Genomic DNA, 72,089 nt, shown 5'->3' with positions numbered 1-72,089 from the left:
TTGTGAGTGATTTTAATGGCCTCCAAACGTTTGTAAACAATCGGTGCGCATAAGTCTGCTAGAGAGCTGGCTTTGGTTCACATGTTTCCACCACATAGAAGTTTCTTGTAGAACTGCAGAACGATGGGCCAAATGAAACTCGTATGTCGAATGCTAACCAATTACAAAGCTTAATTGAGTTCTAAGTTTACTACGTGATACCCCTTTATTTCTATGGGTGCATACAATCGAGTGTCGTATTGCGATTTAGCTGTAACAACAGATTTTTTAAGCGGACAAATGGCCCTACGATATAATTAATCAATAATCATAAACATATTTTATTCACTGAACCAACATGAAAATTGCATTGAGTAATCAATTTTAATTTTTATTCTTTGCTGCTCTGTTATTTAATTCAATCAATCTCTTTGGAAGTTTTAATTAAAACGATTTGTCTACGCGCTCAATTTCATTCACTGGTTGTTATAACTGGCTACAATGTTTACATACACAATTATCATTGGCTCTATGTCTGTTGTGTGGAAAATATTGGAGAGGCTGGTCTCTTTTCACGTTACGTATATATTTTTCACTTTACATAGATTTATTTTGATCTCTCTCCAATACAAGATGTGTGTGCACGCGTGGGCGAAGCCCAAGCGAAAACACACATCGAGTGTGTATTGGGGTATTTTAAAAGATATTTTTCTGTAATAGTGAGAGTGTGTTGGTGCATTCCTTCCCAACCGTTATTTTCCTTCTCGACCGTTTACTTTCCCTACCGACCGATTCATATCATAGCTCACCAATACACTCTCACTTATACAGAAAACATACTAACTCTATAATAAATGCCTTTTTCTTCCTTCACATCTAATCTAGTCGAGTTTATAGGTCACCAAGAGTAATTTTTCCTGGAAAACCTTGTAAAATTTTGTAAACATTGACCTAAATAATGCCCGTCTAAAACAAAACTTAAAGCCAAGGACAACAATTGGAACGGCACCGGTTCTGAGTCCCCATCTAGTTACGAACCCTGAAAGAGAAAACGAATGACTTTAGACCAGTACCAAGACTTATATGAACAGTGTTTGCATTGATAAATCAGCTGGTGAAACATATGAAGTTATTTTGTACAAAAATTGAGTTGAGTTTACTGTAAGGATTTAGGTTTCATGAAAGTGTAAAGTCGAGATCAACATTCATTGTTGCACAAGGCGGTATACAAGATAAAAGGAAATCTGTAGACCTTTGCATTGTTATGAGTTTACAACAACGGCTTCATTAAAACAATAAGTTTTTCTTTGAATTTTATTTTTTTGAGTGAAAGCTTGAAAAATGTTGCTTAGCAATGGGAAACACAAAGAATAGTAGTCATATATACTAAGGAACATCCACGAAAAACGTCTACATTTTCCAAACCTCCTTTTCACTTTTACAACTCCATAAATTAATAAACGACGTGGTAAGTTGTATTATATAATATTTTAATCGCTTCCCGGTCGTTTATATTTTGATAAATCACTTTCGTTTCGAATAAAAGCAACAACAACAGATCTGTTAGAAATCCCATCGGATTAACTTTATTACATTTTTTTTCCACGCACACACAAGTTGTTCGAATAAATTAGAACAAATTGTGATTTGAACTGATGCCAAACAACGATTTTAATAAATGCCTGTGTGTCGTGGATTATGTTTTTCGGCATTATTTTCAAGCCGTTTCAATTGCAAGAGACGATTCGTGAATCGTGATTTATGAAGTTTATGAACAAGAATTGTTAAAAAGAATCAAAATATGGTTTCACATAATACATTTTGGTCTATGAAGATGTATGTTATGTAACAGTAGCATAGTTATAGTGGATTGCATAAAATTGAAACGATGTAGTTAATATTTTTGGTGTATATTGTGCCTGCCATAGTCTCTCCGTAATAAAGATAAATGATGATCTTATTAAGGCGATGTATTCAAATTTATTATTTGACATTAACACTGTTAGCCTGTTATTGGAAGTACGCGTGAGTATATTGTGTTCTCCATTCACAAGCATAAAGTCATTTATTGAAGGGCGTACAACATAAACATCGTGGAAATTAAAATGATTTTCTTTCTTTGCAAAACTGAGAGTGGTCATCACACTTACGACTTTGCCAATATGTCTAAAAGATGGACATCCTCTTGAAAACAGGAAAACAATATCTGTCTGATTGTTAAAAAAAAATCTGAGACGAGTGCATCTAATAAATAATAATACCTTTCTATGAGTGTATGAGTTGTCATTTCATGATCATTACTTATCCATTAATTTAGGAAATATTCGAAACAATGACATAAAAAGAGTATACACTCACGGAATTTTGAAAACCGACACATTTTCTGTTCTGTGTTTTACTGGTTTTTTGTGAATTTTGCATGTATTTTTATATGGAGAGATCAGAAACTAAATTAAAACTCAGAAACAGAAAATGTGTCGGTTTTCAAAATTCCGCGAGTGTAGCCCGGCCCTTGGGAGAAATAATTTTTTAAAAATTGAAGCCAAACATCAACTTCTTTGAGTAATTTAGCCGAAATGTATGACTTGTGTATGACCTATGTTAGGTTCATATATCCGATATGTACATTATTCACTTCAAAGTGTTCTTCATCTACTACATTTTTATGTCCTTGATTCGAAAAGCCTATCAGATTTTCAAATCATTTACCCTCATATCGGGGGCAACATCACTAAAGGGCATATCACCGATATCTCAGAAACTACTGAGCCGATTTTGATAAACTTTTTTTTCCCTGATATCTTCCGAACCATTTGGTCGATTGACTACATGTCTTTTTGCTACCTTTCAGAAAAAAGTTTATCAAAATCGGTTCAGTAGTTTCTGACATATCGGAGATATGACTTTTCTCGATTCTGCCCTGATTGGTTTGAAATTGAATTTGGTTGAACAAATGAAAATCTGAATTCTGAATTTTGTTTAGGCACACGCTCGCGACAAGACTGAAATACTAAAAAAAATCTACATTTTCATTTGTTAAACAAGTTTTTTGTGGAATCAGTTAACCACAACAACTCCCCAAACAGAAAATATAGAAGAAAAAAATGAAAAATCCTTCAAATAGAAACATTCACTGAAATAAATTACTTCAAAATATTGTAAGAATGGCAAGAAAACCTTCAACAGTTAAAAGAGATGCTTCAAAGTGAAAAAAAACATTTACAGAAAATCATTTGAAGATTTTTCTGTTATCCTATACCACTTCGTCCCATTCCCAATCCCTCGACTGAAAAGACACCATTTAACTTTGAATTTTATTTTACAAAATGACCCTGTTAAGATATAAAAATGCAATTAAGTTACTCTGCTGTTTGAATATTCGTACATGAGATCAACAACACTAAAATATTCGCTCGCTCCTATCGGATTATAAATCTTTAGTCGATAAAATTGTTGATTGATAGTTCGAAAACTCATCAAGCCGTTTTTTTTAAACCGAATAATTAAAAATGTTTGACCATACAGATCTGCACTGTTGTTTGTCCTGATATATTTTTTTTGTTGGTTTAGTGGTTTAGCCTGTTTGTTAGGTCACTGTCCGTATCGGGCTATAATGAATAAATTATTAAAATGATATTTGCGAAATTTACCGTGGACTCAATAATGTATTACACGACTTCTGACCTGTCTATATAAGGTAAATTTCAATTTCAACCTTCCGTCCTACCTAAAGCAACAAACAGCGTATTATCATCGACAAATTACTGTGTTATGAATGGCTTTAAGAAATTAATTTCAATTACCATTGAGACAGTATGGCATACGTAGTTAGTTTCATGTAATTGTTGCCCGTCTGTAATTGATAGGAATCTTTATTACAATAAAACACGATAGTATACTACTGGAGCATAATGAATGAACACGTAAATATACGAATAGTAAAATGCGATTTGCTGAAAAATTATGCAGATGATAATAAATTGCTTGAAAATAAATATTGTTAATTTATATGACTTCATTTTTGGGATTGTAATGCATAGTGCATACCCTTCTTAAGAAGAGAAATAGATGACCCAAATTTCATGCGCAATATTTTCAATTTAACCAATGCCAGAAAGTTAAATAAATCTATCAAAAGAAAGCTGCTACACCCTCTCGAATCATAAAAACGGTTCCAAGTTGATGATTGTAAATTGTGTCTTTCCGTGTCCTTACATTTTTTCATCTTATTTCGTTAAATGGTGCAATAGTATGTTGTGTTACAAGTATTGTAATGTTGATTTTTTCAGCACTAGACCCAAGTTTTCCTTACGAGCGGAGCGAGTAAGGAAAATTGGGTCGTGTGCTGAAAAAATCAACATTACAATACTTGTAACACATCATGCTTTGTGCCAACCGAGAATTGAAATAGACAAATGCACAAAAATTCAGAATTTTCATTGTAAACAATCACTCTTCGAATTTGATCGATCACGTTGCTTTGCATTTTTTTAAAACGAATGCTGTAATAACTCATACGAATTTCATTTCAACACTGGTTTGAGTGTTGTAATAAGCCATGAAAACGGGTGTTGTAATTTTGGACATTTCAATCTAGTTATCGATATTGAAATCCGTCGTATTTCAATTCTCGGTGGCACAAAGATACTTACATAAAGAATTCGTAGAAATAGCATTATCACCAACGTGTCATCAATGTCTTTAAAGGGACCTGTTTTTTTTTTATTCTAACATTGTATTCGTAGATCAATAAACGATTCAATCGTAGTTCACATAAAGACTTTACTAGACCAAATTATGGTACATCTCAATGTTATTGTACACATAAAACTATTTAATGTGAAACTTTATTGTGAACTTGCAGTTTTCTTTTATACTGGTCGATGGTTGAGTCGTTGAGTGTCCTTAAACTTTAAGGCTAAAAGTTTGAAAAAAAAACTATTTACGTAACAGGCACCATAAAATAGGGATATTGCGATATTCACTTACTTAGGTGACGTAAACTTGAAAATTATAAGTGTAATTTCGCCATATAGTTTGTATGGAGAAAATAACTTATCGCAATATCCCTAATAGATGAATTCAAAAACATACAGTCAGAAGCAGTGAAATTTCAGCATGAATTTGCTTCAGATGTTTTTCAGCTGATCCACACTGACCATTTAAACTTTAAGCTAAATTTAAGCTTTAGTGTTCTGGTATAATAATACACAAACTTTAGCTAAGAGCTAATGTAATTATCAAATTTATTAGACTTGTATTTAATCACGTTAAACGATTTTTTTTGTCATAATGTATTTGAAGACAAATCTGGCAAATTGGAACAAATTTATGCACCATTAGCACCAAATGTTCCATAAATTGTAATAATTTTGTTGAAGAATAAAAGAAAAAACTCGGAATTTCATCACAATTTTTCTTCTAACTTTTATATTAATCGAACTTTTGTTTATTTTCTGTTTCTCTTATCTGGAACTATTATTGTCGTTTATATTTATATGCTATGTATAGTCACAAACTGTGGTAGTTATACTACTAAGTATGAAACGATTACCAAAATTTCTTCTCATTTCGCCATTGGGACGAAATAGTAACACAAAATAAATGCCGCAAATGAATTTTTATGAGAACGACTATTCGTATAGTAATACAAGCAAGACGGGTTACCATTTACATATTCAATAACTCAGAGATAACTTTTGCAGGAAAACGAAAAGTAATAAAAATATAAGCCAACCAATCAATTTAAGTTATTTAATGCTTTTGAGTTTGACATAAAAAGACAGAAAATCTTTAACGACGCGAGGGTCGCAAATTCTGTAACATCACTTCTCAGTTCACCATTTTGTGTTGTTTCAATGAAGAGTACATAATACCAATTAGAAACTTTTACATCAAAGGTAATCGCCAAAAACCACTTACAGTGGAGGTGTGACGCAAGTCCTGTTATCTACTTACAAAAGAACTGATATCGGTGTAGGTGACGCTTACATATTCGACACGCAAAAAGGTATACGTCACAAATGGCAGCTGATGAGGAAAGTGGGCGAAAGGTTTATCAACAAAAATCTTACCAGAAAAATTTTAGGAAGAAAATTATAATAAAAAAGTTTGCGTCACAAGGGGCAGATGTTGAGGAAGGAAAATTTTTAAAATTGTGAAATACATTCCTTTAAAAAATGGAATTCAAACGGAAGAAAGCCGAATCATCTGCCCCTTGTGACGCAAACTTTTTTATTATAATTTTCTTACTAAAATTTTTCTGGTAAGATTTTTGTTGATAAGCCTTTCGCGTACTTTCCTCATCAGCTGCCATTTGTGACGTATACCTTTTTGCGTGTCGAATATGTAAGCGTCACCTACACCGATATCAGTTCTTTTGTAAGTGGATAACAGGACTTGCGTCACACCTCCACTGTAAGTGGTTTTGGGCGATATCAGCTCTTTTGTAAGTTGTGATTTTTTATAATTTGGTCGCAGATAATAGACAATCATATTGTGCAGTTTGAACGAAAATATTCTTCTTACAAAACTGTATAACTTTCACTTTGATCTGAATCTTCCAGCTTTCATTTGACGAAAATCGAAAATTTGACGAAAATAAAAAATTTGACGAAATTCGAAAATTTTGACGGAATTTGAAAATTTGACGAAAATCAAAACTTTGATAAAAATCGAAAATTTGACTAAAATCGAAAAATTGACGAATATCGAAAATTTGAAGAAAATCGAAAATTTGACGCGCTTAAAACGCTCATAGCTCCCAAATAAGCGACTTTTTAGGGAAACAATGAAACACGTATCGACTAGAATCTAAAACTCTATAACTTTGTCTTTTACACGAGGTTTCTATCTGCCTTATTTTCCGAGTTATGGCTGACATAGCTCGCACTTAAAACGCTCATAGCTCCCAAATAGACGACTTTTTAGGAAAACCATGAAACACGTGTCGAATGAAATCTGAAACTCTATAAATTTGTCTTTTAAACGAACTTTCTATCTGCCATATTTTCCGAGTTATGGATGACATAGCTCGCACTTAAAACGCTCATAGCTCCCAAATAGACGACTTTTTAGGAAAACCATGAAACACGTGTCGACTAGAATGTGAAACTCTATAACTTTGTCTTTTACAGGAGGCTTCCATCTGCCGTATTTATCGAGTTATGGCTGACATAGCTCGCACTTAAAACGCTCATAGCTACCAAATAAGGGACTTTTTAGTGAAACCATGAAACACGTATCGACTAGAATCTAAAACTCTATAACTTTGTCTTTTACACGAGGTTTCCATCTGCCGTATTTTCCGAGTTATGGCTGACATAGCTCGCGCTTAAAACGCTCATAGCTCCCAAATAAGGGAATTTTTAGTGAAACCATGAAACACGTATCGAATAAAATCTGAAACTCTATAAATTTGTCTTTTAAACGAACTTTCTATCTTTTATATTTTCTGAGTTATGGGTCATATAGCTCAATGGCTCAAAACGCTAATAGCTCCGAAATTATAAGCTTTTAAGAAAATTCCTTCAAATTAGTTTCTTAGAATTACGTCCTTAACATACCCTGAAAATTTCAGCCAAATTCACCGGTAAATTAAAAAGTTTCGCCGTAACAGAGTGACAAAGTGAAAAAGTAACAAAGGTTGGTAAAATTCATCAATTTCAAAATGTATGAAAATGAATTTCTTCATACAAATTTCTGCAAGTTTCCAAGTTTTGAAATTTAATATCTCGGCCAAATTTTTACCTTATGAGGCGTGTGATAGCTCGTTGAACTCGTATAGACGCCCAGATTACGAATAAAATATATTGGGGGTAGTAGGAGCAAAGGGGGAAAAGTCAAAAAGTTCGTCCTCAGTCCTGAGGAAAATTTTGTTTGTCAAATTTTTCAGTGTGAACGGAATTGCGTCACGGCCCTTCACTAACGTAGGGCCATGATTACATACTCGATAATTAACATGCTTGTCCACCAACAAATATTAAAACAATGAACCGTGTGAATCAACAGGGAAACGACCGATGGAATCGCTTGCATATAACAGAGTTATCCCTGCACCAAGTAACACTCAAACTATGACACGTATGATATTAACTGTACTAGAAAGCCGACAGCAACAAGTCCTTTGAGAAACACAATTTATTTTGGTGGAGCGTAGAGGTTGTTACACAAATGATCCGGTGGATATATATCACCTACCGCAAGACTTACCGTGACCATAATTTTGATAAATTTTCCTTTGTTCTAAAGTCTAATTTATTTTCGCGTCAGTCTATAAACAAAATGGATTTCATAGCGTCGCTGTTGTAAATGGTGTAAATATTCTGAAGGTTAAACAATTTGTTTAAAGAAAAATCAGACAGAATTTACAAGTTAGAACAATGAAGGAACAAAGTTTCTTTTGGATACTTTGCAGTTGTGTTAGCTTATATAAATGTAATTTCACTTGTAGTGTGGTCTATAAGTGTCGGTAAAGATAGAGACTTTATGATGATTTAATATTTTACTTACAAATAAAATAAGACTGTGAATGAAGGGCGAAAATTCGCTTCTACTCGCCGTTTACCGTTTTAGAAATTTCCGAATTTTCATCAGATTCCCATTTTTATTATTTCTGAACTTAAAAAGCGAGTTTATGGCTTGTGACAATAATGTGGTACCATTTCTAATGCAGACTACAAACGAGTAATTTAAAATCTGTTTCAATCAAAAAGTTATTTGATGTCATCTTCAATTTTGGGAGTATAACAAAGAAACCATTGATGGATACACATTTTCAATGGATGATATTCAGCATAAGACGTTCCTGCTCATACGCAAAATTTTCGTTTTTTTTTTAGAAAGTTTTAACATTTTTGTTACTCGACGATAGTGGACCTTCAGTCAGTACCATCAGCCCCAATTTTATGCTGCTTGAATGCAAAAATTATACGAATTCATTATTGATTTAAAATATGGCTTTCGGTGGTAACATATCCAATGGCTATCCATTCTAATATACAATTTTATTGACTTTACAGTGGAGAAATGTACACACATTAAACAGAACGAAAGGCGACCAGAATATAAAACTTTCTTAACTGAGGGTATGTTCTCTTCGTATAATTCAGAATCAGAAATATAATAAAATGAAAGCACATGTAGCTGGACATTGTAGTGTCTACACGTTTTGTTCGTATTATTTTAGTTTGCTAGTTAAGCAATTGTGTATCGAATTGATGTTCAACACGTTCTACATTTAGCACTGGGTATCTATTTATTGGTCAGAGAAATATTTTTCAAGTTGGTCAGGGAAATTAAATTATTCATTGGAGAACCTTAACGATTAGTAAACTATTTCATACACAATCTAATTTATACAGAAAACAGGACAATTAGTATTACTAATAACACAGTGTAGTCATTACATCTTTTACATCTGTTGTTCAACCTATTTCTTAGTGATTTATACAAAATCTTTTACTTCATTTACTCCGTTTCAACATGGATTCTGCTATATCAGACAACAACCACCTAATTACACGTCATTATGAATGAACCCCATCGCTCATTTTGTCTGCTTTTGTGACTAACAGCCGAATAGATAGTAGAGGCGAGTATAGGAGGCGCAATTGTCCATCATGACAACAAAAAATTCTTCAAATTCCTAGGGTTTTCTTTCCTTTTTTATTTAAATTTATTATTTTAAATGCGACAAATTGTTCTTCACCCCGATGAACAAATCCAAAGACGGTGCCTCTAAGTACGATTGCTTTGAGATGACTCAAGGGCTAAGCGTCCATACTTTTTTTAGACTCAATGAAACCACAACAGTTGTAGTCGAGTCCACCAAAGACAATTAATTTGCAGAAGAAATGATTTTTTGTCGAACCAGAAAATACATCACTTCAATATTGGTATGCATTGCAGCATATTGATTTCCTGAAGTTATGTTCTCGTTCCCGACTAAAGTTAGGCGAGAAATTGTGACTTTAAAAAAAATATTGACCTATTTTGTCGAAACCTGAATTGTTACAAAAAATGTACAGTACAGACAGTACAGAGTGTTAAAAATATGGCACAGACTAATGTTATCCTTATCTTTATTACCTATACTTCCGTGCATTTCGTTACAAAATGTTACGACATCCCCTACATCAACATGACTTTCGGCAGATTTTCTTTCTTCTTACTTTTAAATTGTTATAAGAATACACAACTATTTAGCGTAAAGTTAGTGAACACGAATTTTCACTCATGCTCAACGCAACATATAGACTTTATTACGATGATAAAAAACAAAGATAAATGAACTGTGGAACGAACAAAAAATATTAGCAAGTGAACTGATGGATTTTTCATTACAGTAACTGAAGCTCTTTTCGTCTTTTTTGCTTCCCCATTATTTGTTGTGACTCGTTTGCCACACAACGGACTCACGTCTTTTAATGCAAAATGGTTTATATTTCGGTTTGAAAAGTTTGAATTGTTTCCAAACGAAATTAGAAATACGATTCCGACCGACGACGGGCGTGATGATGTCAATGTCCCTAGAATTGATACCTCATTGATTCCATTGACATATATTTTCGTACTTACAAGAGAAGCATATTAATTTTAAGCTTATACCCTAAATTCAAATCTACGCACACATATCACTTCTTCTCCTTTATGTTGGTAAAAATATTCGCTAGAACAGCTTTCAACATTTTTCATACGAAAATTTGATGTTTGTGTTAAAAGTCGTTTTTTGTTTGTTGGTTACAGGGAACGGGGAAAGGCTCAACGGAATGCCAATTTTAATTATTTGACTTATTTTCAGATTGGAAGAAGTGCCAATAAACTGTAATCCATTTCGTTTTGAAATTCTGCCTCATCTGCCTTTTAAATGGGGAAACAGAGGTATTTACGTCCGGCCTCAATTTAATTTACTTGTTCGGCTTAATTGACTTGCAGAATTACAAAATCAATTAATTGAAATTGAATCCCAAAATTAAATGGAAATATTTTTGAGAGTCGAGCTTAGGCGATAGATTAAACACATCATCAGAATTACGTTCAAGTTGGATCATATGAATGTATTATGGTTTTCATTTTGATAGATGAGATGGGTGCTGTTGATATCTAAACAATTGGAGATTATACAAGAAGAACAGTAGACGTATAGACAAACCGTTTCTTCTTTTTTGACGTCATGAGAAGTGGTATCAAGTTCGAGGGGTAATAACTCTGATACCTGATTAGCCACTGGTTAATCATGGTTAAACATTCCGCGTATAGGAAGTAGACGAAAGGTGAAGGATTCTAAAATTTGTGAGGACTATAGCTTAGAAGGAGCATAGAACTGCATTTTATGTAGCATACAAAGTCAGCACACAGTTCCTCCACAGATGCTACTTATTTAGATTCTATTCAGATAAAAAAAGCAATTTGAAATAATATAGCTTCGAGCACGAGTAGATTTATCACCCGATATAGCCGGTTAGCTCAGTCTATTTGCGGTTGGCATTAAATATATTTCCCGGAAAGTGCGAAAAGCGGAATAATAAACCCACTTATAATAGCCAGTTCGGAAAATATTTCTGTGTTTTTGTCAGTTAATTAAAGAGGCATGACTTTGTTCTTATACAAGACGCGCTCGACACAAAGTGCATATTGTCTCATTTTACGCAACATAATTGTTAGCATTTTAATAAACGAGCTGTAACAGGAAAAGTTATTAAAGTTTGCTATAAAACTTTGCCGTATGATGTGTTGATTTTGATTAAATTGGATGATGTGGTTGGTTGTTTTTTTTTGTCTCTCGCAGGTCAGGAAATGTGTATATCGTCCGTTGCACTACCTAATCATCGATGAAATGTGATTCTTGAATAAACTGCAGAAAATGATACGAAATCAATCATTTAGTAAATTGGCATTAACAAGGGAATGGTTCTTTTTGAATTTGTGTACATAAAAAACAGGTAGTGAAGTGAGGTAATGACACGATTCATACCAAGCATCAGAGAAAAGAGGCCTCAGTCATGGAAATCTTTTTTATTTTCATTTTTATTAATATGTCAACCAACATACAAATTGCCAATTAAAATACTCAAAAAAAACACACAGAATCGACCTTTTATTGCTATCGTAAACTTCTTTACAGCTTTTTGTTCTATTAATAAAGAAGAATTTTGAATTAATTTTCGTTCAAAACATTTTTTTAAACGATTTTCAAACGAAACTCAATAACAAATTCGAACAATGAAATGTTTAAGAAATATAGTCGGAGAATTTATGTTGCTAACTGGCAACAACAACCGAGGAGGGGCTGCTCTCCAATTAATCATAGCTATTTTTGACAAAAAAAATAAATATTTCTCGCACATATTGGATCGGTAAAGGGAATGTCGCAAGAAGCAAAAAAAATAATATTTAATTAACTGAATGTTCATTTAACTGTTGGGGATTGGTTTTCTTATAAAATGTCTAAGATCTGTTGAATTAAAATTAGGTTCAAGGTCGAATGTTGTTGAAGATATTATACTGGAAACCCTTAGCTTTCGATCATTAATGAGATGGCCAAAATTATTGTTATTTTGTTAGAAAGTACTTGAAGAGATGTTGAGACGTTCTCCATCCAATACATATTTCAAAAAACAGCATCTTTTGCTTATGTTGCTTCGCGGAATGTTTTCGTTTTTTTACCACAATCACTTCAAACCCCAATGACGCATTCTTCCAAATGAACTTTGCAAGTTACAAGGAGGACTCAGCATTAGAATCGTTGATGCGCTATACATAATCGTCAATTAGTTATATCGATTGCACACTTGGAAATATATTTTTAATTATGTTAATGAGCTTTCTACAAGCAACCGACACGATTGACTCTAGGACCAAAAGGTAATTGAGTAACGAGAAATAAATTGATTTAATTAGAAAAGAAAACTCACGACCGTCTGTTTGGTAACAAGAAATTAATTGAATGAAATTTTTTTTTGTCATTCAAATACTGTGTCGGTATTTTCTATATTGAATATGTTTCTGCATTTTAATACGCATCTTGCCTCAGCTTAATTTCGTGTTACTTGTATGTAAGTATTTCGAATTTTCTTCGTTAATTTAAACTCGATAACTTTTGTGCCAAACTGCGTCGTTCTTCGATTCGTATAGCTCAAAGTAATGTTTAACGGTAAATCTACGCACCAAGAAATTGATAAGGAATTACATGCAAAACATTTTCACTGTAACGACCTTATATAATTACCACTGGGTGAGGAAGACACACGTCACACTTTGTTTTTATTTCTAAGTTTTTTCTAGCGCAAATTTCTATTACAACATTTAATATTTATGTTCTCACTCCAGTAATGACATGACAAAAATCAAAACAAAATTATTATTCCCACGCACTAAAAGTTTTTATTATAAATTCTTGCAAATATCCTAAGGGCTGATTTGTAAAAGACTGAAAATAAAATCAAATCTAATGAAAACTTCTTGGTTTCCCGCTTTCGTATTAATAACGTTATGTGCTAAGAGAAAAGAAATAGTTATTTACATAACAAAGATAAAAAAAATGAAAAGTAGAGTTTTCGTCTGAATTTTGTTGATGCGAAGCGAAGCCGAGATCAATAAACACACGAAAACGAGTTAATCGATTTTTTCTAACTAGTGTTAAAATATCGCGACTTAGTCGTTTATTTCCCATAGCAGTTAGGAAAAACGTTGTTCCTAACTTATGCTAAAAGGATTTATCGAGTCATCTGTAGAAATGTACGAATGCGTTGGTTAGAGCAGCAACAAAGATTTACACCATTATGCTCCTCTCTTCTAACCAACGCTTTGGTACATTTGTACAAATGACTCGCTCTACATGCCTAAACTATTTTTTTAAATTCTAAAAAAAGATGTGGGTCCAATATAAGCCTTCCGTACCAAAAAAAAACACCTCATTGAGCCCAATATCCCATATTGCCCGGAGTCAGAGCTGGCCTAGCAGCCCATAAATATGGTTTGTTCTTTCATTGATGTACAGGATAGATAAACGCATACGCATACGCTTGGTTGTGATAAAGCAGTATAAATGCGTATAAGAAGTTGTTCTTGTATAACTGGAACAGCTGTAAGCCAGCTTAAGCAAATTTATGACTTAATTTTGCTATCGTCCCCTGTAACATGGGACATTTACCAAAAACAAAAGCACGACTCATTTTTAAGTTTCTCAACCGCAACAGGTGGGAATTATAATTGTATTGAGAGCGGTATTATTAAGAAAAGGAAAGCTGTAATGGAGACCTTAAAAGTCTCCAGTCAAACATTACAAATTGCTATTTTAGTATTTGATAGACTAAAAAGAATTTTTCTTCGACATTGATGGATTAATTGCAAGAAAAATCGCAAAATTTATTTTTATTTTATTTACTTACAATTGTTAAAAGTTTCCTATGTGCAGAATAAACACCAGCTGAATATCACCAGCTGGTGTACAAACAAAAACACTGTGCCTTGTAAACAATTCAAAGACAACCTACACATAGTGCATAGTCATCTATGCGCGCACAAAACACGTATGATTGAAGTAAACAAATTGTTCAGAAAGTGTTTTGATTGTTTATCATACGGTAAGTGTGTGTTACTAGATCAGCTGGTGATATTCAGCTGGTGCTTATTCTGCACATAGGAAACTTTTAACAATTGTAGTGATAACAGCACTTTTCCATGCACAAATCGAATATTTCTGTCACTATATTCAATTTCAACTTTCTATTCCGTTTTATTGTTTGATTTGTAGAAAAACGACATTCCAGAACTTATTATAGAAATTCCAAAAGACATTTTCGCCTGCATATCTGATCAAACGAAACGATTTTGCTGTGAAGGGACATTACAAAATGGGAAAAAACAGCATAAATTTGGCGACAATTGACAGTAATAAATTTGAATATGTAAAACAAATTGATTTTGTTTAAGTTGAAATTATTTAAAATCCTACCACGTCACAATTTAAATGGCACGAATGAAATACTCAGATAAATACAAACCCTAAAAAAATGTTTATTGCTGGTTGGCCAACACATATTTTGTAAACTGGGCGGCAAGCAAATTTCTAGTTTATTTATCGACGTACCCACATAATAAAATATCCCAAAGGAATAAATGCGATGCGGTTACTTATGTCGGAGAAAGGATTTTAAATAACTGAGTAAGAAAGTTTTGAAGCTCGCCAGCAAATAGGCCATTCATAAGTCATTACGTAATACTGATTTGAAAATATTGATACAACCTATCTAGCCTAATGTACTTGACCTGGAAAGTGTGCCTAATGTACTTGACCTGGAAAGTGTTGATGGGACAGTTTCGCTTGATGCTGAGCAATCTCGAAGTAATCGAGATAAGGTTCTAAAAATCGTACTGAGCATTCGCTACTACTATTTGCCAAAAAATTATGTCAAAATTTGATTTGGAAAAATGCTAGAAATTCCGTGTGTGTAATTATTGACCTCACCTTCGGCTCGGATCAACAAATTTTACACAAAAAACATCATTTTTCCCATTACTACAAATGAGTTTTTGCAATCATGTTGACAAAATAACAACACAGCGAACATTTCGATTTGTAAAACGAACACAAATATTTTGAATTCGTATAGAAATACTTGAAAAAAAAACAAATTTTCCAACTGTCGAATTTTCATCACTTTCACTTTCAATTTCTTAGTCCTCTTCTTCGCATACATGCCATCGACGAAGAGAAACATGAGCGTAAAATGTACTATACATACGCGCATTTTGATCTTGATAGTCGGAAAATTGGTTGGTTAAGAGGAAAATGTTTAATAAATTTTCCCAAATAAAAGTTTCATTCATGTGTTTGAATGATAAAAAAAAATGTTGACACTGAAATTGCTTCTATTTTAAGACAGTGTGAGGGAGGACCGGAGGACGAATTTTAAAATGAAATCTCATTGTTTTCGCTGGAGCATGTTTTCTGGTTTCATGAATTTTTTTTTGGTTATTACCTGTTTAACATGAAGGGACTAAAGTTTTTAACTTTCAAGTACTTTGTTATGTTCATCTCCACATTTCAGCCTCACTGCGCATTGGTGAGTCGAAAACCTCTACTACGGAATTTAATTTAATTTTTCGAGTTGTTTTCTACCCCGTAAATTAAATTCAACGATAATTCTGAGCTAAGCATTTCCGAGTATTTCTGATCTGTAAGCCAATTGAATTACTACTTTTCTTATCATGTTCGTTCAAAGTAAAGCCGTCAGGTAATCCTACAACGTACGGCACCACGAAATTTAAGCACGCGTAAAAATCGATTTGTAAGTACTGGAACGTCGTTTAGAATACATTTTCTGCATTACTATATATTTGTGAAACACGAAAACAAATACAGCCCCCAGTTATCACTTTCATGTTAACCCACTTATCGAATGGCGTGAGAATATTGGGGTAACCTGTTCGTTGTTTTATAAAATTTAATTTTTGTGCAACCTACCGCGCTTGTAGAACAGTGGCGTTACTTAAATACGGGTCATACAGTAGGGCATATTATTAGAAATGAGATTCACTGAAAACTACTAATAATTCGGTAAATTTTGGTGAATTAAGTAAACTTCGATGGGCGGATACACTACTAGAAAATCTACTAATCTACTGTTAACCGAAACAAAAAATTCTCAAATTTTGGGAAACTAGAAAATTCTTTCTTCAGAAAATCCTCAATATCGAACTAAATACTAAATAAAATTCCTAATATCACGCCCTGCTTGATTACGTATCTTGAATATATCGTACGCTCCCATTAATGTCACAGTAAATGTTCAGAAGAAAATTTACTACGAGAACCAGGTGCGAAAATTTTCAATTGCATTTTGTTGAATACAATAAGCCGAAGCCCATCAACATTTTTGATGGTTGTCTGTGTTTGTTTTTCGTTTATTTTATTTAATTGATCCATTTCCTTCTTTTTCATTAGTGAACACACAAAGTTGTTTAATTAATTTAGACATATACGGACTCCTCACCAATCGACAAGATATTATTATTATATACCAAAACGCAAACAGAAACGAAAGAAAACGTAAATATAATTTTTTACATTAATTGAATTTGAAATTGACTTTACTACTTTTAATCGAAAAGAAATCTAAAAGCTAATAAACTGTAATTAGCTCTTCGTGATCGTACAATCAATCTAAAAAGAGGATATATCACTCGACCGCATTGATATCATATATATATATCTATATATACCTTTCTCGTATATAGGCATCCCTATACTAACTACTTCGTGCGACAAATTGAAAAACTTGTTCCCTATTTGTCTTTGTATTTATGAAAATTGTCGACATTCACTCTATTAGTTGATCGAAAGTTTTGCTGCAAGAGAGTTTACTAAATGGCCTTAACATAAGTACTTTATCTGTTTAACTTAAACGAATAAACTCTAGTTTCCCTTCACATTACATACGGCATCATTTCACCAGACAAAGTTTTTTTTTTTCATAAAGTAATTTATTTTGTTGAATTAATATGTAACAAGGAAGAGAAAACACATTTTTTATATTGTCTATGCGTTCTGCCGTTTGTCAAGTACGCGACAAGCAATTGAAACTCATGTACCAGTAAAAGAAAATTGTTTTATTATTCTAATAAGATCTTGTTATTGTATATGTCGTTTTTTGTGCTTGGTTATGTTGGGGTTAAATCGAAAAAAAAGACATAAAAAAATGTGCGTCTCTTGTAGTATCAAAAAGTTGAATGACCAATTTATATATCAAACGAATATACTACTTTTCGAGACCTGAGGGAGGAACATTTTCTCGTCTAAATGGGTTTATATTATGGCTGTGGTGTTACCGTTTCACTTTATTCTTATATGATAACGGATGGCTGGACAATGAAAACAATAAACAACCAATTCTGGCTTTCGTAGAATTATGGAATCTAGTCAAGTTAGTGCTGGCCTCTCATACTGTGGTCCACAGAACGTGCAGCACCCTAGTAGAACATAACGTTTTCACTATCTTTTTTCGTACAGGCAGCAAGTTTAAATCAATAATTTGAATCAATGAACTGAAAACGAAATACTTTTACATACGAATAACATACAAGAACAGGGGCATTCCAACCCGAGGGTGAGATAAATGTAAAATCCACAAAAAAATTGTGAAAACTATAAAATCATTAGATCAAAAAGTAAATTATAAAACTTAAAAAAAAAAACAAAAAAATCTAATGAAATCATCGAAAGGTGATTGTCGAAAGGTGAAAGTCGTTGCACACCAGTTCGGTTTAGCGATTGTAGAACGAAATTAAAAATATTTGCTCTTGTTCGAACCATTAGCCTTCATTCTTCACTCACCTAAAGTCAAAGAATTTCCAATCAAACAGGATACAAGTGTATTATGAAACAAACTTTTTACAGTTACGGCTACACGTCATCTGCTATCAACAACGACAACAAAAATAAGCGATAAGCTGTGTGGCGATGATCACTGTTGCTTTATATAGCGAAATGCATGCACACCTAATATTAAGTAAAAGTTTTGATTTCAATCTGCGGAATATATACTACAAGAAGATATTATAATAATAATCTCAACCACCCGCCATGTCACCGCTAAGATAATTTTATAATAATGTGCATGATGCTACACTGGGTTACAACGAGGTTCTTGAACCTACCGAGATATCAGATTCAAATTATAGTCCGTATAGTACAAAGAAATGGAATTTTAGTGGCCAGGTTAAGGCGTTATACATCGTAAATGTAAAGCGCCCTAACCTGGTCCTAAAGTCATTTTGGACCACCAGTTTTTCGGTCATTTGTCAGTTTTATTGAAATATCGACTTCCTTCGAAGATTGTCTTTTGAAATTTAGTAGAGGAAGCCATATATTCGAGACTCATTTTAGCTTTGGTGTCCAAATAATATTGTGGCTATGATGTTTCTGTTAAATTCATTTTGTTGAATAGGTCTGCATACAATTTATTGCATTCGGTTGAGATTTATTGTCTGTTCACTGTTACAGTCGGTATTATTACAGTACCTAGATATAGACGTCTCTTGCTCCCTCAGACCAAATATATTGCAGCAAAGATATCGTTATGGGTTCAGTAACTTTCCACTTTGTTTAGCATTTTTCTGTCACAAATTTCGTATTTATTTTGTTCTGTCTGATAATTGGGACGAATATTCCCTATCTAAATTCCTCGCAGCTAAAGATTTTTCTTCTTCGATAAGACGTTTTTAGTCATGCTGGTTAGAATTTTCAATGATATCGTGTTGCATAAAGATATCGAATAATGTGTGTGACTCTCATGTAAACGCAAATAAAAACTCTTGTATGTCTATTTTCGGAAAAAGTCGTTCATTAATTATTCCAATTAGAGTAAAACATTTTTGCCTATTTTATATGGGCTACGCATGTAACTGTTTATGCCAACTTTAGATAAATCTAAGACAGCCATCTAATTAATTTCCTTAGTACTATTTCTAAACTCTCAAAAGATTTTCTTATTTATCCAAGAAGACGTTGCTTCTTCGCTAGAAATTAAATTCGGTCTTTTTTGTTTGTTTTTTCATTTCCGTCCTTTAGGGGCTAATTCCAATATGCACTGGAACTTTTAGCAAACTATTAAAATGTATGACCTCTTTTGCAAGCAGCATACAAGTGCCCTATAACAGCCCCATTAGCTCTAACCGTCATTCAGTCTAACTGTAAAATTTTTATGTGTCAAACTGCAACAGTAATTTAATTTCATCACTTGAGTGATATGCAATTATTTAATTGCTCTAAAATGACATTTATGGCAGAGCATTAAATTGTGAAACGTCGCCTGATAAAGGGAAAGTGTAGGCTGTCGAATTGAAACTTAAAGAAACTTTTAGAGAAATCTTTGGCAAACAATTTTGCTGTCAAATCTCTAAGGTATTGAAATGAGTGACATGAAATTTTCATAGAATTTGGAGAGCATTGTTGAAATGTTAGCGATTTTTTTTATAAATAGCAACCAATCTGGTAATTGTAAATTTGGAAGTTCGGCCTAATATTTTAATGGCTTTTCTCTCGGTAAAATTGATAAGACAGAATTACGTTATCGTCACTCCAGTGTTGTAGTAGTGAATAACACTGATAAAATATGGTGAAATTAATCAGACGAAATGAGTGAGTTCTCAGACACAGCGATGCTTGAGGAAGTTTTCCGAAACTTTACTGATTTTTGTTATCGACAACAACGATAATACTAAGCCATAACTGGCTAATTGAAATGGACAGGTTAAAACGGAGAGGTTAAAATAACCAGCAAAACCTCATGCAACTTTTGTCTCACGTTAAACCAAAATTACTGTCAGTCACATAATAGCCTAAATCGCCTAAATGCAAACATTGTCTGATGAAAGACGAAAGGTTTAAGGTTTTACAAAACGCGAGAGAATGTTGAGAATGTTAGAATCTTGACGGCACGCACTAATAAACGAATAATAACCTATTTTTAAGGACTTTTCCATTCTTTTGTGTGCTAATTTTTTTACCGAATTTAATTTTTTTTTTTAAGTTTGAGACTTTAAACACTTAAAAATAGAACTGCCTCAACACTTACTTGTGTAATTCTTTTCATTGATTTGAATTTCGATTGCAGATTCGGTACAAATCATATTTGGTAACTGATTTAATGTTATGAGTTTTCAAAAGAAGGGTCAAACCTTTGAAGTCAGTTTGTTACATTTGGTAATATTAGAAAAGGTAACGGAACCATATACCATGGGGAATACGACCAAAGATGATAACGTATATTTGATTCAGAACAGAATAAAACTTCAATTTTACCCTTTAATAAAATTCAAATCAATTTCTCAAATCATAGATGTACATGTGAAAGGAGATAACTTTTTTCTTATTTTGATCCTTTCAGTGAAATAAAAAATCAGAAAGAACCACAGATAAGTGAATTTTGTATTGTGCTTTGGTTGCAACATTATACTCACACATAATTATATATCCGAGATATCCGACATATTTATCCCATCACCACAGCACTTTAATGAATAGCCGATACATTTTCATATCGCGCACAGTTAACTCTTTTTCAAAAAAAAAAAAAACGGAGCAATTAAGGAGTCTATTAAATCACTCGTAGAATCACACCTTGTGACCAATCAACCCATTTCTGTTCAATACCTAATCAAACACATTTTTACATCCTCAACAATACCGCACTCGACTCTCCACTTGTTATTGTAACCAAATTTGATATTTAACTAAATGAAATTTCTGAACTGTTAAGAAATTGGCATAGAACACATCTGAACTGAACCGTTCCCAAACACTTACTGAAACATTAAAAAGCACAAACGTAACAAGTTGTGAATGAAAGCATCGATGTCGACTTTTTCGCCCTCGTTCATATATTCAATTTTGTTATACAAATATACCCGAGTTATATACATCGAATTATGATACAGAGAGACCAATGTGATATATGCAGTGTACGCAAAGTGTATAATGTATTCGGTTTGTATATACAGCAAGAAAGAAGAGACCATGCTATGAAATATGAACTATAGTCTGTGGGTTGTAGGTGGATTAGGATGGTTTTTCTGCATGGAAATGATTGCTTTATTGGAAAGTTGTAAAAGATATCCTTTTTTCCGTCTTTCGTTTAGCGGCGAATTCTATGTATCAATCGACAAAATGTAACGTGGTAACGGCAATAACACTCTCTAAACTCGAAATGGTTTATGCCGATGTACCATTTTGAGAGAATTTTGTTTTGATATTACATATCAGCACCGTATGGTGTAGCGTTTAAATTAAACTAATTATGCTATACCATACCATATCATCTCGATGCGATGGTTTTCCTTCGCCAATATTCGCAATTTCAATAAGGCTTTCTTAATTTAACTTGAATTAAATTAATTATTTCTGCAAAATAAATTAATTGACATTATCTAAGTAACAATTTGATAACTTTTTGATAGGTGGTGTCCAGCCGAAATTATAATTCAAATAAATAAAATACGCAAAAAGTGATCCGAACTGAACGAATTGTAGCGTCTGTAACGTGGTTCACAATAGAATTAGCCAATGTACACTTTCCCTACCACATTTAATTTAACGAGTTATATATCTAGTTGAAAGTTCATCGGTTTCAAACTGTTGCACATAGTGTAATCTGAGCTTTGCATGTTATCGTTTTCTTATTTTAATTTCACAATTTCCAGTATGATGCAAGCAATCGCCTTGAAACGTTTGAAAATTTGATTTACAGTTTTTCTTCTTTAGACGAGAATACGACAAAGTTTTGGATATCGGACAATCGCATGCATACCTTGAAACTCTTTCCGGGAAAATTCTTCCGGCAAGGTCACAGAAATCTCGTGTGAGTTTTATTTCTACAGCATAGACTGTGACATAGAGATATTTACATATGTTCTAGGCTTAACGGACATTCAATCTAAACATGTTATCGACCATTGAGGCATGATGTTAATGAGCCGTAGCAACATGGCCTGTTAGTTTATCGTCTTTTCATCTGTTATCGATAACGACGACATAAATGATGTCAAGCTCTGAGTAATATGGTTCTTTATAGAGGAAAATGAATGTTTAAAAAAAGTTGAAGTACAAGATTTGAAATCAACATATTAAAATTACTTGATCGATAGAAGTAATAGACCTGATAATAATACTGGTCAAATGCTTGCGGTCTGTAACGCGTTAAAAATTAATTTAAAAAAAAAATCGAAAATTTGATTTTTCGGACTGGTGTCCTTTCCAACATGCTTTTTTTTCAATTGCTTTTTGCACATCATTTCGAATTTATGACTATTCAGGTCCGTTTCATTTAATGTTTTCAAGATAGAAAATTTCGCCGAGTTGTGACCCGATTAGAAACCGACCAAAACACATGATCTTTGGTTCTATTTTACAGCGTAATCAGGGTCAGTTCCTTGCGTGAGTGTGCTTTACCACTTACCTTGTTGGCCTAGCATAATCTAGGAGGCAGAGTTATTGAAATACATCGCTCACTGGGTGTAGCGAGGTCGGAGTCGGGCTTTGGTACAGCATGATTTTTTTTTAATGAAAAGAGTGACCATTTTTGTCAATAAGTAAGATTCCGGCTAATGTAGTATTATAATGGCAAAAAAAATGTTAAAACAATGAAGTAAAAGATTTCCAAATAAACCTTTTGAAAATACTTTTATCAAAAGAATTAATAGATCCGATTCAAGCACTGCTCCTAGTATTACAGTCACCAAATCTCAATTTTACACATTTACTCGTTTCATCACTTTCAGCTGTTTTTCCATTATTATAATAGTATAGCGAAGCTGAAAGAACGAAATGAGATAAATGTGTAAAATGTGTGAGATTCGGTGATAGTAACATATAGAGGCTAGTAAAATCACAATGCTGTTCCTTTTGTTTTCGTTGAATTAGTTAAAACATTCAATCATACAACCGCGGTAGCACAGGGCACATTTTAAGGAATTAATTGCTTAAAATTCCTTCTTTTTTGAGATATGTGCATTTTCAGTTGTTTCTAATCTTCGTTAAGCCAGCCAGTAGTTTTAAATCATATTTCTTATAATTTACGAGCAAATTTAGGAATTAGAGGGATTTAGTTCCCTTAAAATAGGCGCTGGCTTACCGTTTGTGTAAGTCTAAATACCTGTTACTTCAAGCAATGGCCTTAAGACAACAACATCTGATTAAAATCAGATATGCTTTCGGTCTGTGAAAGGATAATGAATTGAGAGTTTAATGATTGGTGCGAGACACGATTGCAGGCATTAACAGTACTGACACTCATGTCTGATATCTAGAGACAAACTTTCTTATATTTTCTAAGGCTGTAACTTTTGCCGAACTCATGATCATGTGTTGGATGTGCAAGGCAGGGCGCAAGTTGTTTCCAGACTAATCAACTCTTATCGAACACACAAAAAAACAACCAAAAAGCTATGCAAAATAGTGTGCACTACACAGTCCGACTGAGGCGCCTTTTAATAAATCAAAACCAACACATTCGTCATAATAACAATGTTTAAATTTCATATTTCCAAATTTTCGCATCACCGTCATCGCTAGTGGACAACAATAGTCCTGTCGTTGTCGGACACCATTTCACTGTATTTACATCTTGTGAATGAGCACCATGTTGAGAAGCAACAATCTCGAACTCTGGGGCTAATTTCGTGGAATTTTCGGATTCCTTGAAGACTCTAACTATGTCATCTCCACAAGCCGTCGCTATAAGACCTGCAATATAGTGAATATTGGATTAGTTTCAAATGGATCAATACTGCGCTGATGTTGAAATTTGACCAGACCTGTTTGTGGACACCAGGAGATATCGTAAATACTTCTCGTATGGTGGCCAGCAATTGTACACACACATTTCCACACCATATCACCATCGGGTGTCGCAATGCCTTCCTCATTTCCAGGCATATAACACTGCCAAATTTTAACAGTTCTGTCGTCACTGCACGATGCCAATCTGTTACCGGTACCATCGAATGCTATGCTCCACACGGTCGATGTATGACCGGTCAATGTACTAATGCACGTCCAATCGTTATCGGCTGGATCTTCTTTATACATTTTAATTGTATTATCGTAGCTAGCCGATGCTAAGATATCAACATGCGGATGCCAAGTAACCTTCTTTACATCTTGTGTGTGAGCATTAAGTACCGCTGCACATTCGAACTCGTCTTCGCCAGCTACTTCCCAAATCCAAACCGATTTGTCACGACTGCACGTCGACAAAAGTGAACCGGACTTAGACCAACATACACTTTTCACTTCGTTTTCATGACCTTCAAGTGTTGCGTTACACTCGAACTGACCTGCGAAGACATTAGGCACGTACGATTAGTTGTCATTCAATATATTCAATAGTCACAATGAAAATTTTGCCTTACCAGACTTTCTGTCCCAAATGGCCGTTGTGGCATCGAAACTGGCTGAGGCCAAAAACTGTCCACAAGGACTCCAAGCTATATCACGTATAGTTCTAGTGTGACTGTCCGACAGGATGGTTTTGGTAATCCATCGGTTCCCTTCTTGAGACCACAATCGAATTGTTTTATCTTCACCGCATGTTGCCAATGCGTTATTTGTTGGGTGCCAGTCAGCTCCCCATACGCGACCTTTATGGCCCGTAAGAGTATGTTGTAATTCTAAACGGCTCATCACTTAATTAATTTCAATTGCAAAATTTCAATTTGTTTTTGTCTAATTATTCCCTGAATGAAGTCCGAACAATCGCGTGTGTGTTGGTTATCGCTGGTTTCTGACGTTTCAAAAAATATTTACACATCAAAAACATTCTGTCTGATTTTGAACTGGCTGGATGAGAAGTACATGGTAAGAGCATGTGCGGCTCTGCTGTCTACAATGTTGGCTATAGAGTGTTATGATGAAAGAGAAGAAGATATTTTGACAAGTACCCCAAGGCAAGTTAAAATAAACTGGTCTTCTGTCCTCTCGCTTTCAACGTATCACAAAATGCTCCAATGAACGTAACAACTACAAAAATTTATAATTTTCACCAGTTACTGACACAACTTTTACCTTATTTCTATCCTTGCTGTTGTACGATCAGGTCGTCAGTTGTATAACTGGTCAACGTTATATAAAGTAGTCAGTGCCGTCAGTGGTCAACGTGTCAGTGGACTAAGTGTAAACTCGTGCGGGATGTGTCAAAATAATATACGGAAAATGCAATAATAAGTCTTATAATTAATTGCGATCTTCGGATACTCACTTTAATCAGAGCAGTTTGTAGTTTGCTTTTAATAAATTTAACATTTTAAGATAACAGTAATTACAATACTTGCTTGAGTCTTAAGTACTATGGTATTTGTTTCAGTAAATTTTAAATTAAAATTGTCTAAAAATCATTGAAAACTTAAAGAATCTTTTCTTAACATTTATTCATTACTTCAAATAGGTTGGTACCTGTTGGATATAATTAACGTCTTTAACACAGTGAAGATTACCAACTCCTGGCTATATGTGATTTTGATCAAGACCACTTCTTTCAATTTTTCTCCAAGAATTCTTTTATTTGTGTATTATACGTCGTATAATGTTATAACAGTTGTAGTGTCGCTTATATTTCGAGTTAAAATACGTTCTTAAAATAAAAGTTGCTATTTACATTAAAATCGTAAGAGTGTAAATTAAAGTAAAATTTTAATTTGAAAATCTGTTACTAATGTGTCAGACATGAGTTCGCTCGACTATAAACTAATCCATGAATTTAAATTGGTACCCGCACTGTACAACCGAAACAGTCCCACTTTTAAAGATAAAGCGTACGTTGATCGCGCTTGGAATAACATTGCCCGAAAGCTTGGCTATGATGCACACATTCTGAAGGATCGCATGTATCAACTGAGAAATCGGTACAATTTGGAAAAACGTAAAATGAGATCATTACAGGACGAAGGCATAGCCAGTCCAAGGGCTGCGTGGCCTCTATACAATAGCTTGGATTTCCTCAATGGTCACATTAAACAACGCAAATCCTACAAGATGGTGCGATCAATTAGCGGCGGTCCGGGTTTTCGCGGTTTTACGAAAGAAGAGGGAAGATATCGTATCGCCCGTCCGTATTTTATGAATCAAAGTATTGAAATAAAGGAGGAAGTCGAGGATGGAATGTACGAAGAACATGGAACTCGAAACGACACAAAAGACACGAATGATACAATGAATGCCAGCGATTCGCAACCTCATACTGTCAGTAAAACGTCGCAACAAACGCTGAAAAATATCAATAAATTGAAACAATCACTACTGGCTGCCGAAGAAGACTGTTCCAATACTGTTGCACCGAAAAAGGCAGTAAAAAATCATCATCATCCATCGCACAAGTACGAAGCGTTTGGCTCATTTATCAGTAATTCGTTGCAAGATTTACCTCCAGAAACAGCGCTGACAATAATAAACAGGTTCACCAGCGATATTGTTCATGCATTAACTTTGTATCGGATGGAGTCTTCCAATAGTTAAAACTGTCAGTTTATTGTGATATTTAAACGATAGGACATGAAAGGTTCAAATAATCGAGTATTTGTCTTTTGTTGTTATTTGCCACGAACAGGTTAAATAAAAAAAATTATTTTCTAAATGCAGCTGTTTGTGTTTTAGATTCCATCTCATCTGAGATATCTGGTGATCGAAGTAAATAATCCGTCAATTATTCCATCGATACTGAGTCTCATTCGATTCCTGTTTTCAACAAACTGACAATGTTCCGGCCACGATTCTTTCATCCGAAATTCTAGTGACTCGAGTGATGAGAGGGGATGAGCACTACAAGCATCTCCTCTGTGTATGTAGGCATTCAAGCACAAAGTGCACGCATCTGTCGCTGGAATAACTGAAGCTCACAGATGCGATAAAATTCACTGACATTAACCTCGACCTTGTTAAGCTTAATATAATTAAATTTTTCGCATTTTTCCACATTAAGGCCCGGGCTATATATGAGGCGACTTGGAAAATCACAAGAGTTTATGGTGCCTTTTCTTCAATTTAAACGCCTTCTCCTACATTTCACAGGAACGCCTTTTGGCTGCCAGTCTATATATCCCTTCATAAATGTTTTGTAATTATTATCTACTGAATTAGCAAGGATTTACAACGATAACGATTCAATTTACTCAATTTCAAACAAAGCCTATTTCTGGAAGCCTATTTTTGGAATCAAATTCTTAAAGTTTCCATAAAATTCCTAAAAAAATGATGAGTCATAAAACTTACTGACATATTTCTGGCCAAGACATTCTTTAAATCGATTTTTCATCATGAAGCCATGATGGTTTATTTTTGGTCAAATGGAGAAAAATGTAGCTCACAACCAGATCTACATTTTTCTCCATTTGACCAAAAATGAGCCATCATGGCTTCATGGTGAAAAATCGATTTAAAGAATGTCCTGGCCAAAAATATGTCAGTAAGTTTTATGATTCAATCAGGAAGTTTTAGGAATTTTTAGGAATTTAATTCCAAAAAATGGACTACGATTTCAAAACGTTTGTCACACGGGTCTTTGCGTGCGAGCTATATTTATAACAACAACACTTTCGTTAGTCAGTAGTAATAAAACGGTAAGTTTCAAGTTTCATCAAGCGCATTTGATTGATCAATACGAATATAAATTAGAAACTAGAATAGCAGGTCACAGACCTCGACTTTTAAAGTTAAATTTCTGAATAATTAAGAAGACCCATAAGTTATGGGCCATAACACAAGATTTTCCTAAAATATTGAGTAATCCAACATATGAGGTGGGCGAATCTGTATCACGAACGCACTGTGCGTTGGGATCACATATAATAAGGGATGACAGACTTTTTCCTATAAAAAATTTAATGATAAAATTGAAAAATGTCCCATAAATCTGATGGGTCTCTTTAGTACATTCATTGCCTTCTTGAGACCACAGTGATGTATATTATTTAGATTAATTTTACTTATTTAGATTTTTAGATCTGAAGTCATTAGATTATCTCCCCTTGATGTAACAGTGTGTTATAAGTATCTAATTGTAATTATTCAAAGTATATGTTTGATAATCTGCTTGCAACATTCAAATTTGTGCAATCTTTGAAAGTGGTTCAATAGTTCGTGTGTGAAACATAAAGTGCGTAAAGTTACCGTTGTGTGTGTGTGTGTGTTTGCGAATAACATTGAATATGTGTGTGAAGGATGTGTGTGAGGGAATTTCGTTTTTGACGTTTAACAATACGCGCAAAAAACCGTAATAAGTTCGTCTTATTTTGAACTGGACTTGGTAGAGTTTTGCCGTTCAAAGTATTGCACATTCTGTCCGAAAATAATCAACAAATGATTCACAAGGATATACCTCTCCAAATTAAATTAGTTATATCCGGATCCTCGCGACACATAAAATACTGAATACAGATTTTTGAAAACAAGATAAGACTAAGCCATACACTCAAGGTATGCATCCTCAGTATACACTCAGAAGACTAACTTCGACTTCAAGTTAGTTGGGATCAGGCGTCCCACTAAATTTTGCCTTGTCTGAAATTCGGACATTTCGGACAATTCATAAAAATTTCGGACATTTTCTGCAAAAATTTCGGACATTTTTTTTCTAATTTTCACTAAAGTTACGCATTAGAAAAAGTCTGTAAGTCATTTAAGTCCATTCCACCAACAAATTCTAAGGCTTTATATGAGATGAGAGAGATGAGATTTTTTTTAAAAGTATACTTTGACATGACCTGTAGCTGTAGAGATCATAAACCTGAATAGAGGGCTTGAAACCTTCACGAAAAGATAGTGTTAAAGATGTAGGTTAACTAATGCATGTCGCGGAAGAATAATATCTGACATGTTTCTGAGGTAAGGGTTTGTAATAGATCCCATATAAATTTCGTCAAACAAACGAAAATCTAGATTTGGTATTTTAGTATAAAAATTCAGAAAACAGAAATCCAGATCTTCATTTGTCAAACGAAATTCTTGTGAATTCAATTACAAACCACAACTCCCGAATCAGAAACATGTCGTATCTCAACCTTGCGAGACTGTATGTTTAAATAAAACCAGGTTTAATACGGGTCAGGCTTCTTTCCATTCCTCAAATTTTGGACAAATGCTGAGAAATACATTTTCCTCGCATAGAATAATTTCCTCAAATATGTGGTTTTTAGTCAATACACTTCCTTCGTCGACCTGCATCATTTGCATTTGCATTTGCATCGAAGGATGCGCCACAGGTGAATCTTGTAATTAGTTTCCATTAAACCTGTTGGAATTTTTGTCTACTTTTCCTGCTATTACTTCAAAAATTCGATCATATTCTCCCTTCTAATCGAAATTTTTTAATGTCGACTATACTGAAAAAATACTTAAAAAAAGATATTGGAGTCAGCCAAGATGTGACGCAGGAAACTCTTAACGTGGCTGTCTTTTAGAGCTACAGCTATTTTCTAACATATTCATTCGCTGCGCTCACTCGTTATATTATTATCTTAATATTGATTTATTGATTTTCACTCGAAGGAAGAATTGTAACATTATGCCCGAGTACCATGATCAGAAAAACAGGATTTTTTTTTTGAGGAAATGCTTTTTTGAATAAAAACCAGGTCTAGAAAATTAGCTGAATTAGCTGAGTTAGTTATCGTGTTCCATAGGAACAGAAACAATGAGCATATCAGTTTTTCGAGAATTACTCCCAGACCATTGAGCTGATAACGCCCATTTAAAAACTTGACCTGAGGAATTCAGTTCTCCTTCGAACAAAACGTTTTTGAAAATCGATTTAGATTTACTCAAGTTAAAAAAATATTACACATTTAACGTTTCATATTTAACGTCATATTTCCACATAATTTTCAATTATAGTGATCGCGGTATCTATACACATTTTCCGGTATTTTCTGCCATAAAGACCCATATGACTTACAGTCAAGTGAATAAAAATTTAGGGACAAAGTATTGATAGACTGAAAGTTCAATTAAAAATTCTGTGAAGCGCGCCGCAGGCAATTTTTTTGAAAATGAGACTTTTATAAGTTTATATATTTAATTCTGGTCAGGTCTTGAAGAATATTTCGGACATTTCGTACAATTTCGGACAAATGTGTAAAATTTCGGACATTTCGGACATTTCGGACAAGTGGGACGCCTGGTTGGGATACGCACAACAAGGCTCCACCTTTTGGGCGGGTCAGGTACCTTGACTTCCGAAACAACACAAATAACTGATATAAAAACCTTCGCTTGAGTACGAATTCTTAGGAAAAGTACTTTTTCTGTTCTCTATTTTCTTGTAAATTTGCGGCCAGATTTTAATTCAACAATAAATCATAAATAGACAAGGACTCGTGTGAATTACAGCCCTCGCTCCGCTCTGCCTGCAAACTTCGCACTCGTGTAAGTTGTCTATTGTTCAGTTTCTTAGTCTTATTGCTAACGCTCATGTGTCATTCCATACATTTGAATAACGATTCAGAAAATGGTTTTTCATTAAATATTTTATGCCATGACGTGAAATCTGCTACTCTTGCCCGTGATAGCTGACTATCACCGTTATAGAAAACTATCATGCGTGATAGCTGACTTTCCATCACCGTGATAGCTGACTTTCACCTGACTATCCCTGACTATAGCCAACTATCACCGTGTTAGCTGACTATCATGCGTGATAGATGGATACAACTAACCGACAAAATCAAATTCCATTAAAGTAATCTTTTTCGATTGATTGAATTTCCAACAGTGGAAAATACTGTTTTTCTGGTATTTTCCGTCATAAGATCCTGACTTACAGTCAAGGCAATAAGTATGGGCAGTTTTTGTAGCCGTTTTTATTTTCATGCGAAGATTGAACTTGTCTTTTCTAACAATAATTTCGTTTCACCGCTCTTTACCGTTGAAAATTACTGTTATCCCCTCATAATGAACCGAACAACGGAACAATGTGAGAGATATTCTTACTGGGACCGTTCGAATTGACATGTTTTGTCATTAATGACATCAAAAAGATCATTCGCATTTAGCAAATGTTGTTATATTATATATTGCCAAAAGGTAACGAATTTTTTTTAACAAATCGAGCGAAAAACAATACTTGAAACTATCTACGATACTATTGGACTCGTTATGCGAGAACGAATGTGATGCTCAGTAGTGGCGCAAATTCAAATGAAGTGATTCTTCAGGCTGAAAGTGGTGAAACAGAAGTGACTAAAAATGGATTGTTTAAGGATGATTTAAAGGATTCATTTACCGACAAAATGACACGTACGTTGATACTAAATGCAAAGGAACCCAAGTTAATAGAGAAAACGCATCTCGATCAGCCAACGGAGAGCGGGAGCTTGTCGAACCTCTCCGACCGTAACGCTGGGAATATCAACACGAGTACCGTTGTCAAAACGAGAAATTACAATAAGAAAGGTGATTTCGGCGATAGGAATATGAGCAATCAAACGTATCGCAATTCCAACATTATCAGTTCAAACGAAATGTTGAACATAACCTCAATTTCTGGAAAAAACTTCAATGCAGCCACTTTGCAAAGCAACTTACCGGAAGACATGCGAATATCGAAGCTGTTGCGTCGATTGTGCGTGGAGAAGAATTCGGCGAATGCATCGGATCTGTGTGGCAAATTGAAAACAGTCATAGTCGAACCCAACAATACGGCATACATTCGTCGATCGTTTGATATCCTAACCGATTCGATTGTTTACCTACTGAAAGAATGTCCGCAAGAGTGTTTGAATGATATTATTGACATTTTCGGTATGATGGGATATGTAATTCGACACGACATCACAACATACAAAACCTGGATCGTGAAATCGTACAAAAATCAACAGTTGCGAATTCCCGTTATGAAAGCACTACTCAAAACATTGAAAATGGACGCAGACACTCGCGATATGATGCCGCAAATTTTACCGAAATTCATCGAATTGTTGAAGGATTACCTGGATGCTGCCGAAAAGACCGAACTATTTGTCATTATCACGAAGACAATCAAACAGTTCAGTTTAAACTATCCGCGAGTATTCGAGCCACATTTCACTGACATTGTTGACATTGTGGTTGGCTGGCATCTGGAAACGGATCAGACTGACGAGTTTAAAGAACATTGCTCGGATGTGTTGCAAGGATTTCATTGGTTCTGGACGTTGGACACGAACTTTGCTAACAACTTATTGAGCCAATTTTTGGAGGATATCATTGCAGCGGAAAGTGAAATGGATGGACGTGCATCGCCTAGCTACGAACGGTCAACAACTCCCGAAATAAGTATCGCATCGCTAATTGGTGCCTTCAATTCGGTGATGAAATGTACATGGGAATCATCAGAGAAACTAGTGAAAACCGTCGGAAATGACTTGCTGATGGAGAGTTTCGAGAAAATTGTCACAGTGACGACGAAAATTTTACGCAGTAGTCCCAATCACTGTGTCATCGTCACCGGTAATGAGTTTGTATCTATAGTTTTGGACTGTTATGAGCACGGTATTTCGGCTCCGCACGAGGAGTTGTTTTCATTGATACGAATTCAGTTGGAGCACGTAAACATGTTCAGTGAAATGCAAATATCAAGCCTGCTCTACGTGATACTCAAAACATTGGTCGAGATCAAGACTGACATTCCGTTTGATTTTATTGCCGAACTGTTTAGCAGTGACTCGAATTTGTGTTCCTTCAAATTTGTCAAATCAGCGTGCATACAGGCTGCATTGACGAAAATCTATCATGAGGTGCTAAATTTGAAAAATATTTCCTTCTTACAAGAAGCTTACAAACACATCCTTCGTGACCTGGGATCCGCTTTCAAATCGCTAACAAACAACGCCGATATCAAATGGCCAACAGAGCTGCCACCGAATCTACCGCAGTATACAGTTCCTCAAGCCGAAATTATAATCAGTTTTTACCTGACATCGTTGTCGTCGTTGGCTCTGTCAAATTCATCCATTATTGCAATGTATGGCCTGCAACCGAACATCTTCGAACTGCTTGTGTTCGAACTACAAACGACAAATTTGAGCATATGGTCGCACCACAAAGACATCCACTATGTTATACTGACGTTCCTCTACGCACATTGTCGAAAAAACCACTACTTCATATCGACTAGTAGTTTGTTGAACAGTGCCAAAGTGTCAACGACTTTCAACAACTTCAGTCTCGAATCAACATCATCCAGTCCAACATCACATCATTTCTCTATGATTTTAACATTTCTGGACGAAATCCTCAATGCCAGTCCTCTGGAACGGCCACTGTCGTTGGTGTTTGATTGGTGCAAGGAACTTTTTTCGGAAACGTCTCAATATTCAGATGTATTGAGTAACGAGTCAAAATTCTCATCAATCATACACAGCATCGCTTTGCTGTCGGTCAAGGAGAGTAATGTGATAAAAAATGAATGCGCCAATTGTCTTGACGCACTTTATAACTTCGCCACGCTCAACGATGACATCTTAAAAGTCATTGCCGAAGTCTGCTGTGTGCATATGTGTTCGAACGATGCTAATGTTCGGGATCGATTCTCATACATCTTTTCTACGTTGCCGCTGAACGTGTCGCTACATCAAGTAAACGATTATACAGGCCTTGCTAAGGACAGAGCAAAGCATATTGCCTATTATCAACACTGGCACAATTCGCGACAGACACATGGTGAAATGTCGGCAAAATTTTTCAAGGAGTTCATCAGTGCTCTCGCTTTCAAAGACGATTCAGTATTCATCGAAGACATGCTCAAAGATATGTTCACCATGTGCTGGTACGAGGAGGAAGGAAATGCTGGCGAATTCAGCAAAATCGCTTTAAGTGATTTACGTTGCTTGGTATCGTGGGCGCAATGGGAAGCCGCCCAATATTGCGTAAATAATAAATTGAGAACATCGTTGGGCAAGCCACAAGAGACGTTCATGAAAATCGAGTCAATCATCAAAGAAGATGCCCGCATTTTAGCGATGAAAGAGAAGGCCCCGATAAAAGACGTGGACGCGCTGCTAGCCAACCAGAAACACACCAGGATCTTGCTGGGTTTCTTGGAGGCATTGGAAAAGGCCATATACAATGCATCAGAGGGAACTGCCTACGCTCTACCTGCACCAGAGAAACCGGCTAGAACGTTTTTCCATATAAACGCACCCACATGTAATGAATGGTTCAATCGTATTCGCACAGCTGTTGATTTGGTTGCGTTACATTGTTTGGGTAAGTCAAATGAATGAACGATTTGTCGACTTGATCTAATTGTAACTTTGATCGTTTAGAACCGGAAATGGTTATACGATATTCGGAATCAGTTCTGAAGAGTTTGGCAGCACAGAATAAAACCAGTGAGCCATTATTCGAACATACATTAATGTCACATGCCTGGGCACTACTACGCAATGGCGAAAGTGATGCTCTTTATGGATTATACGTTTGGACGAAAGCTGTAACGAACAGAAAGTTTGTTTGGGTTAAATATGGAGCTGGTAAGTCGAATCATGACAGAATTGATGCATGGGACAAATTCTTTATTTTTCGAAAATTATTTCAGAGCAAGCAGCGGGTCATCGCGACTCTGCGATCAGTGGCTACAAATCGATACTGAAGTCGACCGAAGAACCAATTTTAGACCGTCACATTCGAGATTTTATTGCCGATCAACTGACAATTTGTTACTTTTACCAATATCGATGGACAGAATTGCGTGATTTTCTGATCGATGAGGAGAAAACGCAACGCGTCACAATTCCACTCATATCGATAACGTCATCGCAATTGAACGACATCATCGAATTTATACAAACCCGAGACATTTCCGTATTCAAGTTGGATGACTGGGAGATTTTAGAAAACGGAACGAATGTTGTCAACGATTTTTCGTACCACAAGCTCATTTCTCTGGCAGAGAACACGCTAATCAAACAAGACTTGAATCCGGCATCGTATGACGAACATATATCAAGAATGTGCTCTTCGATTGCACATAGTTCTTTGCAGGAGTGTCTGCGTACAAAGTCACGCGAACATTTGAACGATGCGACAATTTTGAATCACCTCAGCCATAAAATGGTGCAGAAACTAACAACGGGTAAAACCAATTTGGCCAAATCGTTTTGTTTGGACAAAACATTGGGATCGGTGACTCTACTTCAATTATTCTGTTGGGCTGATTTTACTGACGACTACTCTGACGAAGCGGAACAAGTTCGAATCGATTTGAGCTTGGACTTGTGCTCATTATCTCGAAAAGAACGGAATTACGATTTTTGTGAGACCACGTTAACGAATTACTTTAACAAAATTGGACTGTCTGAGCAACTTGCTATACCGAGAGAAGATTTAAACTTAAAACGAATCTGCGAAGAGTTCCTGAAGCCATCGGTGGCCACCAATGTCGACTTTTACGATGAGAATACCACGAGAGCTGTTTACGAGACGGCTAAGTACATGTACTGTTTCCCGGATAAGAAAGAGACCGCAATCCAATTTGCTGCTTCTACTTCTATTGGAATTTGCCAGAAGATTGCGTTGGCATCTGATGATGAAATGTTGAGTACGCGAGGAAGAGTTGCCAAATTTTTATTGTCACTGTCCGAATGGGTTCAAGGAGAAAGTGAAAAGTTGTTGACCAACGATTCGATGTCACCGCTCAATACACTAGTCTCTCCGATGCCGGTCATTTCACCAAATTATGATGCCTGTACTACGTCGATGATACCAGCGATTGACGTTGCAGTCGGTAAAATAATTCAGTACAGCATCAAGCAATGTCCAAGTTTGGCCAAAGCGTATGGTGCCTTCGGAAGTTGGTGTTATCGATGGGGAAGAAAAATGGTCGAACAACGTACGGAACATGGTGATAAGAACGGATTGAGGAAATCGGATATTGCTGCAATCAACAATTTGGTACCGATGGCCTCGAGTGACGACATTTCGAACATAGTACAAATACTAAACACGCATCAAGTGGCATCTGATGACGAAGAGATCGGTGTTGGTGAAGCATTCTCTACCGAAATGATTGAGTCACAACTGCGAACTGTGCCGATTTTGGCTGACCTCTCGGAAGAGCTCATTCATTCAGTTGTTGAAATTTGGCGACAGGCACACAAGGCTGTTTACAGTTACTATGAAATGTCGGCCGATGCATATTTCAAGTATCTTCAATTGTCAACCAACAACATTGAATCAGATGAAAATAGCGGAGATTGCTCTGTGGTTACAGCTACTTTGAGATTGCTGCGATTAATCGTAAAACATGCTCTTGGATTGCAAGAAGTCCTCGAGGGTGGCCTAGCATCCACGCCAACGAATCCTTGGAAAGTGATCATTCCTCAGCTGTTTTCGCGACTGAATCATCACGAGCCTTACGTTCGGAAAAGGGTGTCCGAATTACTTTGTCGACTGGCTCAGGATTCACCACATTTGATTATCTTTCCTGCTGTAGTCGGATCAGATCAAGAAAGACAAATGGACATTACGGACATTTCACTGGCATCAATCGATCTCGATCAGGACGAAGAGGATCGAACCGAATGCAATACGGGTTTGACGTCGTGCTTCAATTCGCTCCTGGATATTCTAGTCAAACAAACACCGGAAACTGTTCATCAGGTTCAATTGCTCGTCCGCGAACTGAAACGCGTTACATTGTTGTGGGATGAATTGTGGTTGGTAGCATTGAATCAGGCATACTCCGAATGCGCCAAACGTCTGACAGTCTTTGAAAATGATCTGAAAAAGATGAGTGAAGCCGAACAGAACGAAAAAATTGCAGTTCTGTCCAAAAAGTATAAGTTGTTGATGAAACCTGTTGTGTTTGTGATGGAACGCTTGCAAGAGATTACAGCAGTAAAGCCGGAAACAAACAACGAACGAATGTTCCAAGAAAAATATTCGTCGATCATTGCGGAGACAATAGCCGCAATCCAAACGGACTTTAATTTAGCCAATCCGAACGAATCGTGGTTGAAGTTCAAAAATTTCTACTCTTTGCTGCAACAGCGTGCACAAAAGCGTTCGTCTTGCACACTAAAAATGTTGGATATAAGTCCCGTTTTAGCGCAAATGAAAAACACTGCCATATCGATGCCCGGTGTAGACAACGATACACGACATTCCGTTAACATTAAAGCTGTTGATAATGTTGTCCACATTCTTCCAACGAAAACGAAACCAAAAAAACTGGTTTTCCATGGCTGTGATGGTAAGCGGTATACGTACCTATTCAAAGGATTGGAGGACCTGCATTTGGACGAACGTATTATGCAGTTCCTATCTATAGCCAATTCAATGATGACAAAATCGGCAGATTGTAATGGAAACATCTCTAAATATCGAGCTAGACACTACTCCGTAATTCCACTTGGCGGTCGATCGGGACTCATTAGTTGGGTGGATGGAGTGACACCAATCTTTGCACTGTACAAAAAGTGGCAGCAAAGAGACGCCGCCAATCTAAAAAAAGATAAAAAACAAAGTCTCAGTCGACCATCAGAATTGTTCCTGAGCAAACTCGCTCCACTGTTGGCTCAACATAACCTGAAAGTAACCGACAATCGTAAGGAATGGCCATTGGAAGTATTGAAACAAGTGTTGTCGGAACTATCGGCAGAAACTCCACACGACCTCTTGTCGAAGGAATTATGGTGTTACAGCACCAATGCGGCCCAATGGCGACAAGTGATACGGAATTATTCTCAATCAATCGCTGTGATGAGTGTTATCGGTTACGTGATCGGTTTGGGTGATCGTCACTTGGACAATATTTTAATTGAACTGTCTAGTGGTGAAGTTGTGCATATCGATTACAATGTATGCTTTGAGAAGGGAAAAACGTTGAGAGTGCCCGAAAAAGTGCCATTCCGAATGACACCGAATTTGGAGGAAGCGTTGGGTGTGACTGGTATTGAGGTGAGTCCTTTTCTTAAAGAATTTTTCATTTTTGTTGGCGAAATTTTATTTTTATTGTCATACTGCCTCGTCATTATTTAAACAGGAAATTTGTGAGTGAATGTTGTTTGCAGAGCAGACTCAAACCTGTATGAATGAGAACAACTTGCAATAGCACTTACTAAATCCCTAAATTTTCAATGCAGTTTTGCTTCTTCCACTCCAAATTTCGATTTAAAAATAGAAGACACGTTAAAGTTATCTTGTAACGGTGGTTTTATCAAAGCTATCTTATCTGTATCCGCATTTTGTTGTTGTTTTGAACTATGAAACCCCCAAATGCTTTACTCGAGTGCATCTCTAATCTGACCTTAGTTGGAGTTTAATTTGAGGTTTAAACGAATTGAAGAACGATTGCTAATATTGAAGGTCAGTGTCAGCTACTTATGCGATTTTCCATTAAATACTTACCGTCTTGTTTTAGCGTATTTGCGTGGTGTTGGCTCACTATGTGCAGTGCAGTAAAGTCAGAAGGTTCATATAGTGGCTTGAGAAAGCAGTGGATATTCTCCCATTGAACAAGTACTGTCCTTAACTGTTTCCCACTTTTTAATAGCAATCGACCCTTTGCTTTGCAGCCTACATTTAGGCGAAAAATATTTTTGATGATTTCTCAGAACCAAAATCTGCTTTTTGAAAAAGTAAAACCATTAAGAGACACCGGTACTCAGCTAAAATTGTAGCCTACATTTGTGTGCCTCATATTTCATTTTTGATGATTGATTGTTGTTTGACCAGCTCTGAGAAAAGTGAGCAGTCAGGCCCGGACTGGCCATATGGTGAATTCGGGGAATTCCCGATGGGCCTTTTGGATTTTTGTATGAGAATTTTTAATTTGTGGGCCTTTTTAAATTGAGTTGCATGGAGCCCCCGATGGGCTTTTTCGAGCCAGTCCGGTACTGTGAGCAGTCTAGCGAAATTTTCATAAACTGCTCACGTTTCTCAGAGCCGGTCAAACTGTTACAACCAAAATATTTTCTGTTGAAAGCTACCACATTCCTGGTCGGAATTGCGGTCGTACATTTTTCAAAAAGTATTCTGATGGAATGGTATCGTCAAAAGTCAAAAATCCAGTATTTAAAAATCCGAGTCCCGATACCTCTTAAAGCACGCAAATAAAAAGTAAAAATTGGTTTGTGAGTCATAACTTAACCCACTTGGAGGAACTGTGTTTTGCAGTTTACATACATTTACACAATCTGCAAAGGTTTCTCCGAGTTGGATAAGTTATCACCCACAATCCAATTTTTCCTTTAAAAGTAACACATTTTTGCATGCTTTAATGATTTTACTTTTTCAAAAAATGATTTTAGTTCGGAGAAATTATCGAAAAAACGAATATTTTCCATTTAGGCTACAAATTTGCAAAATATTCATTGCTCTTAACAAGAAATGTCGCGTTGTCACACTATGTTTTTAATGTAAGTCTATACTGGACGTAAACATGCCTTACGACGATCTTTTCATATTAATCTCTGAAGAGCCTTCGCGGAATATTGTGTAAATTTTGAAAAGCCACAATGTTCGTCTATTGATACAAAATTTTTCTACCTGCCCCATGTGAAAGATGACCATTACAAAGAAATTTGCCCCTGCGAAAATGGTCCATTACATTCAATTCATTTTTTTGCCTATTTTAAAATCAATTTTCGCATGGGCCAAGTAGTAAACCAGAATACATTGGATATTGTCGCGTACTTCATTACTTCGGAAACAGCTTTGTGATACTCGCAAACTCACTCGTGTGTTTGCTTTTAGTTATTACAAGTCAAATCAAGTCTAAAAAGTTCAAAAAAAAAAATCAGAAATAACTCTACAAAAATTTAGGATTTTTATAAATTTTTTACCTACAGTGAACGACATCTCAAATGTCTCACTGTCAAATTTTTCTGAGAATTTTATTGTGTCATTGCAAATTCACAATGACATTATCTGAAAAAAATGACAGTGAGACATTTGAGATGTCGTTCACTGTAACTGACCAAACAGATAGCAATGTAAATGTGACAGATGCGAAATTTTTCTAATGTGGCAGCCCGAAAATTCATTCATAAATTTCAATTTATGAATGAAATTTGGAGTTGCCGTATCAGAAATATTATGCATCTGTCACTTTTGCATCGCTATGTAAATCAAGAGTAAGTCAAATTATTTAAAATATCCTATCACTGCCTTGGCATTTCTAAATAGACCTTTCTTCTCGAAATTTACGCGGGAGATCCTTACGCGATTCCATTTTCAACATTATATTAAGTATCCATAAATTCATTAATCTCAATCAGTCCGTTCTGTTGCGTATTTATAATTCCCTTCGGCAAAAAGCTTTATCTGCGACCAAGATTGGCATACTGCTAAATTAAATGTTTACAAATCAAAACACTCGCATCACCTGCAAACAAGTTTTATTGAGCGTAATTCGATCATAAAAACATCACGATTAGCTTATTGTTATTGTTATTAGTCATCATTATCGATAAAAGTGGCATAAAACAGTGTGTCGTCACAATGAAAGTCTCATGTAATGATTTAACAACAACATCATTTCCATAAAATGTATTTATAAACTCTCGTCTTTACGCACTTAACACAAAGGACATATTATATGCAGCATGAATATACTCATAAATATTGATAGAATCAATTTATGAATAATGTCACACGAACATTTTATAATTACAATATTTTTTCTATTTTTTTTTTTTGGTTAATAATAATCGCGCAACACCCATCGCCCACATATTTCTCTCTTCGTACACCCGTTATTTATAATCTCTCGTATTTTATTAAATAAAATAACTCGAAGTAAAAAGCGATATTTTTACGTGATAACAATGGAATAGAAATTATTTTGGATTAAACATTGCTGACAAGTCCATAAAACATTGGTGGTTCAATAGATGTAGTTAATTAATTTTTCGTGCGGGGAGACTGGCAGTGACTGATTGACGGAAATTCCTTATCAAATCGAGAGCCATATCCAATTCATTGGGGTATATTTGTTTTGACGGAAAAAAACCACCGTATCAAAGATTTTTCATCCTTATCGAAATGTGTAGCATGAGGAGGAGGGCCGGTCTTTCCATTAATTTTATGAAGATTTTTTGCGTCACCTATTCCTAGTCCATCTTCAGGACGTCGAAGCAATACAACGTTTCGTCAATGTTTAACAACTTTCAAAAAATTTTGAACCTTAGAACAGGAATTGCAGCTGGTGGGCTGGAGTCACATATATTATTTTGTAGCAATAAAAGTCGTAACAATTTTTAGTAGACACCAGTATCACGGCTTTCTAGTTAAATGGAACTCTTTGATGCAAGCTTGTGTTAAGTTGAGACGGTTGCTATCTCGGTAATTTTTCTTTTTCTGCTGCTCACAGGACTTACAGAATTACGCTATGGAGAAATTGGCAATTGAATATTTTGAACATTTTGGTCTTTACTAGACCCCTGTACATCCATACATAGACTTGGTAAAAGATCATGCTACTTATTCTTACGGCTTCCTTTCGATTAAAATGAAATATTACTCTTTGCGAGTCAAATACCATTAGTGCAAGACATATCCTCTGAGACGCTTTCCATTGTCATTAAATGAATTTTTGAAGTGTTCTAATGATGAGACCAAAATTAATTTAAAAAAATTTCTTTTGAAAGTTTTGGAAGTTTGATGACTGAGTCTGCAAGCGAAATCAAGAATGTCATATTTACAATCGCTCACCGTTGTCGATGAATATGCAAACAGCTTTCTCATATAAATATTTCTCTTTATTTAAAAACCATTTTTAATTTTTTTGGATGACAAGTTACGGTAAATATAAATTTTCCAAGTTCAGAACAACTCCACATATTAAAATGGACAACTTAGAACCAAACAATTTTCTTTTTACCATTGAACAAATATTTATTCACTTACGTGCTCCATCATGTGTTGCTTCTACGTCCACCATATCAAATTTGTTTGCTATTAAGTTTCCTGTAATCACTTTGCCCGTACTGTGTACAATTACAGTGAAACTATGTTTTTGCGATAAATTTTCAATTTTATCAATCGGTTCGGCACGCGTAGCTCGTTCATTAGCACTATGGTTATTATTAGCTGTCGTACAGTTTTTCGGATGTTCAATCATGTTTCTCTCGATATTTTGTTGCAATTCGGTGCCACTACGTTTACACGCTGTGTTTTTGGCACAGTCTGTGTTATTAAAATTGTCATAGTTATTGGGACTTTTACAGCGCAATAAGCAGCTGAATGCCTGACGAAAATTAGAATTTTTCCACGAATAAATGATTGGGTTCATGCCTGAATTCGCCATGGCTAAAGAAAATGCCGCTTTGTATATGGTCGGCGAGCTTTCTTCGAGAAATTGAAATATTTGTGCACATGCTACTACAAAATATGGTAGCCAGCAGACTGTAAAACACCCCATGATCAGTAGTACCATCTGAAATTTTAAAATTTAAATTATCGTAGGCGACTCTACCAGCATAGAACGTAGGAACATACTTGTACCGATTTCCAATCTGACCAACTTTCATTCGCACCACTGAACGACGATCGTAACAGCTTAACGTGCTTGGAGGCTTCACGACAGATGCGTACATAGAGTAAGAGCATAAATATCCAGACAGTTGAAAATATGGGTGTAATAACACCGGCCATATACCAGGGTGGTAGAATTTCATCAAATTCACATTCTTGTGCTGTTTTCCAATTATTCCAAAACATTGGAATCAATCCGATGCCAATTCCAATGATCCAGCCAATACTTATCAGACACGTTGCTACTTTTCGGCTGATGTACCTGTTTTATACAAGAGAAATAAATATTTTGTCGAAAAACAAGTCAAGTTATATGGGATGAGACTGTAGTGTACACGGTTTCATACAACCCAAAACTTTTTATTTCGTTTTAAATTCGTGGAATCTTAGTTTGAGAATTTGCCTGCCTTCTCAATAATGTCTTACCTCACGTAATGCAATGGATAAACAATCGCCACATAACGATCGATAGCGATCGATATTAAATTCCAAATGGACACCGTACATGCCATTATAATCAGGAAAAATCTCATCAAACATGTCGGCGCCTTGTTGCCAACACCAGATCCCATATAAAATACTAAGTGATATGGTAATGTCAATCCAACAACCAGGTCGGATATAGCCAACGACAGCACAAACATGTTCGATGTGTAACTTTGCAACTTTTTACTAAGTCTAATGGCCAATATTGTTAGGATGTTGCCGCAGAAGATGACGATCAGGATGATGCCATCAACGAACATCCAACTGATTACATCAGCTTTGATGTGTGATACACGATCGGCTGACGGTCGTATGCTGCCGTTTGCCATGACGGCCCCATATAATACTGGTTGAAAATCGCTTTCCATCTTTTCGAAAATTCGAATTTTCTTTGGTTTTGTTTTTTGGTTCTTTCGTTTTTGTCTTTTCAAATTACTTTATTTTTACAATGAAATACCACAAATTCCATATTTTTAATGTTGTTATTACAAACTGATTACATAAGGTCTTAGACATGCTCTGCATTTAAATAATTTTTGTTTAATCCAAACGCACTATTGTTACGAGCACTCTTTTGTTTACAAATTAGTTTTTGTCTCTTGCACAAATCGTTTTTAACTGATCTCCGTTGCATAGAACGACCAATTTTGTTGCATTGTCTTTTATTATCAACACAAAGTTAATTATTTAGTGTTATCATCTATTGAACAAACATCCCTATATCAATATTAAGCAATTCTAAGCTAAAATACGTTCATTGAATATAGTTTCAGGTCAATGTAATGTTATTGTAGGGTGCTGGGAACCGTGTAAAAATTTGCTAGCAAATTTATGAATGAAAATTTAAGTTTGCTTTCCTAACGAGAGGTTTTAAGTTTTAGAGGAGATAACATTGTTTTATGTTGGAGACGACGAATAAACATTGTTTTGACTGTGCTATGAGCTTCTTTTTCGCAATTTCAAGTCTTTGCAAGTGATAAAAAGTTGAAAGGTCCAGTTTACGTGTGAATTCTGTTAAGCCGAGGCGAAGCCGAGTAATATTATCACTGGAAAAGTGAATTATGTAATATAGTTTAGAATATGTTAAAGCCGTCGAAAGTTCATGAAATTCGATGAAAAGAACGATTTCGACCCGCAAGCATGTTAGACTTTTATGAGACTGTAATGGCCTCAAAGGCTATAAGGCAATGGCTTTCCGTGGAATATAGAACGGCTAAGTTCAAGTAAAAATTGGGGTAAAACATAGAAAAATGTCAATTTTCCATAATTTCTGGTCATCCAATGCTTTAGAACATTTTCTTATTTCGGTAACATTTTTCGATATCAATTGACTGATGTGCATGCAAAATATTCCGTATGTTTGTCATGTAAAAGAAAGAAGAAACAAAAAATTGTCAACGGCTGAATCATAATTTATTTAAATGCTATTTAAATGAAATGTGTAACTCAATGTAAAAGCGTGAATCAGATTTTTTTATGTGCAATCAGGGCAATATAAATCAGTGCAACTGCAGTTTTCGGTTTGCTTTTTTAAAATAAAGATTTTTAAGTTTCTTCATTCTTGTTGGTGAGTTGGATTTTACTTAATCCTAAAATATTTCGGTTTGAAGATTGTGCAGTCTCACATTTGACAAAGGAAACCAAGCAGAGAAATGTTGATTTCAGACTCTTCAACTTTCATTCGATGTGTTCTCTTCAATTAACCGAATTTTATCAGTCAGAAGACATACTGCCTCATCCATAACGACTAGACAACTGGCAATTTGAAACTATTTTCTATTCAATGAACTAAGGCATTGCATTAGTGGATCGACTCTAAATTAATCTAGAAAATGAATTATTTTTCTAAATTATTTACATTGTGTATTACGCTGCAGATTATCAACACTTTTCTTTTAAGTATTTTCTCCCTGACACAGGACTATTCAAATGATTCTATTTATATTTTGTGTCACAAAACAGTCAGTATCATCCACTACTAATACTTCAATCAATTTCATTTCAAAATTTTCAAAATTTATACTTTCACTGGTATCCATTACTCCCGTTTGATTCTCTAATAACCGTCCATTCACACACTCCGACTTATAACTGAAAATGAACTACGTTTCTACCATGCAGATAGCAGCGAAATCGTTTTTTTAGTCAAATAAAACTTGCGCAAAATGTGGATAAGATGATTGGGAGACTATGGATGTTCTAATTACGATAAACGTTAACTTTCGTGTGTATAATGGGCTTGAAATGATATGCGGATATATTCTGAGCACCGAGATTGTTTTTATTTGAAAATAATAAAAACCGAAAGTGTAATTACCACCTCCTGGTTATATTAACGATGGTATAACATTTCAAAACAGATTTGTTTTGTTCAGTAACTTTTTTTCATTTGAATAGTGATTCGGCTGGCGTTGATCTGATATTTTATTTACCAGTCGTCAATTATTATTTTTCATTGTGCTGAGTTGCAAGAATGTCCCTCGAACTCGATTTTATTAATGCAATCGAAGGGAAACAACCGAGACAAAAGTTCAAAATTATTTTTAAAACATTCCACAATTTTTCTGTTGTGTTACTTCTGGTCGAAGTTGTGAAGATATTTGGTTGGACTGTTGATCAGAACACAAAACGAAACGATTTAGGTCTACGCTGACAAAAAAATCTCACCTGTTTCTGGTAACTTTCTCTCCAGATAATCTACAATTAGTGCTACAGCTGTAGCGCCCCATACGAAACAGGTGAGATTTTAAACTCTTTTTTGTCAATGTAGTTGAAAGAATATTGTAACAATCACCTATAATGTCACATAGGGATTGTATGAGGGAAACTGGAAATTAGCATTCTTTTATCGTATTCACTAATCGCACAAATACCATGTCAGGAGCAGTACTCTCACAGTTCACAGTGATTGCGACACAGTTCAAAAAACACATCACAGAAACAATTTGATCATCCCATTTATCCATGTAGTGGGAAAACGCAATCACTCAATATTTTCGTGATGGTGCTTCGGTCTCCAAATACGAAATTCATTCATGTAAGAGCCGTTCAGACACAAATGTGACTGAAGATACACACATTCATTCATGATCCACTGATGTATGTATTCCACACAGTTTGTCAATCTATTCAAAATATTGGCATTTAACTCATTAGACAGTTTGCGCAAATGATGTATAATTTACAAGTCAACTTAAGTTCGAAATTATATGTAACCTTCCAGAACGTCTTGTATGAAGATATGACTTATAATTTCCAACTCATAAGTTATTCGTCATTTGCGCCAACTCTCCGTTATACTCTAAAGTAAATCACGGACGTGACATTCTGCCTACCATAGTCGAGCTAAAAATTTTGCAGAGTAATTTTAATTAAAAATTTTGTTAGTTTACGTCCATCATAATAAAACCTCTACTAAATGAGGTCTTGTTCAAAACTTCATTGGTTGGAAGTATTTCTCAACGATTTTTCATTCTATTCCAGGGTACATTTCGTCTCGCTTGTGAACATGTACTGAAAGCACTGAAACGTGGCCGAGAAACTCTATTAACTCTGTTGGAAGCATTCGTTTACGATCCACTTGTTGATTGGGCCGTCGGCGAAGATGGTGATGGTGCCTTAGCTGTCTCAGCTTACGGAGGGGACGCTCTTGGCGGCGATTTAAGACACGCCAGAAAACAGTTGGAACAAGAAGTAACCAGAGATACGCTGGCTATACGATTTACTGAAATTAAATCGGACTGGACGAAGAATCGGTAAGTTTTTCTGTCGTTTCGCGGCTGACCAGACGTTTTGACATAACTTTTGTTTAATCTTAGCAATGATGTGTACCATCAGTTGAAGCAAATGAAGAATCATCTTCAAATACTGCAACATCAACGCATCCAACTAAAACACATTGAGTCGACGCGAGGTACGCTATCAAATCAACTGGCAATGGTTCGTGAAGCCGAAGCTTTGGGTGCGGCTATGGGTAGTCATTCGCTGAACACGCTGTCGCAACGATATGCTGTTTATAAGCGAACGAAAAATGAATTCAACGCAACAAAACATGCTCTCATAGAGAAGTCGGAACAATGCTTCGGTCAAATTGCAACCTACAAAGATTACATGAAAAATATTGCCAATCATTTCATCAGCGACAACCTAATAGAATTGAATGACCTGGTCAACACGGAAATTCTGTCCGAATTCGATTTGGTTTGGGAGTTTTTAGAAAACAGTGCGCAAAATTTGATATTTCTTCAAGGTAACCAAACGAATAAAGAATTATTGGCGGCAATACATCAGCAAACCAATTTGGTGAAACAAATATTCGAATGGCTTGTACAATACGGGAATGTAGTCAATTGCCATCCACTTCGCTACATCGAACAACATCGTCTATTCCAATACGCTCAATGGTGCAATCACTTAACCGGCACCGAATCGGCCCAGTCCTGTCGCGATGTAATGGAACAATTTCAAAATTCGTTTGGAGAAAATGTTATTCCAGCCTCGGTACAGCAAGCTTTAACATTAGCGTTCAACCTACAGAATGTCGTTTCTGAGGAGACTATCAAACTGTCGAATTGCTACGAAAAATACCAACAGTCAATGGACTCAGACGAATCGAATATTATGCGACTGGACAATGTGCACAGTGATGCCAAATCGGCCATTTCACTGTTTTTATTGGAAGAAAATGGAGCGGTGCGAGCGCTTGAATGTGTTACATTAACCGCACTCTGTGATTTGAACAAGAAACTGTTGGTTATGGAAAATGCATTTTCTAATTCTGGCGATGCTTTGGTGGATTTAACCTTGAACGGCAAATGGTTCTTCGACGAATTGTTTGTTCTGTCTTCCACCATCACCGAATTGACCGATTTGATTTGCGAAAACGATACATTCGATTCTGCATTCATGGCCGCAGTCGATTGTTTACATGCATCGAAGGAGACGTACGCAAGTTTGTCGGACATGAACAACACTTTCGTCAGCAGCATCCTTACGAAAGTCATTCATGGCATAATATCGGAAGATACAAGTGTACTGGAAATGATCTCAGCACTGTCCAGCCTGCAAGACGGCCTTCAAACCATCCAAGAATTGCTAACGAACTTGCACTTACATTTACGATGCACCGTAATGAACACCGAATCAATTCATGCGGGCAGCATGGAAGATGCGAAGATTTTGCGGTTGCGATTGGATCAATTACGAGCACAGTTCGATACGAACGGAAAATCGATGGGCAGCGAATTGTTCCTATCGTTCATAAAATTGTTTGATGTGGTTGACGAGAAGCATAATCATTTGGTGTCACTGATGGGTCAATTGAACATACCAGTGGAATGGAAGAAAATCGATCAAGTCAAGGACTCCAGAGATCTGGCAGTAAGTGTTTCCCCATGTCGTTTGGCTCTTTTCCATCGATTAATCAATTTGCTTTTGCTCCTTAGGCTTTAATATTCAATCCATCGATACGTCCGATTCTGGAAATGATTTGCTCTGTGAAACGTCAAGAAGCCATGATCGAAATATTCAGTCAATGTTTGCAATTCGCCTGTACATATAAAGGAAATGGAATTTGTAGCACCTACGATGACGATGCATTGTCTCGCCCGTTGAAGAAATTTATTGCTGATCATGTATGGCGTTTACAGTTGGGCATTGCTTCGCATTCAATGGCTGTAGCGCTGTGCCACTTATTACAAAAAATTGGTCTAGACGTTCAGTCTGAGATCGATGTACTGGATGTTGGTGCCCGCAATAAAGTGTCATTGGAAGAGCTGTGCCGTAAGAGTGTCGACGGTTCGATCAAACGTGGCCAGTTTTCGAATATTGCCTTGAACCATGCGTCCACGTTGTGCATGAATTTCGATTTGTCGTGGAGGAAAAAGGAAAGCATCAAATTGCTGGAAGCGTCGGTGAAAAACCAAAGTGAAATTTTAAATAGAGCCCAGCTGCTGCTTACATCACTCATATGGATGAATGAAGAATTTACGGCATCTCAGACAAATTTTGCAATCGTTCCTCCGATCAACCGTACCACTCTCTTGTTACAACTGAGTACGTCGATGAAAACGGTGATGTCGTGGCAAGCAACTATCAAGAAAATACGCGAAGAGATAGGAAGTCTAGTGGCGGCTATTGTTCAACGATTGAAATGGGCAGCCGGTGCAAATCCAGCCATCATTGAATTATTCACGTCGTTTACGAACACTGTAAACTCGAATAAACTTTACTTCGATCGATGCGCGAAATTGGCTTCCATAGCAGTGAACTACTGTGACTCTGTACTGCACTATGAAGCGCTACGCTTGCGGACCACCGATGCATCGGTGCAGGATCAAATGTTTTTGAGTTTAGTATCTCGATGGGAGAAAAGCTGCATGCTAACTGTGTCTTGCGCTAATGCCGTATCACCGGCAGAAGAAGCTCTAGTTGAATTACTCGACCCAGAAGGTCCAATCGATCATGTTTGGTTGGGCAATGTGGCGGCATTGATTGACGACATGACCGATCAAGTGCAGAACGAAATCAATCAAGTGGAAAAGGACATTTTCACGTCGCAGGATAATCTCTACAGCGATGCACAACGTCTACGGACGTTAATGGGAATTCATCATCGAATGGCTGGCGAGGTGCGTACATTACTCCGATCAACTTTGCGTGTAGACGGACCGCACGTCAATTCGATAAAAGATTATTTGAAGAGATACAAGGATTTCTTGGACGTTGTGTCTGATTTGCACGGCAATGTTCTGAGCAAAGATTTTACCGAACAAATTGTCAATGGAACACTGGTCCAGATCACTGCGGCCCTGGGTGAATTACATGGCGTTTTCGACGATTTGTTTTCGTTTGAGAAAGACTTTAAGGATGGCGTCGAAGGTGAGGACCGGCAACAGGATAGTTCAATGATTAGTCCGACAAGGAAAAGTAAGAAAGGTAAGTGAGGATAGTTGTAGCTTATTCTGTCGCTTCATGAAACCAACAAAAACGTTTTTCCGTTCAGGTGCGCAAACCCAACAAAAGCGTAACGCATACGCTGTATCGGTTTGGCGTCGTATTCGAATGAAATTGGAGGGTCGCGATCCCGATCCGAATCGTCGTTGTGCCGTTCCCGAGCAAGTCGACTGGATGATCCGCGAAGCAATGAATCCTGACAATTTAGCTGTTCTTTATGAGGGATGGACACCATGGGTTTGAACGACTAAAAGGATAACATGGAAACAATTATAACGAAATAACGGAAAAACGGTATAACTCGGCACATTACGTTGGCCGACCATATTTTTTTGTGGTAAAAAATTGTTTAAAAAAAATCAAACAACAAAATCAACTTTTTGTAACATTCACACACCAACAAAATCCGCCAAACAAAAAAAACCATTCGCATTTGTTGTATGGGTATGTACGTTACCCACATGCAATACACAAAGTGGGGATAAGCCAATCCATATTCAAATCAAAAGAAAAAACTCAATTGTTCTAGCCGGAATGATTCGGTGTTCGGGTGTGTGAGTTTGCAGTCGTAAGTTTTTCTTTATCAACGTGATGTCCAACTTGGAAACTAAAAATTATAGAAATAAACAAACAAAATATCCAATTTCTGAAAACCAAACGCCAGACAGTTTTTTCGACAAACAATATTCGTGAGTCTTAATGTTACCTTCAAAATAATTACAAAAATAAAATTAAATGAAAGACAAAAGCGAATTTTACGGAAAACAAAAAAAGCAAAAAAAAGGAACAAAAAAAAAAACTCTCAAGAAATTGAGCAAGAAAAGCAAAGAAAAGAAGTACTGAGAATGACACTCATGGTTGCTTACATTAACGATAAAGTAGACGATACTAAAAAGGCATGGCCTTTTCTTTCTTCAAATTGTTAATCACATTTATTGCTTAAAATTAAACTATTTTCTGGATTTAGTAAACGAAATAGAATCGGGAAAATGCCTTAAACAGTCCAAGAAATTCTATAGTCAAGCTTCAGCTCACATAGTGAGAAAACGTTCATTTGTCGTTCATTTTGAGGTGAGACTTTTCTTTCTTCGTTGATTTCACTTTATGTTTATGTCTATCGTCGGTCATCCTTCCATTTTTTCATTATTTTTATTGAATTCAAAACCTTTCTTTTGTGCGATTCAATCGTTAACATTTTAATTAGGCACGTTCAAAGACGTCTCAGCACATCCCGCTAGCGTTTTTTTTTTTTTTTAATTAAAATATCGCTACAGTCAAGGACTCGATTTTGTCTTCATCGTTGGCACACACACACAAAGTATGAATATGAACTCCATCAAGTGAACGCAATGTTTATTCTGATTATTTTTCGTTTAAATGGCTGTGTTACACGAAACTTTGAGGAGCTCCGCAATAATTTTGCATTCCGAGGAATATGTCATTTGACCATCTCAGGTCTTAATTGTGTAATATGATGTTTCCCCGCAGAAAGGTCTTAAAATTTTTCATTTTGAAAGAACGAATCTTGCGGCCTGCGGATCGTATTGGTAATCTCATATATAGTGCATAAAACAGCACCATTTCGATATTTTACATGACCTGTGCCTAATTTAATTTAAACAAGCATTGATCCACAACTGGCTACAAACAAAACGAATCTTACTATTCCCGTTCATCACCTTGGGTCGTGCTCCAAGTATACACTTAAGGGACTCAATACTGGGTGGTTCTAGCCTTGTACAGTAAAACAATTTGTGGCAGCAACATCTAGTGAATATATATTAATAGAGTAATGTCGCGTCGTATAGACATTGTACATTAAATTTGATGCTAAATTACACGGTGTCGCCACAATTTCTAATGTAAGAAAATGGCATTATCAAGTATAGACCGAGAGCAGACATGTATATCACAACAGGGCCACGGTAGAAACCTATGCCATACACGATAAACGTTTGTTTTAAGACTTTTATTTTTGTCCCTAGAAGATCCCGGAGAATAGGCCTCTTGCATATCTCGACCGTCGCACATCGTGAAAAATCAAAAATTGTGACAAAAAGCAGGTCAGAAAATGACTAATGGAATTAAAAAAAAAAATCTTGTTTGAAAGCCTGTTGTGCCAGAAAACTCAAATTTTTGAAATTTTCAACTTTGTTTTCAACAGAAGACACCAATTTGGAATTTCTACGATGTATACCGGCCGAGATTCACAGTAAGCCTTATCATGTCAGCACTCTTCGAGAGTGCAAAAATAAACGTCTTAAAACAAAATTTTATCGTATATGGCCGCGGTCTGAGGTAGTGATATGCGTGTGTGCTGTAATAGCTCCGACTTTGTCAATGATGACAGAAATTTTTCTTAAAGTAGTGGTAGCGACTCCGTGTACTTTAGCATCAGATTTTATGCTGTCCCATTTGTATGATGCGGCCATGATACTCCTAATATGCGTTCACTGGCAACATATTTCCTAACACTTCGGTTAATCGTTAGCCTTAACAGTCACACACTCTTTGATTTTCCTTAAATTACTCACTTTATGTTTTACTTACTTCCCGACCAATTGTGATGAAGAACAGTTAGCCCGTAATGAAACGATCAAACGATGGAAAATGATTCATTTGCAAAAAACTATAGTGATCTGTGTACAACAAAGCTGGTCTCATTCGCTAAAATACGCTGCACCCTGTTAAAATTATTCGTTTGTATAATAATATTTTACAAAAGAAGAGTTTTCGTGTGAATTTTGTTGATCCGAGGCGAAGCCGAGGTCAATAAACACACGAAAACAAGACTTTTCATTTTTATCCCGAGTTATGTGATGGATTTTGATGGATGCGTCGAAAGTAGTGCTTAAAACATGAAAAGTACGGTGACGCATGTAGCATGAAAAAACCTTTTTTTGCAGCAGACAGAACTTCGCGAGTAAAACTTAAAATGAACGTTCTTTCTACAACATAATTAGCGAATAAGTTCACGTTGTTGATTTCTATAAAATCGACCTGATCACTAAATGAACATTCTGTTTCACGTCGTCCTTGACACCATTAATTATGTTTTTTTTATATAAAGTAATCCTAAATTTTCCATCATAATTTTAAAAATGAACATGATGCATGGTTATATGCATACGGTAACGGTATACACCTACCAATGTATGCATTGAAATTGCTGTAATTTGAATCGATACCGCGTGTGTAGTGGGACACCTTGATTCGAAATTTGTTTTATTTTGTTAAATAGTTTACTGTTGTAGATGATTACAGGGAAAATTTAGTTAAAACAAAAAAATCTCTACAAAATCTATAAGAAAAAATCGTTTTTACTTGTCCTTTTTGTTTAAGAAATTGTAATTGGTCATGAAATAAAAATAAATAGAAGGAAAAAAACAAATGTTCGTTTCCGTTGAATGGTTTCACTCACATCCACTTGGCTGTCTCTTAACAATGCATTAAACGGTAAGCTTATTTCCATATGATCTATAAACTACTTTTGATTAAAGTAATGTCTCATATTTGCTACAACAACGTCTTTTACTTCGTTTGTTCTAACATCTGTTTTTTTTCTATATAAGAAGACATTAGCTGGATTAACTCTTTAACTCTTTTTTTGACGTTTTTATCGACAACAGATGACTGGAGAGGTGACTTTTCTAGTCTGTAAGATATATATCGCTAGGAACTATAATATCGTTTACTTGTTACGGCAATATAAATGATCGATACGCTGTGTACACACCCGCCCTGAACAAAAATAAAGTTTTACCGAAAATGCACCCAAAAATTGATCGCTGTTCTGAATAGAGGGACCCTAGGGGAGTTCAAAACGATAGTCCGTTAAGCTGGACCAGATGCTTCCCCAGCCCATACAATTTTTTCCTTAGTTGTATGGGTGTGGGGAAGCATCTGGTCCAGCTTAACGGACCATCGTTTTGAACTCCCCTAGGGTCCCTCTATTCAGAACAGCGATCAATTTTTGGGTGCATTCTCGGTAAAACTTTATTTTTGTTCAGGGGGGGTGTGTGTAACAAAGCAACCTTAAATGTGAGGGCAGCAGTTTTTTTTCTTGGTAAATAAATGATTTCTGCTCTCTGCACAGTGCGTACGTGGCTCCAAATTTTTATTTCGACGCGGGTGAATACCAGACTTTCCTTTGGGTCGGGTTATAACGTCCCCACTCGTCGAAATAAATATTTTGAACCACGGACGTAATATCGATAATATCGTCCAGAAATGTAGTTGTACTTTCATCAAAAAAATGTAAGTATGGATCTTATGGATCAAGCATCACGCAAGTTTATTACCATTTTTAATCTAAAGGTGCTGTAAAGCCTTAGGAACTTTTGTTAAGATTTAAACTATCGGACCAAAACTAAAACTTTGCAGAAAAATACTGCATAGCGACCAGGACGACAAAACCGGACTAATCAAGAAAGAAATATCCTTTTTTTCATTATCCGAATTTGCGAAGAAATTTATCAGTTATACAGTTTCCATCACGACACTTTATGTGAAAGGAACAGTTAATGTTATTTCGCAACAATTCTTTTGGGTTCACTCTACTTCTTTCACAATCCTTAAAATTCAATTTCATACGAAACAATTAATTGGTGTTTAAACTTAGTGATGGAGTTCTAAATACTCAAAAATTGTAATGAAATTTTGAGACCTTTTTTGTCGTTTTGCCTTGACTGTACTTTGACTTAACGCCCTTAAAATAATATATTCCATCCGTTTAATAATTAAATCTTTTTTATTTTGTTGTTTATACTGTACTTCATACAGCCGAGAAAACCCACCACCACGACTTGTTTCACGTTCGTCCATTTAAAGTGAAACTGAAGTCCAATGCTTAAGTTTTGATGTTTGTGGAAAATAAAAAGCAGACCTTAGAATACGTAAAATTGCTCAAACAAGTTCTTTGTTGAAAACCCACACGAAAAATTCGATGATGATCTACCACGACGGGAGTGGAGAATATAAAAACGCATTCGATGTGGTCATGGATGCTGTGGTGAACAACTGAACAGGTGGAATTTCCATAATTCTCCAAAATGTGAACGCATTTCAGTCTATAAATCACATCTTAAATCAATATTCGTTACGGAAATCCAATGGAGACATGCAAGCATTGAATGAAGCGAGTCCTCATGCAATCGATTGGTTACGTCACTTGGACATAAACGTATGAATGGAAGTAAAATGATCGTAATCATACAAGCTCAGATGGTAAGTCAGTGGAGAACTAATAAAGAAAACTTCGTTTATTTTTAAAAGTTGTTGATTTGCCACACGACTAAGAAAATACAAAGTCTATTACTTCATTAGTTGAATATAATGACGACGATCTAATAAATCTCATCACACCGCCGGACTGGAACCTATGCCACAATGTTTTTTCGAGACATTGTTCAATTTTTGGTACAATCTCAACATTCGTGTTGATCAAATGCAGGTTTTTTGAGTGAAGATTCTTAAGAAGAAGCATATTCGCAACACAGTATTTTAGTTGTAGAACCACACCACATGGAAATATGTTACTCTTAAAGTAGGTATCAGACTAAATTGATCTATAATTCACATGTCTCTCTCTTTCAATAAGTAGTTTAAGTAGTATCTGATCTTGTTAGGTGTATCAAAGTTTAATAATAGAGATATTCCCCATAAGATTTGAAGAAAGGATGATGATGGCTACAGACAAAAAGTTGTTCAAGGAAATATCGCTTCTCACGCAACGTTGCTTTCCGATCTTAAAACGTTGTTCCGTTGAAAGAATATGCAGTTTCTTTTGGCGAGGAAAACTATCTTTCTTTTCAACTGAAATACAGAATTTTATGTCAAGCAAAAGTGCTCACATTGATAGATGTCAAATAGTACGATTTTGTAAGAAAAACTTTTCCCAATTTCTTACAGTTCCCAAGTTTGTTTGATACACTGTCCGGTTGCAGTACTCTATTTATAGTACCACTCATGCTTGAAGTGCGTTGATCAAACAAAATCTGTTCAGTTTGCTAAGTATCTAAAATTCCAATTTTAAATTGTATTTATAAAAGTTGATTCTATTGAATACGCATTAACGCATTATACGCATAAAGGTAACAAAGAGTTTGTCATAAAATGAAACTAGTTCATATTGTGAATCTAGGCATTTGAATCAAAAGACCCCTAAATTTGGTCTAAATGGGCGATTCATTTAATGAGTCGATGTTAAACTGCTGGGCATTTATTTATGAACCAATCTATGCGAAAGTAATATTGGAGAGGAAAGAGTATGATAAATGAGTGGAAAACCAAATACACACCACCCTATTCGATGGTTAGTTTCATTTTTTTTTCGTTCATTCGAAATAAATAAAAATAAACGATAAATTATGGTTACCTTTACAAAAATTGTACATAATATACTACTTGTATGCACCTGCGCCATAAGACACAATATTCACAATATTAGTAATTTAGAACATATCCATCCATCCAACCACCGTTTAGAACAAAAATGCGCTGTAACTGATATATAAATTGAACCCGCGCGATTGTATACATATTGGCCATATGAAAACATTTTCTGCATGAATGATTAAAAACAAAATATAAATTGAAAAACCTTCAGCAACCTTCAGTTGAAGTTTTGCTTTCTACCGGTTTATATAGAAAAAAATTATTTTGAATTAAAGAAAATTATTTTTTGTTTTCTCTCAATTTTTGACAAAAAAAAAGATTTGATCCGATACCATTTTGGAGTGCAACCAGACGATGTATCACGGTCACACTAAGATTTTTCCTATAAATTTTTGATAAAACGAAACGAAATTAATCGAAACAAAAATGCATAGTATGCACAATGAGTGTCTCGAAATGATAAATCCGGTGCTACACGATGATAGTGGTCAAGTGCAGAGCAATAACAATTTGAATTTAAAACGAAAATATCCGTATGATCAGACCGATGATCAGTGTCATGAAAAGTCGGCAAAACGAATGGTTAACTTACACGAATGTCACGATGCTATCGACGGCAATAATGTGGATCAAGAATTAATAATTTACAACAATGACAAATACATGGACCACAATACCAATCATTTAAACAATGAAGTTAATGTGGAATTTATAAATATTATGTTCGATAATAATTTACTGCCGGTGCAACAGAATACGGTCATATCGGAAGCGAATTTTATAAGTGATGCCGGTTGGAATAGTGTTGATCTGTTGGATTTAGATCAGAGTAATTATTTTTATGAAACAACAACCAATGTCATTGAAGATATTTCACAAAAACCATTACACAAAACAGTGCCAAGTAATTATGAGAAATTATTTTTTTTTGTTTATTTTTTTAACGATTTTATTTGGTTTTTCTTCAGTCTTGGAGGGTTGATGACTTAACTACATGATCCTAAATAAGCCTTCGGATTTAAATTTGTGTGTGTCACAGGCAAATTGCTGAGAACAATGCACGCAAATACAGTCTCATCTTTTCAACCTTTTTCGTCTAAATCCTTTTTTCAACATTGTACCACCCGGATAAACCATTTATAAATGAATGATACAACCAACAATACAACATTCTTCCCTTTTTAGAAGTGTTTGCTGGATTTTCAAGCACTAAATTCAACATTTTCAATACAACACCCATGTAGCATTCCAATAAAGTACATGTAGCATTTCAAATTCAAAGGCTAGTACAGTCTTATCCGTTATATTATTATTTGTGGGTCAAAAAAATTTTGTTTCTGACTAATTTTTGTTGGCTGTAAGTTATTTTTCCGTTGGGAGTTTTAGAGTAGTTAGTATCGAAGGAACTAATTGAATTAGAATGTTAAAAAGCTTACACAAAGAATCCGACGGTTGATTAAAATTAAGTGATCTATTTACGATGACTAAGACTTTATGCGAATGAAACCATTTTTAGATTACCAGCTCAATTCAGACACTTAAGCTCAATTTGCTCAGCACAGCTAGCATGAACACTGAATTGACAAGTGCTGCAAATTTTGAGGCTTTAGTGAGATGTAATAGATGCCGCTTACGATTGTTTTTATTGGATCAACGCACTTCAAACAAAAGTGATCACAGTGGACAGCTGCCAAATATAGTACTATTTTGTATAAAATGGGTTTTTACAGTGTTTTACAGTAGTGTGGCATGGTGTCAAGTTTCACTATCCTATTTAAAGTACCACTCATGCTTGGAGAGCGTTGATTGTATGTTTAACTCATACAACGAAAACCAGTCATCTATCTGTACAAAAAAAAACGCAATTTTAGTGATTTTAAACTTTACTCAGTTCGTTATCAGTTTTCATTAATTTTCTAATTTAATGGACATAAAAATGTTGTTGGATTTTGTAGAAAACTACTTGAACTCACTGTGGAATCAGTTTCGTCCTTTTAATTAATAGGTTCACCTCGTAAAGACAGACAACCACCGAGATAATGCAAATATATGAGAGATTTAAAAAATTGTTTAATCCCTTTGCAAGCAATACGTACGTATGTGTCTTCGACAATTGGCATTTGAAGCTCCACTCGTGCTACAATACTAAGTTTAGAAATATGATGAGAACAAAATATAATCGTTGGAATATGTTGCCAGTTTTCTCATCAATGTTTTTTCTCTGAAATAAAATTTCCTTAAAAAATATTGCAAGATAATGGAGACATAACAACCAACTTTACACTTGTTGCGCTTCTGCCTGCATTTGACCCTCGTTATACTTTAATAACCTTACGCATATTGGAAGTTAGAAAACGTGAATGGGGACCAATGGGAATATTGGAAATTGCTCGCTTCTCCTAGTTCATATTGAAACCCAATTCGATAGCCATTCCGAATATTTAATAGAGTATACCATATAAATTAGATTCTATTTTAATTTTGCTTAATTATTATATTTGTTAGATATGTTGTTTGAAATATGTGGTAGCGTTTCATACAAAATCGTTTCAAACCAATGCATACTGTAAGTAAATTCAAAATGAAAAGCGAGAAGGATCCAATGATGCAGTGTTGAATCACCCCCAATTCAAGATATTTTTATAAAGAAAGCGTTAAAAATTATTTTTCGGTTCATTTGTTCATACAGCGCAAATTCACTATGTTTTAACATGCAGTTGCTTTTTATAAAAAAACGTAGTCTCTTTAAACTATTATGTCCCAAAGAGGCAAAACCGTTTCTTGAACGCTGCCCATGACTTTCGCTCAGATATTACACCTGTTTGTGGTGAAAAGAAAATAGTTAGTAAACTACTAACCATTGACAAATTTAAATTCTAAGGAAGAAAGCTTTTTACGAAACGTTTACTTCACATGCTGGTACGTAATAATAGTCGAAAGTCGTTTCTCAGTCAAAAAAATAGGTGTACTTCAATACTCATTCTCTCAGCTCTTTAACAACAAAGAGTAGTGAATTTCGAATGCCTTTGGATCGAGGACAGTATTCTTCACTGTAAAATCTTCAGAAAGTAGTGTTTAAGACAAGTCACATGACATCTTCAGTTAGATAGTATTGAATATCAAACAAGTTAGAACTAACAATAAAACATAGAATTCGCAATAAAATCGAAAAGTGTGTTACACTCAACTTTAAGTAAGCAACTAGAACGGATATATATAAATCAGATAACACACATTTCCATACGTGACTAGAGTCGTAGTAATGTTGACTTTTAAGAAGTACTAGATTGTACAAATGGTCGAAATATTTCTTCTTGTGTTTTTGTAAATTTTCAAACAGCACCGGAAATAGAAAAATTTTACTTCTCCGGCATTCAAGAATGCATGAACACAAACAGTTGGATTAGAATATCCTAAAGTGTACTCAAGTTTACTCACGAATGTCCATTGAAATAATGAAAAAGCTTTGCGCCTAACAGTTCATAGATCTAAGTAAATATTTTCAAAATTTGAAATCTTTTACTTCATTTTTTTAACACTTTTTTTGCTATTTAATACCACATTTGTCAGAGCTTGTCGTTTATTAATGCAGTCGTTATCGATAACATATCATATCTGCGATGGTATTCTTGAGTGATTCCACATCAATTTTATTGGTCGAATATTGAATGCAAGTACTTTTCCGTACTTATGGCACGAGAACAAAATATACAAATCGCAGGAATTTGAAAGTATAGCTGTTTATCAATTACATATACTTTTAATATTCAAGTATACTTCTTGTGTTGTTGATTAGGTGAAAGGTTGTAAATTAAATTCATTCTTACAGGGGTGTTACAGTTTAAAATGCCTCCTACTTTAGGAAGCTATGAGGAGGATTGATTCAAAGAGGATTTTAGGAGATTCTTGTTTCGTTTCGTAAATGTTTTAATAGTTTCCTAATGCATGCTAAAATGCTTTTTTAGCGAATGAGAGGTTTCCAACTCGAGCTGGAGGCTAAACAACGTTGGAAATAACAGACGAAGTCGTGATATTTCAACACTAGTTAGGACAATTATTTTTCTCTCCTAAAATTTTGTGGAATTTCGTTGTGATTAAATCCATAAGCGATTTCGTATAAAACCTATACGAAAATTGTAATAAAGAAAGTCCAAGATGTAATGAATTCATCAGAACTAATCCTTAATTTCGTTGAAAACTCCATAATAATTCCGTTGCAAAGTTTCTCAATGTATCTTTCTCAAAAATTCGTTGTCAACTAAAAAATATGCGACACAAACATTGCTCAGACATCCATTGAATCATCACCATCCATAGACGAAAATAAGAAAACTCCATCTCATCATTTCATTTCAAATGCTTCTTAACGAAATGCGAAAAAAATTAGAAAAACCTAAATTACATTTCAGATGTTCAGGAGGACTGCGAAGATAAGAATCTTTCATGGCTGTTCAATTATAAACTCGACGATCTGCCCCATCTGTCGCCGGAAGTGAATCGATCTCGAACCGAAACTGGCTTAAAAGTTGATGAAATTATCCAGGAAGCGACATCGACTGAAGTTGACGAATCGGATATGGTTGTTGCCGAAAATGTTGTTATTGAAAATACTCAAAGGATGTACGGAATTTAAATGCCATTGAAGCATATTTCAATTGAACATAATTTGCGTGCATGCAACTAAAATTTAATTGTTTGTTTGCAGGCCAAAGAAACCGCCATTTACATACACCGAATTGATAGAATATGCACTGGAAGATAAGGGAGAATTAACAGTATCTGGAATATATCAATGGATATCGTAAGTTTCAAAATTCTTTTCCTCCATTTTCGTTTGTTCATTCGTCTTTGTTTGGAAATCTTTGTTTTTCTTTCCAAAATAAATCTATTTTGATACGACAAAATGGTCACCGAAGGAACTCCCGACTTCGCTTCACAGCAAATAATATTATTTATTTTAATGGCGATATGTCGTGAAGAACTCACTGTGTGCTACCGTTGTCATACTCTGAAAATTAAGTCCATAAATATCCATCACTTCGAGCGTTTATACATATTTTATTTTGAATTGTTCTGTGAATAGCGACAGTGTATAGAACCCATGTTTACAAATTTACGTTGTGGGTTCTTCATATTCATTTTCTTTCAAAAATATCAATATTTCGTACCAGGCACCGACCCAGTTCCATGTTATGTATATCTATGATATTTTCATGTTTATAAGTATAGTTCGTACAGAACACTGTATTATTACACTGAACCGAATCAGAAAAACGTGTGGACGGTGTATTCTCCCAAGTTCATTATATTCCATGACTTCGTTCTCCCGACTCTGACATATTTTGCAGTGCTTTTTTTTGATTTTCTTTTTCTGAAGAAAAGCACCCAAAAGCAATATGTATACATTCGACGAAGAAAAGAAAAAAACGACACAAATTTACGATAACTCCGTCCAATTGACATGTATCGTGCCCTCGATTATATGATGGATAATTCTAGTTATTAGAGCGCGTATTGGGTGATCATCAACATGCGGTGCATTTTAAATTTTCACACACTCTTCAAAATTTATACATTATCGTGTAGCTATCACATTAGATTGCATAAACATAAACATGGGGCGAGTATCATAGGTATACAAAAGGGTATCAAATCAGTGGCGCGTGAAAAAGGTGCATTTAAACGTCTGTCACGTGGCCAATTGTACGATAATTAGCCATGGACATTCAAAATTCATTTTTTTTTCTGTCGTAAAAAAATTACATTTTTTTCGAATGAAATAGGGAAAAAACGAGGTATAGTGGCGCATGTTTAATTCCTTATCCATCGACCTGAACCAAAACAATTTAAAAACGTTTTGTACCATCAAAGACCTCTCTGTATACTATACATATATATATATATATACGCATTTGTTTTTATAATGAGTTTTTATCGGCGAACGAGCATTAAAACGCCTACAGATTGTATTGTCGGTTTAATATCGCGGCATTATACATACACATTTTTTTTTTCGGTGGGGTTCGCCATTCGATTTAAATTGCCAAAGCACCTTGCACGCAACATTTCTGCTTTTTTTTCTCTCTTTATTTTGTGAAAATAGTGGTTTTTCGGAATTTATTTCTACCCTACATTTATGGGTACGTATGATGTGCATATATTATAAATGCTTAGGCATTATAATTCGTATATAAATGTTCGTTACCGTATTTTAACTCCTCAATAAATATTGTTTTAATTTTGAGTTCATGTTTCATTTATATGTGCACAACCAATAAACCATATTAGGACATTAAATTATGGTAATTAGACGAATATTTATCAATTCTGATTTTACGGATAGTAAGAGTAGCGATTTTTAAATGCAGATAGTCGACGAAAAGTGAATACCAACGTGTTTTCTGAGCTTTCGGGAGTCAACCTGAAATCAACCGTCCTAAACAGATACGTAGCTACCTGTTTCAGAGCTTGATGATTTCCCTATTCACATTTCCACCTGTTTTTCTTTCCTAAATTTTTTAGAGGGAAACATTTAGTTTGTCGTAACTTGCCCAACTTTAGTTTTTTGTAGGGTCCTGGAAAAAAAACATTCTGTGGCGTTAATTTGCGCTAGATGAGCTCAATGATTTTATTTGCAGTAGATAATTTCTGAACTTATATTAGTAGGGTAAAGGAAAACCAGGTTGGCCTGTAAATGCATCAAAATGTTTTTCAAGACTTCATTCTTTGCACTTTACCCTATTGAAAATTACACTATAAAAATGTACATTAAATTTTTTACTAAGCTTTACGGTCGCGGCGCCACAATTTCTGATATAAGGAAAGCATCATATACCGTCTCATTTGTATACGATACGGCCATACTCTTCTAAAAAAAACTTTCACGGTAGAAAATGTTGTTGCAGACTGCAGTGCGAAGCAATTTCTTTTAGTTTTTAAAAAATGTTTCCGTCAGAACTTGTCATATCTTTAAAATGACGTGATAATTTTAGAATAGCCGTCGGTGTTTTACTGAACAAATTATTTTTCACAACGCGGGAAAGAAAATAATCTTTTCCTTCCCTCCAATGAAACTTCGAAAAAGTGGCAACCTCGAGGAAATGTTGGAAGTTGCATTTTCGCTGGTGATAACAACCTCGAATTTGCAATTCCCTACTTTTTCACTAGGCGAGCAAATAATTAATGTTAGATGCCTGGAGTGGACAGTTCTGTAGTCACTGGATATAAAAAATGTAGACCCCTGATATGTGGAACAGTAATTTTAAAACAGACGTTTTGAAAACAAGGGGAAATAGCAAATAGTTACTGATGAAAGGCTTAGGGAACACCTCATATGATAGCATTTTCTGTTAAAATGTAAAAATAATTCCTCCTCTTAATTCAATGCACCTCATTGTTGGAAGTTGGATTCTCAGAATGATTACTAAATTGATGGGGCAAATGATGGAAATAGTAATTCATGTGTGGAATTTACCGATCCAAGGCGAGAATCAACATTGTGCATGTGCACCTTGTAATTAAAAATAAACCTACGGTAGGACTGAACGCCTGCAAACTATTAATAATCGTCTCGGTTATTATGTTGTCGGCAACAAAACTAAAGGACGTTTCTCCGAAATCTCAGAAACTACTGAACCGATTTTGATAAACTTTTTTTCTGTTGAAAGACAGTGAAAAGTTATGAATTTTTGAATTTTGGAATTTCAGAAGATATTGTCGAAAGACTGTAAAAACCAGCTTATTTTAAACAAAATCTGTGAGACATTTGAGCCGATTTTGAAATTTTTTTATTTTCTCTGAAAGGTAGTCAAAAGTAATGAATTTTGAGCTCGTCATGAAATCAATCGGCCATACGGTTCGGAAGTTGTTGTGGAAGTAGTTGTTGTGCCTTTAGAGAATACGACGAAAAATGCTGATTTCACTGATTTGTTTTAAAGCTCAAAAGTCATAACATGTTACTACCTTTCAGGGAAAGAAACGTTTTTCAAAATCGGTTCAGTAGTTCCTGAGATATCGGAGATATGCTCTTTAGTCATGTTGCCGACGATGTGATGAAAGCGTTGTTCTTAATTTTAATAGGCAAATCGTCATTTCGAACAAGAAAGAAACAAGCGAAGTTTGCGACAAGTGACCCGAAAATATCAACTTGACCACAGTGACTGCAACTCCAGTCAAAACACCTAATTTCTAACATACGATTACTTACTTATTGCTTACGTACGCTTCGGATATCCCACGTTGATGATATAAATCTCTGATACCTATCGCTGCATGCATATTGTACGTGTTATTCGCCCAGCCAATTAAAATAAAGTTAATTGGAAAATGCCCTTCAAAGAATATTGCCTCCACTTGGAACAACGTATAATGTGTGATGATATTACAAATTGATTTGTATATATCACGTTACCGTAATTCTATTCAATTTTTCAGACCGAAAAACCTTCCAATCCGCTTTGAATAAAAGAAAATCGGAGAAAATGAAATAAATTTTCATTTTATGAAAGGTAAAATCTGATATTGCATTGGCTACTCACGTAATAGCCATTTCTTCGTTCCAACCAATAAGGTGGTACCATTTGTTTTATATACAAAAGGAAAATGGTTTTATGTACGAAAATCCCTTCCTGTATATAAAGGGGCTATATGAATTCGGATTATATTGGATGGGATAGATAGATATAATGTGTACATTATACCCATAACGTCAACCCTCGCCTGACGATTGCAGGCATTTTATGTATCACGAAATGTTATAATAAATAAATTTTTGTGGTAAAAGAAGAGTTATTGCATCGATTTTTTACTTATTCCTCTTCTTCAGAAGTTGCATTTCGAATTATTTTTCTTTTATTTGTAGTCTGAATGATTGAACAAAATTGCATTGTGTTGAGAGTAATAACCACAGCCACTTCAATATATTGTATGATGGGAACGGTTTAAAACTATATAATCTGCCCAGACAATTCCATTTTATCAACTGAATTGAAAATTATAATATTGACTATTCGCTCGCCTAATCAGAAATTTTCGTTTTTCAAACTATAACTATATAAAAGAGTAACATTGGTACAGTTGAATGAAAAATTGATTAAGTTGGTTGTAGTACATTTCGGTCAAAGATAGTCTAACTGACTATCTTCATGTGTATATAATTGTGATGCATATTGCTACAACAAAACTGGGATTACAACCTAGTCATATATATTGTATAGATTGCTTCATCTGTTATCATCAGCGACTACACAAATGAACGATGATCGCAAATGTGATTTATTTTACAACAAATAGCATGAATAAACTAGTGAAGTAAAATATTTTGCATGAATCTGTGGAAATGGTTCGTGAAACTACGATGTTTGCTCAATATGGCTTTTCGGGCTGTTCAAAAGTGCAATGATTAGTAGAAATATTATTAACGTTTCATGTAGTGGCTGCAATCGAATCCATTCCATCCATCCAATACTCACACAATAATAGCAGCTACATTGCTACATAATGCTCATGTAGGGTAATTTGGATTTAGAAGGCATGAAAGGACAAAACTTCTGAGGTTTTGATTCCGATTCTGTCGATAATTCGTGGTTCCGTTCTGAGAAATAATTTCAACACTCGAGCTACGTTAATGTCTATAGGCAATATTGATATGATATCCTACTTTGAAAACCCAACGGATAGGTCTAACGGTCGAATCAACATATTTGTTTTCCTATAAATTTTTACTCATATTATCAGTATGCAAATGAGATTTTCATCAATATCATAACATATCCAATCTCGGATTGCGACTGTCCATGCCTTCATTATCAAATGTCGTTAATTTTAAAGTCTGTCGAAACAAAACTAATAAATGGTACTTCTGGATGTGGCAGCGGCACTTCGAGAAGAGCACCTAGCAAAAGAGGACTTAGTCTCTTATTTATTTATTTATTTATTTTGTCAATGGCATCCGCCCCCTGACTACTTGCATTTTTAATTTTACAATAAAAGAACAGAAGAAGATTATATACATGTCAAGTTGAATGAAAAAAAAAAATGGAACAAAAACATAAATAAAAACATTCACCAACGTCACATAGGAGTGAGTCACGTTTCGTTTGACCAATAACCAGAAAGTCGTCAATGGGTCGTTTTCTGAGCCACCTGGAATTGAACGGTTAGTGGTTAGCGGGAGCCAGTCGACTAGACTGGCTCGATTCGGCACAAGCTGGTAAGACTCGGAGTTAAGTCGTGAGACCACTTTTTAAGTGAGACCATTTATAAAGTCGTGAGACCTAAATAACCTAATCGATACCGATTAGAAAAAGAACCATAGGTCCAGCATATTTGCTAGTGGAATCAGTCATGACATTTTGATCTTACCATTCAATTTGATTGGAATCTTCAACATTCTAACAGTCGTTTTGAATGAGTTCCGCGGCATACCCTGAAATCAAAGCTGTGAGAAACGGTTAAATTCCAAGCACATGTTATTTATTGGTTCATGGTAACCATACTTAGTCCTGTGTTCATCGACAATGAGTAGATCGTCAGCTTGAGAGGGACGCGGATTTAGAGTAATTCTTCTCGCTATTTCAGATGAATCAAGACCACCACTTAAAAGGTTAAAGGTAAACAATGCACAGGCATTTATCCTGCGTCTAGCAAGCGGTTCAATGTCGATGGAAGTTTATAGTTCTCGTCACGTCTCACTGTTCGTCTGAGTGCAAACATCAAAAACTTCTTCTGAATCGATTCAATTCTATCAATGAAAGTTTCTTGATACGGGTGCAAACGACTGAAGCATATTCCATGTGCAAAATATAAACTCTTCAAGGTTTTGACATTCTTAAACTCCTTACAAGTCCTGATGACAAAACCGAGCATCGAATAGGACTTAGCAATTACGTATTCGACGTGTTTACCAAAGGTCAGTTTTTCATCCATGAGAACTCCTAAGTCTTTCACCAGTTTCAAGCGAGTCACCACAGTATCGTTGATAGAGTAATTGAATTCAATCTTTGACCTTTTGCAAGTGAAAGACATCACATTGCATTTTCTTACGTTTAAATTAAGCTGGTTGACTTCGCACCACCGTAAGAACCTGTTCAAATCTCTCTGAAGAGCAGTAGCATCAAGTACAGTTTTGATCACTTTGAAGATCTTCAAATCGTCCGCATGCAACATATGAGTAGAGGATGCAACAATATGAACAGAAGAGGGCCAAGATGGTTACCTTGAGGGACGCAAGACGTCACATTAAAAGTCTGAGATGACCACCCAGACAACTTTACGAACTGCGTACGTCCGCTTAGATAAGACGCAATCCACGTCAACAACTCAGAATAGAAGCTAACACAAGAGGACTTATTCTCTTAACTCGAGGGGTAGAATCTTTCTCCCGATCTAGAACAAGAAATTTATTTTCGAAATAATGTCAGCTCGCAAAATTATTTAATTACCAATGATGTCATTGGTGAAATCGACATAGAAAGTCTTCCATCGGGTGAATTAAATTTTAGATAGTAATTTTCCATTCGTCACACTTTGCCTACTCTAACATCATCGTCCGATAGAGCTGATGATATTATTGGAGCACCGAAACGAAGGACCAGCAGATTATTATAACTTTCATGTTACTGTTCTGTACTGGCCGGTCACCAACATGCCAAAAATTTGCAGCGATTTTTATATACCTTGCGACTAAAATTATCAAGTGTTCGCTTCTCTGTTACTTCGCCCGGCAATTAGTTAAGAACTTGTTTTAACAATAAATGCCATTAGACTTTTTAAAATGCGTGTGACCATGCCTACCAAACGATGAAGCAACGTATCCTTTTCTGTCGTGGGGTACTTTGGCACACGGTGCTAAAACAACGCATTTTTCAACTACGTAATAGGTGAACTCTCACACGATTTTTCGATACCAACATTTTGTAAAAGGTGTCATTAAGTCGATGACATGGCTAAAAAGCATTGGCAGCAATAAACTTGCGTGTGCGAGCTCACCTTTTACGTAGTTTAAAAGTGCGTTATTTTGGGACCGTGTGCCAGATTTCCCGATGCCCCCTTTCTTTTGGAATTAAAAGCAAATGTTTTACTGGTGTACCATAACAAATCCAATACTTGCATTCTCTCGCTATGAACAGAATGCAATTATCATCCAAATTTAGATCTATGGATACAGTGCCGCGATTTTTCTAAACCTATTTGATGAATATGTGTCAGCTAGGTACGTTCTAAAAATAAGGGACGATGAATAAATGAATGGTTAAAAAATTGAACTCAGGAATCCAAATATTTTATTAAGTTTTTCAATTTTCAAGGGTCCCAACACTTCCATTTGGTAATTGAATTTTGAAAATTTAATATGTTATCCAATTGATGATAGATCAGAATCCTTTCTTTTCTCAAGCAATTTTCTAATTTTGTCAGCAATGTGAAAAAAAAATCTTCGATGCAACTGAATTGCATTCAACGAATAAAAGACAATTTAACAACATTTTTTCTGATTGCTAGTCACGGCAGTCACATAAAACATTCGAAAACTGGTTATTCACTGACGATCCGTTTTTAGTTGAGGTGGCGTCAATTTTTATGGTAAATAAGAGTATGAGACCATTCTTGTTAGCTCTACCATTCCAAAACAATTCCTCGAAATTCGTCGAATGATAATAGAATTAGACAAATCTTATCACAAAGCATGTTAAAAAAATTGAAGTACAAGATTTGAAATCAACCGATTAAAAATACTTTGATCGATGTAAGTAATAGACCCGATAATAGTACAGGTCGTATGTTTGCCGTCTGTAACAGGTTATTATTGTTTGAAGTATATGTCGATTTCCACAAAATATATTGTGCTTTCGGAGCTAATTTAAAAACGTCGGCCCTTTTATTAACTCCACTATGTCCGACAATTATATCTAAGATTGTAATATTCTTACACGTCGTTTGCAGTGACCGATTTCCATACTACAAATCGAATGACGATCGTTGGAAAAATTCAGTTCGTCACAATTTGTCAATCAATCCACATTTTCGTAAAGGGAGCAAGGCAGCGCAGGGTGCTGGCCACTTATGGACAATTTCTACCAGAGACTCTGAGTCAAATGTCTTGGCATGGGAGCATGTAAATAGTTTTATCGACTTCAACCATAAGCACAAAACTAACGTAATCTCTTCCGCACAAAATTGACTTTACAGAAGAAGCAACGATTTGATTTGTTCTTTAAAATGGAGAAATCCTATTCGTTGTCGGCGAACAGCCAGACACAGCCCCCACAACAATCACAATCACAATCAGACTCATCAAATAAATGCCTAATGTATGACGAGGCGACTATTGCAGCAGCAAATCTATCACTCATCAATAAACAATCTTCTCCGGAGCCAAATAAATCCTATAATCAGCAAAAGGTAATGGATTAGAGCTCAACGTATCGGCAATTCCAACACAATCTTTTTGTTTATGTTAATCTATAGAATCAACAACAAAACAGCTTCGACCATCTGCACACCAATAATGCTGATGATTTGAAGCGGACAGCAGGCGAAATTCTGAATGGAGTAAGACGAACCGTTGAAGTTCAAGTTATAAATCCACCATCGTGCCTATTCCAAGATAATACAGTGCTTGACACAGGTAAAACAAGGATTGTTTCAACTAGACGTTCCTGACTGATTGTCCATATCTTGTTGTTTCAGATTATTTAAATCCAGTACCAAAGGACCAGATAGTGCGTGAATGTGGATTGCGTACCGTTCGGAATGAGAATGATTTTTATGTCACCGACATCGATCCCATCGAATTGGGTGTGCACATGAATTCGAACGGAGATGATGAAGTGTTGTTCGGCGATGAGTTTAATTTGAATTATTTTGGTGTTGTGTCGGGTAATAATATAATGGCTTGATGGAATCCAATTAAGTTTTGATGATTTTTCGAATCGAGTCAATGAGTAGATGTGGCGTGAAATTATTTTTCAATTTTGTAAATATTCAACTTATAAAAATTGTGTGAAATTTTGCTTGTGTAATGCGATTATTCGATTATTGTTTTCTCTTTTGTCTTTGTACATTATTTTTGAGTATGATTCGTCGGCAATTTAGTTTGTTTTTTTTGTACCAATTCAACAATTTCAATAAAAATTACATTAAAATATGCAAAACGAGAAATGGTTTTATGTTGAAAATTGTCGACGAAAATGGAGTATGACAATTCTCACGAGGAAAAACTTACTTCTCTTTCATTTCTGCCTTTTCTTCTTATTCATTTTTGCACAAGGTAACACGACAACTTAGATTTTCGTTTCAATTAAATTAATAAAATAATTTATGGACGGGTGGAATTCGTGAGTAATGATAATCTAATCCTCTTCTCTTCTTTTCCCCTGATACAATCAAAAACCGTACTGTTCCTGTTTAAGGCACTCATCTCGTTTTCGTTTATTTATTGATCTCCTTTCAAATGGAACAAAAATTAGGAAAAACGGACCAAATTTACTCGTGTTATATGCTAAATACACATAGGGCCAAGCAGCTTCTCACTTCTAAGGCCCTAACTCATGGTGAACTCACCCAATTTTTTTCCTGGATTGGTATTGACAATACCTATCATTTGTCGTGTCATTTGCATTTCCATCGTTTATTTTGCCATAGATATCACCAAAAGACCTTAAAACACTTAGGCGGCCCTTACCCACTCATATGCCCATCTTCGAACTTAGCCTCACTATTTCGACCTTTCAGGGGGGAAAAAATTTTGAAATCGGATTTGATTTACTCAAGATATCATCGTGACAGACAGACAAAAATTTTATTGCGTATTCGCACAACACTGCTACTAGCATGAACATAGAAAATATTCGAGGCTGATGAAATCACAGTAGGCACTGCGTTTCTATTATACATACAGATGACTTGTTTTATTTGTATAAGTTAAAACATACAATACAAACAATCCTAAGCTGTAGCTCGTATCACTAAATCCTCCAAATTTGACACTTGTCAATTCAGTGTTCATGCTAGTAGCAGAGCTGTGGTATTCGTCATCTATGAACATAGGCAAACATTTTGCCCTTACCGTCTGCTTCGAATTTCATCAATTATACACATGGTATCTTAATCCTATTAGCCCCTTTGTACTTCGTACGGGGCTAAAAACGTTTCAGTTTTCAGGCTGGGAGTACATTAGGTCGGTCTGATCATCAGTTTACGGAAGAAAATTTTCGGTCGATTTTTGAAAATTTCATCGTGTTCGGCCTTCATGACATCGAATGACTAAACCCTG

The 72,089-nt window shown here is 35.5% G+C and overlaps 5 protein-coding genes across 8 annotated transcripts; 3 read left to right on the top strand and 2 right to left on the bottom strand.

Annotated features, from left to right (window-relative positions):
* Positions 1-23,924: 23,924 nt before the first annotated feature.
* On the bottom strand, positions 23,925-25,279 carry LOC119082541 (probable cytosolic iron-sulfur protein assembly protein Ciao1). Its single transcript, XM_037192054.1, has 3 exons — positions 24,892-25,279; positions 24,295-24,816; positions 23,925-24,223 (listed from the first exon to the last, which is right to left on the bottom strand). Exons 1-3 carry the CDS (start codon positions 25,160-25,162, stop codon positions 24,009-24,011), a joined length of 1,008 nt encoding a protein of 335 aa, XP_037047949.1. The 5' UTR covers positions 25,163-25,279; the 3' UTR covers positions 23,925-24,008.
* A 760-nt stretch (positions 25,280-26,039) lies between these two features.
* Positions 26,040-27,111, top strand: LOC119082702. The gene has a single exon (XM_037192280.1). It carries the CDS (start codon positions 26,201-26,203, stop codon positions 26,987-26,989), a length of 789 nt encoding a protein of 262 aa, XP_037048175.1. The 5' UTR covers positions 26,040-26,200; the 3' UTR covers positions 26,990-27,111.
* Positions 27,112-31,502: 4,391 nt separating this feature from the next.
* On the top strand, positions 31,503-51,853 carry LOC119081602 (serine/threonine-protein kinase Smg1). The gene is made up of 7 exons (XM_037190641.1): positions 31,503-34,711; positions 34,771-34,977; positions 35,043-38,404; positions 46,952-47,223; positions 47,287-48,847; positions 48,913-50,404; positions 50,472-51,853. Exons 1-7 carry the CDS (start codon positions 31,639-31,641, stop codon positions 50,663-50,665), a joined length of 10,161 nt encoding a protein of 3,386 aa, XP_037046536.1. The 5' UTR covers positions 31,503-31,638; the 3' UTR covers positions 50,666-51,853.
* LOC119082345 (D(2) dopamine receptor) lies at positions 42,199-45,568 on the bottom strand. Of its 3 annotated transcripts, none has more exons than XM_037191863.1 (4): positions 45,327-45,568; positions 43,409-44,185; positions 42,947-43,244; positions 42,199-42,884 (listed from the first exon to the last, which is right to left on the bottom strand). In XM_037191863.1, the coding sequence occupies exons 2-4, from the start codon at positions 43,834-43,836 to the stop codon at positions 42,348-42,350; spliced, it is 1,263 nt and encodes a 420-aa protein (XP_037047758.1). In that variant the 5' UTR covers positions 43,837-44,185; positions 45,327-45,568; the 3' UTR covers positions 42,199-42,347. The 3 variants fall into 3 exon arrangements, with proteins under 3 accessions (XP_037047758.1, XP_037047764.1, XP_037047771.1); XM_037191869.1 differs by having other exon boundaries at positions 43,409-44,127; XM_037191876.1 differs by having other exon boundaries at positions 43,409-44,127; positions 45,339-45,568.
* A 5,315-nt stretch (positions 51,854-57,168) lies between the features above and the next one.
* Positions 57,169-70,897, top strand: LOC119082175 (forkhead box protein N3-like). 2 transcript variants are annotated; one of them, XM_037191592.1, is made up of 7 exons: positions 57,169-57,722; positions 61,228-61,438; positions 61,524-61,619; positions 69,758-69,929; positions 70,004-70,216; positions 70,283-70,442; positions 70,505-70,897. In XM_037191592.1, the coding sequence occupies exons 1-7, from the start codon at positions 57,245-57,247 to the stop codon at positions 70,711-70,713; spliced, it is 1,539 nt and encodes a 512-aa protein (XP_037047487.1). In that variant the 5' UTR covers positions 57,169-57,244; the 3' UTR covers positions 70,714-70,897. The 2 variants fall into 2 exon arrangements, with proteins under 2 accessions (XP_037047487.1, XP_037047495.1); XM_037191600.1 differs by having other exon boundaries at positions 57,170-57,647.
* Positions 70,898-72,089: the final 1,192 nt, after the last annotated feature.

This window comes from Bradysia coprophila, chromosome X, assembly GCF_014529535.1.
Source record: "Bradysia coprophila strain Holo2 chromosome X, BU_Bcop_v1, whole genome shotgun sequence".
NCBI lineage: Eukaryota > Metazoa > Arthropoda > Insecta > Diptera > Sciaridae > Bradysia > Bradysia coprophila.
Note: the sequence above shows the minus strand (reverse complement) of the source record. Positions and strands in the feature narration are given on the sequence as shown.

Excerpts from the sequence above, each read along its gene's own strand:
- LOC119082541 (XM_037192054.1), bottom strand. The coding sequence starts at position 25,162 with ATGAGCCGTTTAGAATTACAACATACTCTTACGGGCCATAAAGGTCGC. Across the intron at positions 24,817-24,891 it reads CATTTGGGACAGAAAGTCTG|GTCAGTTCGAGTGTAACGCA; the intron begins GTAAGGCAAAAT and ends ATGTCTTCGCAG. Across the intron at positions 24,224-24,294 it reads CTCCTGGTGTCCACAAACAG|GTCTTATAGCGACGGCTTGT; the intron begins GTCTGGTCAAAT and ends ACTATATTGCAG.
- LOC119081602 (XM_037190641.1), top strand. The coding sequence starts at position 31,639 with ATGCTCAGTAGTGGCGCAAATTCAAATGAAGTGATTCTTCAGGCTGAA. Across the intron at positions 34,978-35,042 it reads TTGGGTTAAATATGGAGCTG|AGCAAGCAGCGGGTCATCGC; the intron begins GTAAGTCGAATC and ends AAATTATTTCAG. Across the intron at positions 50,405-50,471 it reads GACAAGGAAAAGTAAGAAAG|GTGCGCAAACCCAACAAAAG; the intron begins GTAAGTGAGGAT and ends TTTTCCGTTCAG.
- LOC119082702 (XM_037192280.1), top strand. The coding sequence starts at position 26,201 with ATGAGTTCGCTCGACTATAAACTAATCCATGAATTTAAATTGGTACCC.
- LOC119082345 (XM_037191863.1), bottom strand. The coding sequence starts at position 43,836 with ATGGAAAGCGATTTTCAACCAGTATTATATGGGGCCGTCATGGCAAAC. Across the intron at positions 43,245-43,408 it reads TATCCATTGCATTACGTGAG|GTACATCAGCCGAAAAGTAG; the intron begins GTAAGACATTAT and ends TGTATAAAACAG. Across the intron at positions 42,885-42,946 it reads CAGATTGGAAATCGGTACAA|ATGGTACTACTGATCATGGG; the intron begins GTATGTTCCTAC and ends TTAAAATTTCAG.
- LOC119082175 (XM_037191592.1), top strand. The coding sequence starts at position 57,245 with ATGCATAGTATGCACAATGAGTGTCTCGAAATGATAAATCCGGTGCTA. Across the intron at positions 69,930-70,003 it reads ATGTCTTGGCATGGGAGCAT|AAGAAGCAACGATTTGATTT; the intron begins GTAAATAGTTTT and ends TTGACTTTACAG. Across the intron at positions 70,443-70,504 it reads TAATACAGTGCTTGACACAG|ATTATTTAAATCCAGTACCA; the intron begins GTAAAACAAGGA and ends TTGTTGTTTCAG.